A 72,089-nucleotide genomic window follows, 5' to 3' on the forward strand; every position below is an offset into this window, starting at 1 on the left:
TCAGTAGATGAATGGATCAAGAAAATGTGGTATGTATACACAGTGGAATTCTATGCCTCTATTAGAAAGAATGACACTGACCCATTTGTTAGGAAATGGAAAGACTTGGAAAACAATTATATTAAGTGAAGTAAGCCAGGCCCAAAGACATGTAGGTCCTATGGTTTTCCTTATTTGCAATTACTAGTATAAGTTTAGGACAGGCAGAAAAGGGCAAAGCTATGTACATATGACCATATAAGATGATGTCAAGTAAAATGAACCGAAGATAGGAACACAAGTTTTTTTTTCTTTCTTGATATTGTTGTTAATGTATTTAAAATGTACTATGTGATTTTTTTTTGCTTCTTTTGTATGTTCTTCCCCCATGGTATAACCCCTGTTTTCACTGTATTTGATTCCAGTGCCCAGCACCTTGTATATACATTTTCATAATTTGGGGAGGGGAAGGGAAATAACAAAATGCTTAAATAGGGATACAGGTTGACCCATTGTAACAATGAGATGTTCAAGACACTATGTTGAAAATGAACTTTACAACTTGGGGGGGCAGGGAAGGGAGGAGTTTGGGAGGTGGGGTGGGAAGGGATGATAGGGGAAAAACAAAGGAGGGATGTAACAATGCTCAATAGGAAATGTACTGATTACCTTATGCATGTAACTGTTACTACTCTGTACAATATTTTTACAATAAAAAACACATAAAAATGTCATTTATTCAAGTTATCCCAAGTGCCAAAACTGCTACCTTTCAAAGAATAATATTCTTGTTTTCTTACTTTATCCAATTATCTATTGATAAACTTAGTTTGAGTCTGTATCTTGGCTATTGTGAATAGTGCAGTGAACATGGGCAGATACACAGGTTTAATTAATTTCCTTTGGATGCATTCCAAGTAGTAGGATTTATGGATCATAATATATTTCTACTTTCGTTGTGGAACTATTTAAAGCTGTTTTCTATAGTAGCAGCGACAACTTATAGTACCTGCAAACAAGGGCTCTCTTTTTTCTACATAATTTTCAATACTTATGTGTTTGTGGTAGCCTTCTGTAGCTGTGGCCACAATGTCTGAGAGCATGCCTTAAAAGAAGGAATTATTTGTCTCATATTGTCGGAGGTTTCAGTCAGTCATGGCCAGTGCTGTTGTTCCTGGGCCCATGGTGAGGCAGAGCATGATAGTGGGGTGGGTGGAGCAAAATTTGTCCCTTATAACAGCCCGGGTTGGGGTGGGGGGGAAGGGTAGGGAGAGAAAGAGAGACAGACAGACAGAGTGAGAGAGACAGAGTGAGAGACAGAGACAGAGAGACAGAGAGAGACAGAGAGAGAGAGGCAGAGAGACAGTGACAGAGACAGAGACAAAGAGACCAAGGGGGACAAAGGGAGGGAAGGGAAGGAGGAAAGGAAGGAGAGAGCAGGGAGAGAAAGAGAGAAACTAGAGACCACGTATAACCTTCAAAAGCAGCCCCCCACCCCTAGTAATCAAGTTCTTGAAACTAGGCCCTTCTGAAGTTTCTACCACGTTTTAAAACAGCACCATCTGCTGGGGACCACATTTTCACACAGGAGCCCATGGGGACAGTTCACATGCAATCCATAATACCATTTGACATATGTGAAGATGTATTTCATTGTGCTTTTAATTTTCATTTCCATAATGATATTGAATGTTTTTCTCATATTTTGTTGGATGTTTGTGTGTCTTGAAAAATGTCTATTATATCTATTGAGGTCCTTTTGAATGCTTTTTTTTTGGCAGGGGTGGGTCTTGAATTTAGGGCCTTGGCACTGTCCTTGAGATCTTTTGCTCAAGGCTAGCACTTTAAGGCTTTGAGCTACAGCAGCACTTCTGGTGTTCTGGTGGTTAACTGAAGATAGGAGTCTCACAGACTTTCCTTCCCAAGCTGGCTTTGAATGGTGATCCTCAGATCTCAGCCTTCTGAGTAGCTAGGATTATAGGTGTGTACTAGGACCTGCCTTGTCCACTTTTTTAATCTGGTCATTTTTTTGTTGTTGAGTTGCTGCTGTTCCTTATATATTTAGGACAGCAATTTCTTAGAGATGTGTGTATTGTGAACATTATATTCCATCCTGTAGGTTGTCTCTTCACTTTGTTGATTGTTTGCTTTGATATACAAAATCCTTCTAGTTTCATATAATTTGATTGTTTCTGTTTTCCCTTCTGTTATTTGTGCTCTTAAGATCATATATGAAAATTCTTATTTAAAACAGAAGTATGGAACTTTTTGCATATGTTTTCTCTACTAGTTTTACAGTTTGGCTGTACATTTAAGTTGTGATGATTTGGAGTTGATTTTTATATATGGCTTGAGGATAGGTGGAGTTTCCTTTTTCTGCATTGGGATATCCAATTGTCTCAAAACTATTTTAAAATTATTTTTCAATAATTGTACAGAGGGTTTTCAAAGTACTTATAAACTGACACATTGAACTCAACATCATGTTTCAGAGATATGTTTCTTTTCTATTGTGGATTCTTGGTACATTAGTTGAAAATCAGTACTATAAAAGCATGGGTTTGTTTCTGGTCCTTGTATTTTATTCTGTTGGTCTGTGTATGGATTTTTCAGTCAGTGCTATGATGTTTTGACTATGGATATTTTCTGTACAATGTTGGAAAAATGGAGGAGAATGGAACAGGAATAGGCCGTACTTGATCATCAACAGGCAAGGATTGTTTATTGAGGAACAGCAAGGGGGCACAGATCTTCTTGTGAGTTTGGAGGTTGTGCAAGGGACTGGATTTTGGGGTGGTCTTATATAGGGCTTAACAAGGAAGCAGAGAATTAAAAAAAATGGGCTATGGTCTCCTTGGATCTCAGGTGATATCCTTGGCCAGGCCCACAATGGAAGCTGGGTGTGGGGACTATTGTCTCCTGAGGGCCAAGGTCTAAATGGCCTGCTTGTGGACAAGCATGTGAGCCCGCACACCTGGTTCTTTGCTTGACCATGGGGAATAAGGCAGGACTCAATCATTCATATTCCATCTTTAGATGCATAAAAAGATTGGGCCTAGAGGGGAGAGGCAAATCCTTTATATACGGTCTTGTGGATACACAAAAAGGTTGGACTGAAGGGAGACAGGGGAAAGGGGTCAGCAGTTGTCTTTCTGGCTACTTTCTGCTGACATAGGGACACTGAGTAGTCCTTGAGGCTGGGATCTTCAGGTTCCAGGTCTGTGCTGGGCAGGGCAGGGCGGTGTAAGAGAAACCTCTGGTTGCAGTAATAGGATGGCCTTGGCTTACTCGAAGGTACTAAGTAAGGGTTGTAATCCTGTTAAAGAGAACCTTGAAAAAGATGAGATCAGGCAAAAGGCTGACAAGGTGGCAAGACCAGGTGATATGAATGGCACAGGCAAATATAAGCCAGAAAAGTTCCATTTGGCATGTAAGCCCAGTTTGTCCCAGTACAGAGAAAGAAGAATTTTCATGAAACTGGACTATAGATGTCTGGATTATATAGTATTGATAGGATATAGAAAAAGCAGGTAACAAGAGAAAAATGTAAGTTCCTTTCCAGTTAGAAGTAAATAGAAATGGACATTAGATGGGCGTTAATGGGTATTAATTAATTAGATGGGCATCCATTTTCTTTTGATCTCCTGACTCTGGTTAATTTTGAAAGAGTAGTTCCATTTTGGATGTGACACTTTCCCCTCTTACTCCAGGTCTAGCATTTGTCCTGGGGGTCTAGGTGCTTGTTGATGGGATGGCTTTTTCCAGTTGGCATCTCTTTTGTCAATCACGGGATTTGAACTCAAGGTTTGAGCACTGTCCCTGAGCATTTCTGCTCAAGGCTTGTACTCTACCACTTTGATCCATAGCACCATTTCCAGATTTCTACTGGTTATTTAGAGATGAGAGTCTCTTAAGCCATGCTTCCAGCATAGTTCTTTGTTGGTTAATTGGGAGATAGAGTCTCAGAGGGATTTTTCTGCCCAGGCTGGCTTTGAACCCAGATCTTTGTCACTAAAACCCTTTATTATTTCCATTTAAAGCAACAAGGAGATCAAATAGAAATATAGTTATTCTTAATTGCATATAACACTTTGGGATACTAATCAAGGTTAAGACATTTGTAGGTATCACTAGGCCTTTGTGATTACAATAAAGAATGCAGGAGTTGGTGTCCTTTTAGCTCTATATCCAAAGCAGCTTACATATTAAACAGGGAAAAATGGTGTTTGAGTTAAAAGTTGTTCATTTGAAGGACCTTGACCTAAACTATTTAAGTGAACTCAAGACATATTTATACTATCTTCTACAAACACAAACCTTTTGGGGTAAGACAATTTTTACTTTTTACATTTTTATCCTTTTTTATTGTGAATTAACTCTTTTTTGGGGGGGGGTCTGTCGTTGGGCTTGAACTCTAGGACTGGGCACTATCCCTCAGCTCTTCCTCAAGGCTAGTACTCTACCACTTTGAGCTCTGATTCAGTCCCAGGTTTTGGCACCATATGGGGACAATGGAGGGGAATGGAAAAGGAATAGGCCAGACTCAATCATCAATAAGCAAGGACTGTTTATTGAGGAACAGCAAGGGGGTTTGGAGGTTGTACAAGGGACTGAATTTTGGGGTGGGCTTATATAGGGCTTAACAAGGATGCAGAGAATAAAAAATGGGCTATGGTTTCCTTGGGATCAAGGGCAATGTCCTTGGCCAGGCCCACAGTGGGATGCTGGGTGTGCGGGCTATTGTCTCCTGGGGGCCAGGTTAGAATGACCTGCCTGTGGACAAGCATGTGAGCAAACACCTGCTGCTTTGCTTGACCCTGGGGAAAAAGGCAGGACTCAATCCTTCATACAATTGCGGGACTTTGTTTTTGCTAGAGATTTCTTTGGCTACTCAGTCTCTTGTGGTTTCATACAAGTTTTAGGATTGCTTCTTCCTTTGAAAAAATGGCATTGGATCAGAAAATGAGGGAAGAGGTAATACTGTTCAAATAGAAATGTGCCTGTTACCTTTTTTATATAACTATAGCCCCTCTTTACATCACCTTTACAATAAAAAATGATATAGGAACTTTGATAGGTTTTTTCCAATGAATTTGTATCTTGGTTTTGTTATAATAGATATTTAATGACAATTCTTCCAATCTATGAACACGGGTTGCTTTTCCATATTTGTCTTCAATTTCTTTCCTCACTATTTTCAGCACACTTTTTTCTTTTTTTAAGTGATGGGCTTTAAACTTAAAATCTTGTGTGTGCTAAGCGGGCCCTTTACCACTTGAACCTTGGCCCCTTATAATTCTTTGGCTTTAATTTTCAAATAAGGTTTAGTGTCCAAAACTACAATCCACCTATTTATGCTTCTTGAGCAGTTGGGATTATAGGTGAACACCACCACAGCCAGCTTTCAAATGGAGTCTTGCCTTTTGCTCTGGCTAGTCCCAAACCCCATTCTCCTAATCTCTATGCCCTAAATAGGGAATTACAGGCATGCATCATCATGCCCGGTCCATGTCGTGCAGGTCTTTTACCTTCATGGTTAAATTTATTCTTTTTTTAATTCTTATTTTTATATAGCTATTATAAAGAATTATTTTCTTGATATCATTTGAAGATTGTCATTAGAAAATAGAAACAGACTTTTCATGATTTGGTAGAGAGATTTATTGACTTATTATTTCTAGCTATTTCTTTGGTGAAACTTATACTTAGGAATATTTTTCTTTTGATCTATTACATTTTTTAGTTGTCATCTTATATTTCAGGCTCTCTCTCTGGGTACCGGTATCTTTTTTTTTTTTTTTTTTGGTAGTGGGGCTTGAACTCTGGGCCTGGACTCTGTCCCTAGCTCTTCAGCTCAAGGCGAGTGCTCTACCACTTGAGCCACAGTGCCACTTCCTTCATGCTCTCTCTCTATTTCTACATCTGTGTCTTTACGAGCTTTTATTTTAGATACCGGGTTTTCATTCCTGTATTTAAGTCAGTAAGCACCACCTATTTTAGCATGTGCTACATAGTTCATGCTATATTAAGCCAGAGGAAAACAAAAAGAAGAGATGAAATTTCCTATTGTGCTGTCTCTTGGAAAGAATTTCTTTTCCATTCATGAAATGACTAGGTTATAGCTCCAAGTTAAATATAGCTATATGTAAAATGAGCAGTAAGTGCTCTAGAAATTGAGAAAAGAGAGAGAGAAAGGCGGGAGAGGGGGAGAAGGAATGAAAGGAGAAAGAGAAAAGAGAAAGAGCAAGCCTTTCGAGGTCAGACTTAGCTTCTAAGATTGAGCACTGCTTTTCTTATAGGGCTAGAGAATAGATGAAACCTGGTCACTAGCCTTTTCAAGCACCAGGGTGCTAGCTGATGGGTTATACCCATAATTCTAGTTAGTCAGGAGGTGGAAATCTGAGGATTGTAGTTCAAAGCCAGCCTGGATAAAAATAAAAGTCCATGAGACTCTTACCTCCAATTAACGTCCCAAAAAGCCAGAAATGGAGCTGTGGCTCGAGTGGTAGAGTGCTAGTCTTGAACAAAGAAGTTCAAGGACAGCGCCCAGGCCTTGAGTTCAAGCCCCAAGAGCAACACCCCCCACACACACATTTTTTCCAAGCACTTTGTGTATTGTGGTTATTAGGTGCAACCCATATGAGAATTTGAAAACATTATAGTAATAAAAAATAACTGTTTATTTTTATACTTTTTATATTGGCTGGCCTATTTCTGTTTGCAGTTTTCAGGCTCTTATGCTGAATGAAAAACTTCACTTTTATTTATTTGTATGTGTATGTTTCCATTATTTTTGTTGCAATTGTATGTCCCTATATATTCCAAGATGGCTTTCAGTCTTCTTGACTCAGCTTCCGAGAGATGGGATAAAAATATGCCCTAGCACTCCTGGTTCAACTCCATTTTAAATGAGGGTTTTTCAGCAGGTAGAATCCTCCAAGGAGAACCTTTAGATCCTGCATAGTAAATCTGTGACTGACATACTTCCATTCATTGAGCAAGGTATCTCAATCTGAGCACTATTGGCATTTTGGCTAGATGACTATTGTGGAGGATAGATCTGTGTATTATAGATATTTAACAGTAACCCTTGTCTCGACTGGCTAAACGGTGGGGCCTTGCCCATTGTGGGAACCAAAATGCCTCCAGAAACCAAAACCATCACATGAGACTGAGCTCCTTAGGGACAAAGGTGACCTCTGATTTACTTACTATGATGAAACAAGCACCTTATCTGGCACAGAGCAGGTATGTAAGAGAAAAGTGCTAATAAATAAAAGTATGAGATTTGTCATTTGCCCAATGTTCCTCTCCATTCACACTAAAGTGTATTTACTAGAAATGGTTGCAGTATTAAATGAAGAAGTATAGGGTTGGCTCATGTAATCTTTTTTTTGGGGGGGGGGGAGAGTTCAGGTGTGGGGCTTGAACTCAGGCTCTGTCCCTGAGCTTTTTCACTCAAGGCTAGCACTTTACCACTTGAGCCACAGTGCTACTTCCAGTTTTCTGGGAGTTAATTGGAGATAAGAATCTCACAGACTTTCCTGCCAAGCTGGCTTTGAGCTGTGACACTCAGATCTCAGCCTCCTGAGTATCTAGGATTATAGGTGTGAGCCCCTGGCACCTGGCTGGCCAGGCAATTTATGAAGAAAGTGCATTTCTGTTGAAGCTCATAGCTGTAAGGGACCAGTTATAAAGCATAGGTAAATAAATAGTGTTTGGAATTAGCTTTAGAATGTTTATTCTATCTATCTGTCTATCTACCTACCTATCTATCTATCTATGCTGCCAGTCTTGGAGCATGGGTCCCTAAGCTTTTCTGCTCAATGATAACACACTCTGCCACTTGAGCCACAGCTCCACTACCAACTTTTTTGAGTAGTTAATTGGAAATAAGAATCTCACAAACTTTTCCTGCCAAGGCTGGCTTCCAAAGGCAATCTCAGCCTCTCAGTTCTTTTATTTATCTAAGGCAAAAGATCACTGACACTTCAGGAAATGTAGGGTAAATACAGTTGACAAATCTCAGTTTGTGTGGAATGTGCCAGAGGACTGGTTTTGATGTACCTGATGTGGTGTTTGCTAGCTTAGCTCTGTAAAGAAGAGTATTCACTTATACCAAGTGATTTGGAAACCTGCATTTGAGCTTAAAAAATCCAATGTAGAAAAAACTCTCTTTCATTGCTTGTTTCTGTCAGACAAGAGTCATAAACGACCATATTTAAGACTCTGCTCTCACATGCCACAGGACCTTTATACAAGCAAGCTGTAGGGAATGGCAAGGACTCCATTTTAAGTAAAACTATTCCAAAAATGAAGTATTTAAAAAAAGGTAGCACTTACTAAAATGTTAACGTTAAATCTAGTGAACTCTAATCACTTTTATCTGTTTTTCCTATTTCTTTTTCTTTTCTTTTCTTCTCTCTCTCTCTCTCTTTCTCCTTTCCTTCCTTCCTTCCTTCCTTCCTTTCTTTCTTCCTTTCTTTCTTTCCTTTCTTTCGTCAGTAGTGGGGCTTGAACTCAGGGCCTGGGCACTGTCCCTGAGCTTCTTTTGCTCAAGGCTAGCACTCTGTCACTTGAGCCATGGCACCACTTCCAGTTTCCTGGTGGCTAATCGGAGATAAGAGTCTCACGATCTCTCCTGCCCTGGCTGGCTTTGAACCACGATCCTCAGATCTCAGCCTCCTGAGTAGCTAGGATTACAGGTGTGAGCTACTGGCACCTGTTCTATTTTTTATGTTGCTTTCATACTTATTGACTTTAGAAATGATATCTCAGTGATAAGAGTTGTTTCAAGAAGTCATTAACAAGGCAAACTCTTGTCAAGGAAGCTGAAATTAAGATCATTCTAGGATGAGGACTGGCTGATCTCACCACCTACAAATTCCTGGTTTTGAAAGTAGCTATTTTATATCTTAATTCAAATAAACTAGAAAGCAGCTTAGATGGAAAACTAGAAGGGACCTTAGATGGAAAAGCAGAATCCAAGCTATTTTAGAATTTACAAAGTTTAAGATATAGCCTACCAATATCCTAATATCCACACACATAATAGCTCACTGCTTTAAATGTAATGAAACCCAAAGATATTAAAGTACTCATTAGAGGTCAAATTAAGGACATTTTCCATAGGATTTACTCTCTCTTACTTTTTGCTAAGCAGTCTTCTGATTAGTTTGCCAAATTGTTATTTTCTTTCTCTCTCTCCCTCCCCCTTCTTTCCCTCCCTCCCTCTTTCCCTCCCTCCCTCCCTTCCTTCCTTCCTTCCTTCCTTCCTTCCTTCCTTCCTTCCTTCCTTCCTTCCTTCCTTCCATCCTTCCTTCCCTTTTTGCTTTATTTTTTGGCTTTTTGAAATAGTGTCTTGCTATGTAGGCCAGTTGGACTTCAACTCTTTTTATTTTTTATTTTAATATATTTTTTATATTAAAGATACTGTACAGAGGGATTACAGTTACATGAGTGAGGTCATGAGTACGTTTCCTACTGAGCATTGTTACCCCCTCCTTTGTTTTTCCCCCACCATCCCTTCCTGGACTTCAACTCTTAATGCTTCTGCCTCATTTTTACCACATGCTGGGCTTATAGATGTATGCTGTCATGTCTAGCTGGTTGGTTGGTTCTTGAATCATCCTATTTGTGAGCTTGGATTGGCCACCTATTATTCCTATTATTTTTGTACCCCTAACCTAGACTAATTGCCATGAGTTTTATTCTCCAATAGCTATTAAAAATAACTGAGTAGGACTTGATAACACTGCTCCATCAGCAGCATACTGCATATCAGTCCTCTGTATATTGGCCCATTGCAGGGCAGACTCAGAGACTCTGCTTGCTGTTCACAGGCTCACAATACCACCTTGCACCAGCAGTACCACCCTGTCTGTCAGAAGTATCTGTTTATACTCTCCCTGTGGCATGTGACTAAGTATAGCTTCAAGGTTACCTAAGATAGTGCATTTGTACACTAACTCAAGGTTACAGGAATATGTTGAAACTGCTGAATCACACAGAACTCAGGAAGTACAGGCCTAAAGCTTGCAACATTTACAGTGAGAAAGTATAACTATCTCCATTCACCCTTCATCTTTTCATCCCTAAAGAAATGTAGATTGTTGGGTAGGATATTTAATACTCTTCATGTTATTTCACTTCCAGTTCATTAGCACCATGCCCAAAATCTATTTCAATCTATATATTTCTTCACATTTTCCTAATGCCTTAAAATCCAAGGTATCCTTGGATTTTAGATGTATTCTTTTCTTTTTTCTTTTCAAACATGACTTAAATAGGATATTGCCACTCCCTTGTATTACACTACACAGTGTATGTGTTACACTAACAATAAAAGGTAGACTTGGGCTGGGAAGGTGGCTCAGTGGTAGAGCACTTGCCTTGCATGCTTGAGGCCCTGGGTTCGATTCTTCAGCACCACATAAGCAAAAAGAAAAAAGCTGGAAGTGGCGTTGTGGCTCAAGTGTTAGAGCGCTAGCCTTGAGCTGAAGAGCTGAGGGACAGTGCCCAGGCCCAGAGTTCAGGCTCCATGACCGGACCCCAAAAAAATTAAAAATAAATAAAAAATAAAAGGTAGACTTTTCCCAAAGATACTCAGGACTGCATTATTTGCTGTCTTTCCAGTCCTTTCTTTTACCTCCTTACCCGAAAGGCTTCATGGCTTCATCCACACCCGGTGTTCCCTGAATCCTTCACCTGGATCATTAGCCACACAGTGCTTTACTGAGTTTACTTTTTACTGCTTTACTGACTCAATCTTAACTTTTTACAAAGAGTCATTCCCCTTTTAGAGTCACTACCTAAGAGATAATTGATAAAGGTCCTATCCTAGGTACTTTCTCATCTCCACGTTCTTCTGTCAGAACACTTACAAACACTTTATGTACTTCCTTATGTACTTGCTTGCTTATTTTATTGTCTTTTTTGCCACCCTAAAAAAAAGAAGCTAGAAAGACAGGACTTTGTTATGTTTATTGCCCTATCTCCAGTGTCTTGAAGTTAAGGCCATCCTAGGATAGGAGAGAGGGTGGCATATGAAGGCACTTTGTAAATATCTGTAGAGCCAGTGAATTTTTTTCCACATTGTCTAGCATGATGCTTGCTGGTTGTACAAGCAAGAAATTGAGCAGTTTATAATGCTGTTTTCAATAAAGTTATTGAAAGGATACATCTTGATTTGAGGTATCTTCACTATAGCAAACCCATTTGTGTTCATTCAGGTATCTTTATTGGCTGTTGTGATTTTTAAAAAGTATTCTGGAATTTCAGTTTTCACTACAAACGGTGGAGCCTGACTTTCTTCCTGTCGTATGTGTGCTACACTTGGTGACGTGTTTCTAATAAATAGAATACAGTGTGAGGGATAGTGCAACTTCTAAAGCAAGGTCATGAAAGACACGATGGCTTCTTCCTTGCTGTCCCTCTTGTACTTCTTTGAGAAGCCTGTAAGCCACCTCATCATGAGAACATTCAAGAGGCCTGTGGAGGAAATGTGGTATAGATTAGTGGTAGGACGCAGGCTGCTTAGCATGTGTGAGACTTGGGAGCTCTGGCATTAGAAAACAAAACAAAACAATAGCAACAATAAAAAGCCTGCCGAGGCCAACAAGGGGAGAAACTGGAGCTGTCTGTAGAAATCCATGTGGGCTGTCTTAGAACTGGATCCTACATCCTCAGTTAAGCTTTCGCATCATGACAGTTTAACCAGAACTGTAACTATAACCTTGTCAAAATCTTTTTATGTACACCCTGAATTTCCGGTCCAGAAAAAGATTAAACTAGTATTTTTAAGAGCTGTAATGTTTCACATAACAATTTGTTAAAAGAGAAGCAAAAATTACAAATTTAAGGTGTTTTTCCCTCTTGAAACTGTATAGCCTAGGCAGACTTAGAACTTGTAATAACACTGCCTCTCCCTTCAGAGTGCTAGAATTACAGACAGGAGCCACTACACCCCATGGGTGTATGTTTCTGGAATAAATTGGGCTTTGTAGACTATAAACAGAAGGTGATGTTATTTTCCTCAGTTTTCCACCTCTTTGCTTCCTATTTGCTTTACTTGTTCTTTGCTGTACTGTAATGAAAAAGTACACATTAAAAATGTATTGGTACTGTTATGTTAGGAAGCCCATTTTAGTCTAATGACATTATGATTCCTTATGCTAATGATTTCATTTAGTGCTCACCCCACTCTTACTTTTTTTTTGCTGGTCCTTAGGCTTGAACTCAGGGCCTGGGTGCTGTCCCTGAGCCTTTTTGTGCACAGGGCTAGTGCTCTACCACTTGAGCCACAGCCCCCACTTTTGGCCTTTTCTGAGTAGTTTATAGAAGACAAGAGTTTCATGGACTATCCTTCCCTGGGCTAGCTTTGATAGAATGTAGGCATGAACCACCAGTGCCTGGTACCGCTCTGTTACTTTTAGGCTTATTGAAGGCTTGAAAACCTACAGCTGAAAGGAAGACTCGGTTCTCTTCTTAATTCCAAACCTGGCTCTTTTCCCACACCCACTAGGCTGTGTCTAATGCTGCCATGAGTAGGGAATAAAGGCAGGCCAAGTGAGTGAAAGTAAAGGTCTTATGGATTGATCTGGCTGCAGTCTAGACACTTTGTGCCTTCTGGAAATAGTAGAGCAGTGTTGCTAGAACTGCATGGAATGAGTCACAAAATTTACTTGTTAAGTTATGGGGAATTTTGCAAGGGATTGTTAAATCTAGGCATCATTAAAAATTAAATTATGTGTGAACTTATAATTTAAAAAGTGAGCATGAAAGTAGTAACTACTTATTATCTCCTAATTATTTAATTCTGTTCTTGTCTTGAGGTTACTTGTATCTATTGTATCTGTGTGGTGGACATACTCTGTAATGGAACCTTACTTCATATATTGCTTCCTATTCTATGTTCAGGGATATCACAAGGGTAATCTGAAATGGACTGTTGTGGGAATCGGGAACCTTGGAATCATACCACGAAGCTCTGAGCTCATCTCATGAAGATTTGGGTACTGCATGTTTACCTTAAAAACAGATGCAGTTCTGTGCTAGCGTGGAATGCTTTTGCTGAGAAATATGGATCTTGTCTTCTTTACTTGGCCACACAGATTTTATGAATTGTGTGTACCACACCCCTCTATGCAGCCCTAGTGGATAGAATGCCTATTTTAAAAAAAAGACAATATGGCTCACACCTATAATCCTAGCTATTCAGGAGGCTGAGATCTGAGGATCATAGTTCGAAGCCAGCCTGGGAAGAAAAGTCTGTGAGACTCCTATCTCTAGTAAATTACTCAGAAAAAGCTAGAAGTGGGGCTGTGGCTCAAGTGGTAGAGCACAAGCTTTGAGCACAAAGAGGCTCAGGGATAGTGCTCAAGCCACGAGTTCAAGCCCCATGACCTGCAAAAAAAAAAAAAAAAAAACCCTAAAAAACTAAAAACACCAATATGGCTGAAACACTGTAGAATGGATGAAACTTATTTTGTTATCATAACTCTTTGTTGAACTATTTTTGCAGCATTCCTTGTCATGAGAAACATGATTAAAGTTTAAAACTAGAAAGAGCAGAAAACTAGCCAGGCACCGGTGGCTTACTCCTATAATCCTAGGCTGAAATCTGAGGATCACAGGTTGAAGCCAGCCTGGACAGAAAACTCCCCAAGAGACTGTTTATACTGTTTATCTCTAATTAACTACTTGAAAAACCAGAAGTGGTGCTGTGGCTCAAAGTGGTAGAGTATTAGCTTTGAGAAAAAAGAAACTCAGAGACAATGTCCAGGTCCCAAGTTCAGGCCCCATAACCAACTTTAAAAATGAGCAGAAAAATAGCTTGTAAAATTTATCCAAGTAGACTGCAGGCTAGGTTGTCTTGGAGAAATAAACAATAAAATTAAACTTAAAAACAAACAAAAACAATATGGCTCCTTCTTAATGGAAAGAGTATGACAGTCTATGAGAAACTGATCTTGATTTGCCCAGCCTGGAATAAGTTGTTCCCATCAGTTTCCTTATCTTACCATGAGGGCAGATGCCTCTCATCTCTAGCTTCAATTACCAGCTTGGTATTAGTACTTAAACTCAAGGGAATAGATACCAACATGTTTGGATCTTTGCATTTTTCTTTCTTTCTCTTCTTTCCTTTCTTTCCCTTTTTCTTTTTTTCCTTGTTTCTTCCCTTGACTCTCCTCTCCCTTTTCCCTCCTTTCCTTCTCCCCCTTTCCTTTCAAGACAAAGAAAGACTCATTAGGATACCACTAAAGAAAAATGGCAGGCGGTTAGGCAAAAGAGCATAACACTGTTGCAGGAGCTGCTACTTGGATATAGAGTTGGGGAGCAGCTTTTATGTGGTGACTCTAGATTTTTCTGATTACGGTTTCTTTCTCATGGGACTTGCTGATTGGTTATTTGTTTTCCCTAGGGGCATGGTTTGAATTACGTGCTCACGGGAACATCCCACCAGCTTGGCATTTGCTTCCACATTTCATCTGGCCCATTTCACATGCAAGGCTTTCTTCCACACTACACCTAGTCCTGGGTATTTTCCTGTCCAACGTGGCTCCTTGAGGGATTTTCCTCTACATCCTCCAGCGAAAAAAAACCAATCCAGATTTTAGTGGGGGTGAATGCTTCATCCTATTGTAACTGCTTTGAGTAGGAGAAAGTTAAGAGATGTATGCCTATTTGTCTGGCAGAGCACTGTGGTGTTATCTGTGGAAATACATGGGAGTCTAGTTGAAAACAGAAATAGAATTGTATGGAAGTCTGGTGCAGTGAACTAAGTGGCACTGAGGGTCTGATGGAAGGGGATAAAACCCAAATTATGCTGGGTGCTGGTGGCTCACTCCTGTAATCCTATCTACTCAGGAGGCTGAGATCTGAGGATTGCGGTTCAAAGCCAGCCGGGGCAGGAAAGTATGTGAGAATCTTACCTCGAATAAACCACTAGAAAATCGGAAGTGGGGCTGTGGCTCAAGCGGTAGAGTGCTGGCCTTGAGCTGAAAAGCACTTGGACAGCGCCCAAGCCCAGAGTTCAAGCCCCACGACCGACAAAAACAAAAACAAAAAACATAAAACATGTTATAACATCATCTGTAACTTTATGGCAACTTGTACTGAAGCTCTGTCCACTTGGCAGAAACAATCCTGTTGGCTAGAGATAATGTTCAAAGAGCTGGTAAGAGAATTTGAAAGTAAAAATGTGAGGAGAGAGGTAGAGTATCCACATGTGTTGGAAGTGGAGGCTTACCGTTGAGAGGACAAACAGGCTTTTTACTCTTGTGACTGCAGGTGGATAGAAACCCTTTCCCACAATCTTTGGGTTTTACCAGATAGTTGCACTGGTCAAAGACCCACAAATTTTAGGGGAAGTAAAATTTTCAGCGCAAGAGTCACTGTAAGTCTCCTGTACTTTACACCTGAAGTGATAGGTTTTAGACACCCAAGAGGAGCTCTGGCCAGAAACCCACAGTTACTTCCAAGCTTGGGGGCAGTACCAGCAAAGATCCTCATATAGAAAAGAAGGAATTCCTTCAAGTCCTCCCAACCAAGAGACTATTTTGTCAGAACTTTGTGAATCCCACATTAATAAAAGAATTTACCGAGACAGGAGAAACACAGATTTATTAAGGCATTGCTAAAGAAAAATGGAAGCAGGCATCTAGGCAAAGGTGATAATGCTGCTGTTGCTGTTGATAATTCTGAACACTCTTTTGGGTACCCACCTTTGTCCTTGGTTGGCTTGAGAAGGGGGTGGGTGTGCATACCTTCTTGAACCCCTATTGGGATGTGATTGGCTATTTGGATTAAGATGATTCTTTACAAAATTGATATACTCCAGTCTTTTCAACTCTCTAGATGGATTCTTCACTTACACAGATAGCCTAGGTATGAATGTGATGGGAAAATTGGGTTGGACCACCCACTTGTAAGTTCCATATTAATATTATAGTACCTCATCTTAGACTGCGACTGCTTTTGTTGCCTATTTTTTTTTGTTTTGTTTTGTTTTGAGGGCCTCTACTCAAAGTGAGAGACCACAGAGTCATGTATAACAACCTGTAACACATACCATTGCTAGTCTATTTTTTTTAACCTTTAAATTTTCTCTTTTGGGGTAAGAGGCAATCCAGACTATACAGCCACATGAGCTGAGAAGTGGTTCCAGAGACTTTCAGACTCAAGGTGGGTTCTTCTTAGTGACTTAAAGCATAGACAAGGTCAGGTGTTGATCCAATGAGGAGAGAGCCAGGGTTATACTGGGTGATATCAGGATCTGAGTACATGGAAATGAGGGGAGGAGGAGGTTAGGGTATGTTGAGAAATGGGAGCTCCTTGTTATTGTGCTCTAGTTTACTGGCATGGGCCACTCAAATGGCAGAGGTCTGGCCAAATGACTTAAGGCACAGGTTGACAATGCACAATACTATTTTAAATTGCTCAAGAGCCAATCAGATGGGCCTTTTACGTTCATATCCAATTCCCTCTAAATTATGCCATCAAAGTAAGACAGAAAAGAAAGTGACACTCAAGCTCGAACATTTTCAAAACAAGCATGTATTTGGTCTCCAGCATACTACACAGTACTCCACTAACAAAATACTAAAGAAATGCATGTAGATTCAGCATCTTCTAGCTTAGTAAATGTTTTCTCTAATTACTCATTTTTGTTTATAAAATTATTTCCCAGAAGGAAGGCCCTGTGGGTTCTCTGACAATATAACCACATTGGCAGACATGGAATAGATACCAAATAATATCAGGTTTGCTAAGTGTTTCTCCCAGCTGTGGATGTAGCTCAGTGGTACAGCATTTGTCTCATCACATAAATACTAAAAGGCCAGCCTCTCTTCCCTAGTTTCTAGAGCATATTTAAATCATCAGAACTCACTTGACTTGTCTTATTCCCCATTGCTTCACTTCTCATACTATGCTCTGCCAAACCAGTTTTATCCCATAAATCTGGACACACCTGTTTTTCTTGGCCATACTTATAAACTTGCTTAGTGAAAAGTCCTTTCCTCCCTTATTAAGATCTGACCCATCATTAAAATCAGGCTGAGAGCTAGGGGTGTAGTTGGTGGTAAAGTTCTTGTCTAGCATGTATGAGGCCCCACCACATCAAAACATCAAGCTCATTTTCTACTTCTTTTCTGAAATCTTCCCTATCTATATATGCAAAAAGAAACTGAGTCATGACAATTCTGATTCATAGCCAAAACATGGAAATGATGGGGTCAATCTTGCACTGCTTAGAGATGCTTATTCTATAGATGTTTGGAACTTTTCCTGGAAATTTCATTTAAACCTGTTGATATGTTGCTACTCCAACTTGCCCATAAACACCGTGAAACCCAGGATATGATTACGCCCAATAAGTCTTAGTATCTTAGCTATCTCAGAATCTCCCAAGTTTATGATTTGTCCTATAGTATACGACCTACCCAATAAAATGCAGTAAGGTTCAAATTCAAGAGAAATCTTTGATATATATATTAACTTGATCTATTTAACCATGTTTTAGAAGCAAATAAAATCAACAAATATTTGTCCAACAAATCATGTGTATAACATCTTAGTAGGTATTGCAGAGAATATATATAAAATAGACATATGTTAGAGAATAATTATAAAAACAGTCAATGTCCATATGCAAAATAGAACATATGCAAAAATAGAACTCTTACTACAGCCTCTAAATGAATCAGACCAAAAAGGTAACCACAATATTTACAGATATCAACACAGAACAATAGGACTAGACCAATAACTGCAATTTGGAAAAACCAAATATATACCCCGTAGCCAACCACTCAGAATGCTTTGCTTCCAGTTAGCTTGCCACCAGTTTAGCCATGCTAATAACCTCTAGTCACAGACATACCTGGAAAGCATACCTCAATCTTTTATCTTACTCCACTATAAAACTTTTACTCTTCTCTGCTTGCCTTTGAGTCAAATACAAGTGATGGTGGCTGTTGGGCTTACTAGAGCAAGCTGTGAATACACATATTCCTTGGTATTCCTGGGGCATTGGTTCTCATATCTCACCTCCATTGGATACCAAAATTTGATGACCACATACCTTACATCATCTGTATTAACTTATATATATCCTCTCATACACTATAAATTATCTGTAAATTATAGTACCTAGCATAAAGTAAATGCTATTAAACAGCTGGACACTGTATTATTTAGGTAATAGAAGAAAAATCTTTGTTATGTTCAGTACATATTTGATGTTCTTCTTGAATATTTTCAATCTTCAGATGTTTGACTCCATAAATATGGAACCCATGGACATAGAGATTGACTATAAATATCTTTCTTCATATTTGGGTGTTCATTTATTTCCTTATTTGGCATATACAGAATTATTGTAGGTTGTTTCCATTACTAAAAATCTCCAAAGACTCATAATTAGTTGATTTGCTAGGGCTTAGATGGAGAGTTACATAGTGATTGCCCTGTAGACACACTAAAAGCTTTGCTTTTACATCCATATGGAAACATATGTATTTTTGAGTGAAATTAGAGTGTTTAGACTGCATAGGTGTTAGAGTTCATACCTGTGGAGCATATGGGCAGCAAAGATGGCGCTGGGAGGGGGTTGAGTGGGCAGACCCCAATTGATCTTCTGATCAGTGCCTAACCAGCCCGTGAAGGCTCAGGTGAATGATAGGGTGTGACCTTGACAGTGATTGGTTCCTCTTCCTCCCTTATCATGCCACCCACCCTTGTTGTCTTTAAAAGGGGCTGCTCTCTGTTAATAAACGAGTTTTTTCTACCTGCTGGATTTGGCTCCCCGCTGTGTCTGATTGTCTCCTGGGCTGAGGGAGGCTGGGGAACGGGGCGAGCGCCGCACTTACCTTTCCTCGGACCCCGTCGGTCTTTTGTGGGACGGACGAAGACCCAACACATACCTGATAAAACTTGAGAGATTTTACAACTTTTATAATAGATTTCAAAAAGACGACTAACTTTGAAGAGAAGTGAAATCAGCAAAAATAAACTGCCATGTCTGAAAACTACCCCCTACAGAAATGGGAAAGGAATTAGGTATATTGAAAGGTCAAGAGACAGCAGGATGTTCAAGTTTATCTAACAAATATTGACTGACAACCCTGTAATAAGCACTGCCCTACTGTGGATATACATATACATACAGTGAAAGCCAAGCAAAAATCTTCAATTATATGGAGTATTAGAAAATATATAGCTGGCATTTGGTGGGTGGGAAAAAGTTAAAAAATAAAACATGTTACTAAGACTTATTGACATGGAGGTAAAAGTGGAAGTTGGCATTGGCCTTTAGTCTCAGGTACTCATGTTAAAGCAGAAGAATCACTTGAGACCAGGAGGTTAAGGTAACTTGTAGCCAGATAGTAGTATGCTTTCTTAATATGTGCAAGGCCCTTTGTTTTATCTCTCTCTTGATAAAAATAAAACAAAAAATGACATTCAGAACTGATACTAGCAGATCAGACAGCAATTTTCCAAGACAGACACTGAAGTACCTGAGGATTTGGCCTTGGAAAGGTATATATATATGCAGGGGTGGTAGGGAAAGGAGTAACTGAGATGGTCAGGAGGTGCTAGAGGACAGAAACTATGCCAGGCTCTTCTTTAATTTTTTTAAAATTTAAAGTCACAAATACCTTTTAATCTGCACAGTGACAGTCATCATTATCTTAATCTACATTGCTTATGAACTGTATGATCTTTAACAATAAAACCAGTTTTTGCAAATTGGGTGATATGTACATTTCTTTCCTTTGGCTTAGTGTCAGCTGTTCCCTCTTTCTCTCTCATTCTCTCCCTCCCATCACCACCCTGAGTTGCTTAGTTTACTTTCATCAATGTCCAGTGCAGCTGATGGGCCCCTCTGAAGTATTTTTTCACCAGCTTTCCACTGATTCTGTACTTTGCTCCCACCTTCCCTAATATGTGCATGTGTATACACCATATATGAGGTAAGGAATACAGAGCCATCAAAAAACAATAGGACAAATTAAGATGGGGTTGTTTCCTTATCTTCAGTGTTCTTTTTAGTATGCCTATTATTTTATATATAAATGAAGGGGTGCTTGGGTATTGCAATTTGGTGTTTTTCTCCTGAGACTATCCTCTTTTGGTCTTACTGTGTATGGTAACTTGAGTCCTGTTTTATTTTGTCATATCTCATTGCAGTTTAATTTTAACATTCGCATATCAGCCAGGCTGTTCTTACAGAGCACTCTAGTAGACTTTTCCTTCAGAGTACTCAGGGAAAAAATGCTCATGTAAGAGTTAAGCTAGGTTTCTTTTCATTTTCCCAAGATTAAATGATTATTTAAAAAGCACGCCACACTGTATAAAAATTAACATTCTGTCCCATAATTCTGTGCATCTGGGACTATAGAAACGTCATTGTCCCTGCCCCACATCTTCAAATTAACATTCTCAGGTCGTAACAATACGTCTTCCCACAGGGAACCTTCCAGGAAAAACGAGCTATTTCCTCAGCTCCTATTTCCCTCTGTTTTGCAGCATGTACCAGCAATCTATCCAAGAGGTATATAGTGGGGAGTAAGGAGGGAATCCACCAGCAAGATTAGATTAGATACAAGCACAAAAGGATAGGTCAACATACTGGCAAAGAATCCGGTGACGGTTCGGGAATAACTTTTCATTTCGTTCATGGTAGAAACCCCACTGTCGAGTGCATAGGTGTTGACGAGGTAGGCCAGGGAGTCACAGAGCCAGAGAGAAATAATGTCACCTAGGAGGCGAGGAATGAGACCCGCAAAACATCCCAGGAGGCCCTCTTCCCATAAATGGTTGACTTCCGATTCCTGACTCCTCAGGTTGTCCAGGTCCCCAGAGCGCTGCACAACTTGGCTACGGACCACCGTTCCAAGGACTCCTGAACACAGTCTTGGGAGTGAAGCCTGTGAACGAGCCACGCTTCCCGTCGATGCTGGCAAGGTGCTGAGCATAACAAGAGACCAGGACAGCCTTGCCGCCCCAAACTATGTGGTCCCACTGTTGGAGGAAGAGGCTCATACCCCACCTGGATGAGCACTTGCACCGTCCGTGAACGGCTGGGACAGGCTGGTGAGACCGGAGCCCAGGAGCACTTGACCGGCCAAGTCTGCCATGTAGGGCACCCGCGGACGGACCTTTTTTTTCTTTTGGTCGGTTCGTGGGGCTCGAACTCTGGGCCTGGGGGCGCTGACCCTGCGCTCTGCAGCTGCAGGCGAGCGCTCTACCACTGGAGCCACAGCGCCACTTCCGGCTTTTGAGTGGCTCACTGGAGATTAGAGTCTCTCGGGGTCTGCCTGGGCTGGCTTCGAACCACGCTCCTCCCTAAGCCTCCCGAGTCGTTCGGATGACAGCTGTGACCCACAGGCGCCCAGTCTGCCCACCGCCAGGCCAGGCCTGGCCTCCACGGCCCCCCGGATGCCGTCACCCTGGAGACGTGACCCCGCCTCCACGGCCCGCCGTCGCGCCGGCGTGTCGTCACCAGCGCGCCGCCGGCTGCCGGCCAGGGAGGCGGGGTAGCGGGGCGGGCTGGCTGACCGGCCGGGGGCGGGGCCGGTGGCAGGGCCGAGCTCCGGGTCCGCGGCCATCGCTGCCCGCGCTGTCCCCGGCAGTGGCTCACTCACTCCCCGCCCTCCCGGGCCGAGCGGAGTGAGAGGGGCACCGCGGCTTGCGAGGCTCAGCGCCTGGCGCAGCGTCATGTCGGGCGCCGTGACGGCTCAGTGAGTCCGAGGCGGCGGCCGCGGCGCGCGGGGCGGCGGCGGGGCCGGGCCGGAGCCGCTCATGGTGCCGCCACGACGCCATCGCGGGGCACGAAGGCCAGGTAGGCAGGCCGGCTGTCCTGGAAGGGCCTTGGAGTCACCCGGAGCCCACGCCGGAGCCGAGCGCCCGCCGGCGGCCCCACCTCCAGCCCCGGCTGGCTTCCGGGGCTCCCGGGCGCCCGGGCGGCCGTCCCGAAGGCATCCCAAGCGCTGGGCCCCGCGGGGGTGGGGGGGGTTCAGAGCCGCCTCGCCCGGGCCGGGAGACGCCCCCCCCCCCCCCCGGGGTTCGCCTGGCTCCACCGGGGAGCTGTCACCAGCTCAACTTTCTTTTTTTTTTTTTTCCCCTCCCAAAAGGAGGAAGATGGCTTTTAACAGCTGTTTTCGAAACCATCTTTAAGAGAGTTTCTGTTTCCATCTAAGATAACAGGATGCCTTGACAGGGGTAGGGGGGCCCGATCCTTCTCCTTTAACACGTGAAGCTTGCGGAAAGGGGTGCCCTCCAGAATCACCTCTCAAATGACTAACTCTCCTCCCCGCCCCCCCCCCCCCCCCCCCCCGCCCTCCCGAGATCGAGGACGCTCTCAGATGCCAGCTCGAGTCTAGACACTGCCTGTCCCCAGAGTGCGTTCCCCCGGAGGAGGGAGAAGCCACCGGAGTTTTGTGTTTCCCCAGCAATACACCATACGTGGAGTGTTGCCTTTTCTCCCAGTACTTACACCTCTTGAGTATAATCTGAAACGGATAATGGATCACACGAAAATCTAGACGAAAGGGTTGATGTTATATATCGAGCACAGTTTTACGTTGCTTTCAGTTTGAAGGTAAAAAGTAAAAAAAAAAAAAATAATAAGGATGCAATTAATCTGGAGCTGTTGATGTTTTCATAAGCTTCATTTTGTGTATGAGTGTGTGTATATGTGTTTTTTTTTTTTCCATTCAGGCATTGTTTTGGAAGATCTCAAAGAGGCCCTTAAAACAAGGTAAATTCCAGTGTGTTCTTTAATATTTCACATTAACAAATATCAGATGACTTATACTCCTTTGCTAAAATAATCTCTAATAAAAATTTCTGTTTTCTTGGAAAAACAACAGACTACAAATGGTGTGTGTATTTATCATGAACCGAATGAATTCCCAGAACAGTGGATTCACACAACGCCGGAGAATGGCTCTTGGCATTGTTATTCTCCTGCTTGTAGATGTGATCTGGGTGGCCTCTTCAGAACTTACTTCTGTGAGTACTTTCTCCCTAGGAGTAATGTTACATTATAGTAATAGTATTGGTGTTAGCCAATTGTATTCCTCACTATAACTATCTCTTACTTACTAAAAACTAAATACTGGTAAAATATATAGTAGCCTTTGATACTGGTTTCCTCTCAAGTTAAAACGATTCCTACAGTGTTCTTATATCTTATAAGGAGGATTACTTTGAAGGAGAATATTCCTGATTTCTTCTATTTTTTTTTAAATTTAGTTTCTTTCTTGATAAATGTTATTTTTTTCCACAAACAGCCATTTAGAAACAAGATAGTCTTTCAGCATTTAGTAGAAAGTAAGAATATTTTAAGGCTGGGAGTGTGGCCCAGTGAGGAGAGCACTTGGCTAGCGTGCAAGAAGCTACAATAAAATAGAATGCTTTTGGAGAAATGAATAAAAATGATGTTTTCCTGCATAGGTCACTGTTATGCACATGTGTGAATATATCTACATTTGTGTTTGCTGACTCAAACATAAAATACAGACTGTATAATGATTGGCTTCAGTTTTGTGTTTACTGATGACACATTGATAGTAAGGTGGCAAGGTGAGTTCATGAGATAGTTTTTCCTTCTATTTGTATACTTAATGCTAATCCTGCTTGGTGTAAATGGTCCTTATGAAAAGGCAACTCTTCGGAATTAGCTTCATTTCCACTCCATGTTACAGAAGGAGACTAGTGTTGATAAAAGAGGTCTAAATGTCAAAAGAGGCAGTTTAGTAGCACTGACCTTCTCACATCATAGCCAAGAGCTGACACTGACATCATAGCATGAAAGAACAGTTTTTGGCCTTTCTGGAATTAGGGTTTGGAATACAACAATATTTGTTTTTTACTTTAAAACTTTTCTATAGTTGTTTAGATTAACATTCTATAATTTTATTCAATATAAATTACTTAACATCCACAGTACTAAATCTAGCTTTTAAGAGTTATAATTTTAAGTAAATTGCTTTACTTAACAGGTAATAGAATTATTGACAAAAGAGCCTCTAATGAAACTGGTACTTAACACTCCGGTCCAAAGGTTAAAAGAAAAACCCAACCAACTGGTTTATAGCAATCATTTCCTAATGTATACACCTGTCAAAACACTTTATTATAAATATATAGTTTTTATTTTAGCTACAATTTTCTGTTGTACCATGGTAAAGCTGGAAAAAAAATAACCTATTTAAAAATATCAAGTATTTTAGTAAGAGAATAATTTTGTAACTATGTTTCTGTTATCTAAGATAATATGTAATATGTTTGATTTTTCAGCCAGATAAATTCTCTAAACCTTTGAGATGAATTTGTGTATTTGAAAAAGAAAAAAAATCACCTTTTTATGTAGATATTCTCTAATGGATACAAGATAGTAATTTCTTAAAATAGCATAATCTTTATTTTCCTATCACTTTATCAGTTACTAGTTTTTCTAGTCTTATCCTGGCTCACAACTTCTTCCTAGGATATTTTAAAGCAAGCTCTACATAATTTCTTTCCTATTAACATCAAACAGAAAATAACTCTTTAGTTTTTTAAACCTAAATCAGTACCCATTAACGTATCTAAAAAATAAACTCTTCATTCCTTAAAAATCACTTGATATCCACTTCATATTCAGATTTTCCCATTTATGTCAAGGACAACCTCTCCTCCTCTTGTTACTTAAATCACTGTTATTTCTTAGGTTTATCTCCCTGCCTTCTTTTTCATGCTGTTGGTTTGTTGGAGAAACTAGGTCATTTTCCCTTTAAGACATATCACAGAACCTTGATTTTGCTGATTGCTTCTTTGGATGTCATTGAAGTCATTGTCTTACTTCCTATAAAAGGGTGGTTAGATGTTAAGTGTAGAATTAGTTGAATGTTTAAGCAGTACTGGGTACTTTCTGTGCCATCAGAGTATGAGCCTGTAATGCCTAAAATTGTGTTTTGGGTGATGCAAATTTAAGTACTATAAAATTCCTTGTCATGATGAAACTCCTCTCGCAGAACTCATGTATACAAATTTAAAAAAAACTTGAAATATTCTTCATCAAATTTTAGATAAAAGTTGAATACTCATATGATTATAGGTGATTTTTCAAACCTCCATACTGGGGTGTGAACTGAGGGTTTTGTGCTTGTCAGGCAAGTGTTTTGCCACTTCAGTCCTAAGTCTATCCTTTAAGGAGAACTTTTCCACAACTATGATTTACTACTTCTGAAACAGTTTATATACTAACAATTGGCTATATTTTAATTTTCTTCCATTGTTACTTTTAGAGTAGGATTGCCTAGCAACTTCCAGTTTTAGCCATTGAGAGTATTTTTAACATTATTTTATATTTTTATATGTTTAATATGTGTTTTTAATGTTTGTTCTAAAGCCTGAATTGTCCTATCTTTGAGTAGTGAGAGTCCCTTCAGGTTGCTTGTGGGATCTTTTTAGTGTGATCCTAGCCTTGAATGTCTCTTTGCTTTCTGACACAAGATGCTTCAGGCTTATCTTGTAATGTTTGCCCTATTCCTGGATTTGGCCTTTGCCTCCTGGAGCCATGATTTCTTTTAGTGCAAAATAGTGCAGACTACCATTTGGGTCCTTTAGTTACCATCTTTCCTAAGCTTCCTCAATGCATAGAATTATTATTTTCTAGGAGACAAAAAGAAGGCCCACACTAATGTTTCCATTTTAAATGGAATCTGTAGGTTTTTATATAACATCCAAATAACATTAAACTTAATGGAATTTTCTTTATATGCTATTCAACGTCATTGCTTTTCTTTGTACTGTTTTCTCTGTTTTAGATGATTGTTCTTTGTCTCTGCATACCCAGCTCAAGAGTAGCCTTTCAGGAAACTTCCCTGCCCTCTGTTTGGTCTTTTCTGCAATTCAGAGTGCTTCCATGGCACTTTGAACCCTTATTGTGGTACTTTATGGGTTTTCTTCATCTGAATATCTCCTCTATTACTTCGTTCTTCAGGGCAGAAGAGCCTGTCTTAATTTACGGTAGTCCTTAGCACATAGCAGTTTTCCTGTGAACCAAACTTTTTAAAAATGTTGTTGCTATTTGTATGGCATTATTATCATTTATTTGTGAGGCAAATAGGGTATTCAGAAATGAATCAAGAAGATTATTATAATTTCTTTTTACTTTTTCCATCTAAATGAACTTATTTTATGATGAGTAATGACGTTTAAAGTCATCTCATAGCTATCTGTAACCTTTTCATCCACAGTATGTCTTTACACAGTACAACAAACCATTCTTCAGTACCTTTGCAAAAACCTCAATGTTTGTTCTGTACCTGTTGGGCTTTATTATTTGGAAGCCATGGAGGCAACAATGTACAAGAGGATTTCGAGGAAAACATGCTGCTTTTGTAAGTTTCTAACTTTCTTTGTTGGGGAAGGGCATACTCACAATTAAGATATAGTAATTTTTTAAGAACATTCAGATTTTAAGCTGTCCTTTAAAAGAGTGATGGTAGAATCAAAACTACAATATTCTAATCAGCTTATCAGAATAGCTTGTGACGAATCAAAAGCATGTATTTTCTTTCCTTTATTCTACCCCTTTGAACTGTTAACAGTTGTTAAAGTAGCCCAAATCAATTGCATGGAGATGAGGATGAAAATAAGTAAAAACAATGCCAACAGTCTCTGGACATTAAAAGATTGGAAAGATACCTTTCTAGGTAAATTCAAAATAGTACATTATCATTTCTTCTTTCATCTAACACTCGAAAGATTGTTTCTACTTTTTTCTATAAACAGGTATATTTATACTAATCTACAGTTACTATGTTTCTGAGAGCATAATGCTGGGTAAGAGTAATGCTGGTTTTAAAGGTTTTGATTCTTCTAAATTCCCATCTAGAGTGGTTGCAATAGTTCCTAACTCAGCAGAAGATGAGGTTGAACTCTTACCAAAATCCCAACTTGTCATCAGTTCATTATGTCAAACTCTTGTGTTTGAATCATGTTCTTCATTTTCCAGTACTGCGACTTTTTGTGCCAGTTATTTAACCTTTTTGGACTTTCTTTTTTTTTTTTTAATAAGTTTTTTATTGTAAAAATACTGCACAGAGGGGCTGCAGTTACATGAGCAAGGCAATGAGTACATTTCCTATCAAGCATTGTTGCCTCCTCCTTTGTTTTTCCCCTACCATCCCTTCCCTCCCACCTCCACAACTACACTCCCCCACCCCATACCTAAATTGTAAAGTCTGTTTTTCAACATAGTGTCTTGTACATCTCATTGATTCATTGGGTCAACCTGTATCCCTATTTAAGCATTTTGTTTTTTCCCTTCCCCAAATTATACCAACATCAAATACAGTGAAAACGGGTTATACTATGGGGGGAGGAACATACAAAGGAACAAAAAAAAATCACATAGTACATCATAAATACATTAGAAATGCCGGGTGCCGGTGGCTCACGCCTGTAATCCTAGCTACTCAGGAGGCTGAGATCTGAGGATCGTGGTTCAAAGCCAGCCTGGGCAGGAAACTCTGTGAGACTCTTCTCTCCAATGAACCACTAGAAAACCGGAAGTGGCGCTGTAGCTCAAGTGGTAGAGTGCTCGCCTTGAGCTGAAGAGCGCAGGGACAGTGTCCAGGCCCAGAGTTCAAGTCCCACAACCGACCAAAAAAAAAAAAAAGTTAAAAATACATTAGAAATAATAGCAAGAAAGAAAAACCCACTTGTGTCTCTATCTTGGGACTCATTTCACTTAACATCATCTTATCGGGTCATATGTACATAGCTTTTGACCTTTTCTGCTTGCCTCTTTGGACTTTCATCAGAGAGAATAGTGAAAGCTATGGGTATGAAGTGAAATCATACTTAATGTGGCATTTGGTTCTCAAAATATGGTCCAGTCCCTGAGATCCATTCAGGGGTTCTTAAGGTTAAAACTATTGTCATGACAATACTGAGTTACAAATTTAATCTCTCACCCATCTGAGATATCAGTGTAGTACTATGTGAAAGGAATAAGGCTTAGTTTTAAATGATTCATTTGGATTTTAATCCTGCCTCTGCTACTTTGATGAAATCTTTTAGCCTCGACTTCTTCATCAATAAAAACAAGATATGACACCTACTTTTCATTTTGAATACTTGTTTGGCATTAGGTGCTGTGCTCTTAGAAGTTTATCTTGAATTTTTGGATCAGTTATTTGAGCTGTGTCTAAATACTATGTAACAACTTGAATTTTATGGCTGTTTTTTTTTTGTATTTAGTTTGCAGATGCTGAAGGTTACTTTGCTGCTTGCACAACAGATACAACTATGAATAGTTCTTTGGTAAGTCACTTCTTGTTCAGCTATAGCTGGAAGACAGCTTTGATGGCACCATGACTCTTTTAGGGAGCTTACATGAGAACTATAATTTGGTACTTCCTTGGGGAGCTCTGGAGCCTAGCAGCAAGCAATAAAGCTACTTCTGAGGAACCCAGTTAAGGAGTAATAATAATGAAAGGGCAATATTTCCATTTTTAAATAACTTTTTAGCTTCATACTCATTCTTTTTATTTTTTGAAAAATATTTTCACTTGATTCTAAAAATATATAAGCAGATTGTGCATTCACTTATTCAGTGTATTTATAGTGCCTAGTATGTGTTCAGTACTTGTTTTAGGCTCAGGAAATAGCAGCTTATGTTCTAGTATATTCGAATACAAGTGTTTGGTGAGGGAGAAGAGAAAATAGTCAAGCAAATTGAATGATTAACATACTTATTTCAAGTAGGTATTAGTAGTTAAGAGTATAGAAGTCCATTTTTAGGCCCAGTCACTAAGTTATCTATTTAAAATGCATTTTTTAAATTGGTTCTAGGGCTTGAACTCAGGGTCTGGGTGCTGTCCCTGAGATTTTGCTCAAGGCTAGTGCTCTACCACTTTGAGCCATAGTGCTGTTCAACTTTCTGGAGGGTAATTGGAGATAAGATTCTCATGGACTTTCCTGCCTGGACTAGCTTTGAACTGTGATCCTTCTATCTCAGCCTCTTGAGTAGCTAGTTTACAGGCCTGAGGCACTGGAGCCTGGCTTTTAAAATGCATCTTTGACAAAACTTCTTTCATTTCCAGATGTGCTGTTCTGAAAAAAAGGCAATTCTATAGTACTTTTAAAGTTTTCTAATTGGAAAAAGGACATTCGTTTCTACAAGAGGTATCAAGCAAAATAAGCATCTATATATACATAAGACTAAAACTAAAGTTTTCTAATTGATATTAAAATTTATGGAAGTGGAGCTGTGGCTCAAGTGGTAAAGCACTACTTGAGCAAATGAAGCTCAAGGACAGTGCTCAGGACCTGAGTTCAAGCCCCAAGACTGGCACAAAAACAAAAACATGGTTTCTACTTTTGCCTGATGCTGGTGACTCATGCCTGTAATCCTAGCCACTTAGGAGGCTGAGATCTGAAAATAGAGGTTCAGAACCACCCCAAGCAGGAGAGTCTGTAAGACTTATCTCCAGTTAACCACCAGTAATCCAGAAGTGGAGCTCTAGCTTAAAAGTGGTAGAGCATTAGCCTTTAGCCAAAAAGCTCAGTGACAGTGCCCATACCCTGAGTTCAAGCCTCATGACTGACAACAAAAAAAAATGAGAAAAAAAATATACACACACCATTGTGTGAGCCTCTATTTTGGTGACTTTATCGAAAGTACAGTGTTTTATCTCTAGAACTACCACTGAGTTCTTGGCATATTAGAAGGTTCTGTGAAGAATTTATAAAGCTTGGAAAAAATGTCATATATCTTCTCTATTTGTTTTTCCAGACATAATTTTGCTATGTAGTCCAGGTTACAAGATCTTCTTTCCTCAGCCCCCTGAGTGCTAGGATTATAGGCATATGGCACCAAGCCTGGTCTTGACAAGATAACTTAATATTAATTGGATCTCAGTGCAGAAGACAGAATTGAGATGGCAACCTATTTTTCTGACTATTCTAATAATTCTTGATTTTATCTGTAAGATAGCTATGTTAAATTATTCTAGGCCAAATGCTGTAATGAAAATTTCATATAACAAAAAGACCACAGCAGTTTCCAGATCTCATTGTCTTTTCATTGCTGCTCATTTTTCATTGCCACTGTACTATACTAGGAATTAAAAGACAAATCAAAGGAATTTTTAGTGATTCCTTTAATTTTTAAGAAACAACCTATTTCAGGAATTGTGTTTTAATATTGACCATCTGGAGAACATTTGTAAAACCAATTGAGTCGTTTGGAATCACCAAAAATTTGGACCTTTGATAGTATGGTTAGAGAAAACTGGCTTTAGTTTTCTTATTTTCTACTTGGTGGAGGTCTATGTAATAATTTGGGAAATATATATTGAATTTGATTATGAGGCTATTGTCTGCCTTCCCCTTTGACTGCGTGGTCATTGAGGAAAATACTTCATTTGATTCGCCCTTAATCACTGTACCTAGGACTCTGCCTGGATTGTATTTCATGAATGTGGTATTTTGTTTTGTTACTTTTTTTGTTTTTTGTTTTGGAAAACAGGTTTTGCTGTTTTTCCCAATCTGGACCCAAACTACCTTGTGCAAACTATCCATTTAGCACAGATCCCCTAATAGTTGGAAGTACACATGTGAGCCTAACATAACTAACACTCAATAAGTAGTTTTTAAATGCAGGAATAAAGAGGGATGGAAGACAGTCTGTCTGACATTAAAATATTAGCTATTATTATTATTTGCCAGAGCTATTACATTTCTAACCTTTAAAATGATTTGAAAACTATTATTGTACCTGTGTGGATTAGTGAGGTTATTTTCTTAAGTCTTTACTGCATTTGGGGATTATTAGCCTGTATAAACATGCTGCTGAATAGCTATGTTTTGAATCATATGTGTATATAGCAGGCATTTAGGTTCTAATCCATATATTGGCTTTTATTTATGTTGTATTTCTGTTTCGTTTGCATTCCAGAGTGAACCTCTCTATGTTCCTGTGAAATTTCATGATATTCCAAGTGAAAAACCAGAGAGCACAAGCATAAATACTGAAAAAAGTGAGTATAATTTATAATTTCATTGCAATGAGAAGTGGAGATTTTTACTTTGTTCATCATCTTCATCCATCCTTCTTAGTGACTGTGCGGCTTAACCAGCATCAAGTTGACTTAGCTTACACTCTCCTGGAGGGTTGGCTGGATTGTAAATCTGATACACTTTTTATATTAACTCAACCATACAGTTTCATTATATGTGTTTGCACACACACATACATATATACATAACTATATATGTGTTTATATATATATATTGAACATGTCCTCAAAGACTCTAATAACTTAATTATATGAATTGTGCTGATCCTGTGAATTTTCCAAGTAATACCAGCTTCAGTGTAAAGCATAACATTTATTAATAATTTCCTCTTCAAGGCACGAGCCTATAGAGAAATATTCTGCATGCTTGTCTGGGAATATGATTCTTACTAATTGGGTATCTCTGAGGAGAAATTCATCATTTTACTATAAATGTTAAAAACCAATCTTAACTAAAATCCTGAACGAGGCAGTTAAATATGTACATAATAGCAGGATTTTTTTTAATGTTAGTCTCATTTTAAACTATTTAGGGCATTTTATAGATAACGCAAATTACCTGTGAACTCTTGAGTCAACAAAGCTACCCTACAATAACAGTTTAACTTTGATTTTCTTCTACTTTCTTGCTTTGATCTTAAATGAATTAACATTAGTTTATTAGTGGATTAAAACTTGGGAGTTGAGTTGGATGGAGGAGTAAAAATTCACAGTTAGAGCTGGGAAGGTGGCTCAATGTTAGAGTGCTTGCCTTGCATGCATGAGGCTCTGAGTTCAATTCCTCAGTACCACATAAGCAGAAAAAGCCAGAAGTGGTGCTGTGGCTCAAGTGGTAGAGCGCTAGCTTTGAGCTGAAGAGCTGAGGGACAGCATTCAGACCCAGAGTTCAGGCCCCACAACTGACAAAAATAAATAAATAAATAATCCACATTTAATAATTCTTGCATTATGTTTTCCTTCTAAGCTCCCAAAAAGTCTCGTGTGAGGTTCAGTAATATCATGGAGATTCGACAGCTTCCATCAAGTCATGCATTAGAAGCAAAGTTATCTCGAATGTCATACCCTACTGTGAAGGAGCAAGAATCCATATTGAAAACTGTGGGGAAACTGACTGCAACTCAAGTGGCAAAAATTAGCTTTTTTTTTTGCTTTGTGGTAAGTTTATTATATATTGGGAATTAATTTTATGATATATATTAACAATATAATAGTATGTAATACAATTAGGTTGTTTGATTATGACTTTGAGCAGCTGTCTTGCATTTTGGGGAAGTTAAAGTATGAAAGTTAGGTGAGGCTTATCATACTTGGAAAAAGTAGAAGTTAGTAAATCCTGTAACACCTAAGTTGTTCACACACACACACACATGCACACACAATTGAGAAAGTTTTTCTGAGATTATCATTTGCCTCCAGGTTACTTATTTTAGTATACGATATATATATAAGGATTAGTAAGAGTCTACTGTTAGTATTGATTTCTTCATATATTTTTTGGAGTTTTCCTATAAGGTGTTATTTTAGCAAGTATTCATTGATTATTTCTATAGTTTTTGGTAAAGAAAAACTGGGGTTACAGGCATGAGCCATCCCTCTTGGCTTTCAGTGATCTCAATTTTAGTACTGTATTTTTATTTAACAAGCATTATGTTAGTCATTATTTAGTATATTATCAATGTAAAAGTATTGATGAGATAGATTACATTTTTATAGTAAAGACTTCTAAGGTCACATATCACTTCAAGCAAGCTATATTTTAGTTACTCAGTGGTCAGATATAGTCATATGTATGTGTTGTTTAATGAAGTAGATGATGTATATCAAAAGAAGTTAGTGTTTATTTGCCACTCTTTGAGTATCTTTTGTCTTTTTAGGGTTAGGATGGTTTTTTATTAATTTTTTTGTAAAATACGATTTTGTCAATACTGACTTTTTCAAAAATACCTCTTGTATATCTAAAGGGAATGGAGTCAGTATAGTAGTTCCTCAGCTATAAGCAGATTGTAGCTTTTTTGTCATGTATTTTTGAGACTATCACACCAAATTCGACCTCATTTTCTTATCTAAATAGGCAAATGAAATGATATAGGATGTCAGAGTTCTCTAGCTTGGAATCAATTTGCTAAAATTTTTACTCTGGCTTTACCCCTGATATCAAATGAAGACTGTTCTATTCTTAACCATCTGCTGCCTTTTAATGATGTATCAAAGCACACCTACATCAATGTAGGTGTTTGTTTTGTTTTGGGGAAGAAAATACTGATAATCCGACCAATTTAACTAAGTTCTGAGATAGATCAAGAGAGTCTCTTAATAGAAACAAGTCTTTCTTCAGAGGAATAACTTCTTCAGGCAAACTGAATAAGTATCAGAGATAAGTTTATAGTTAGATTAGCAGTTATTTTAGTTGATCCAGCAATGGACTTCTTAGAATATAATTTAGTGATGTTCATGTATTTATATGATCAGATAGCATGAATTAGAATATTTATAGTAACATTGTTTGAAATAGTTTTTTAAAAAGTGTTTACAGAAATGGATGACTTATCAGTAAAAGTAAACGAATTTTGGGAACATACATCCATACCACACTTTATCAAAGGGAGCGAGTTCTCATTCTCCCAATTCAAAATAGGCACACAATTGAGAATATGGGAATGTTCTAGTGTGGATCAGCAGAAGAAAAAAAGTCCTTATAGTTAGAAAACTACCTTTCACCATATCCAAAGTTATGAGATCTGTTTAGGTTGTATGGCCAGATGGGGTGCCAGAAAAATAGTCACAATTAGTCAATACATTCAGCTTTCAAAGTAAGTACCTAAATTTCCAAAGTGAATATATGACTATTTTTACTGGGGTATTTGGTTATTTTGAGGCAGAGTTTCCCATCCAGACTGCTAGGCTGGCTTCAATTTTCAATCTCTGATTTGTCTCCTGAGTTCTAGGATTATAGGTGTTTACCACCACCTGACATCTATATAGTTTTTTATGTGGCACTGTAGTTGTTTAGCTTATTCCATCAATCTTCATGAACATCATCTAGTTGAGTTCTTATTATGTTATTTATCTGTATATATTTTAATGTTAAAGAATTTAACTGAATTTAAATTTGACTTAGATAAGATTAATAGATTCCTAGCAGTGATTATACAAAACAATTTAAAAGTTGATTTAATATTCAATTCTACTCTCACTTTAAAATGCTAATTTTAACCTCCCTCCCTCTTATCTTTCTCTCTCTCCCTCTCCTTTTTTTTCTTCTTTCCTCCCTCCCTCTCTCCCTTCTTTTCTTCTTTCTTTACTGTTGTTGATGATGCTGGAGATCAAATCTATGCTCTTATGCTTGCTACACAGGTGCTCTACCCTTGGGCTATACTCCCAGCCCTTATTAGTATTGTTTCTTTATTTTCTTTTTTTTGGGGGCGGGGGGTGGTTTGGTCGTGGGGCCTGAACTCTGGGCCTGGGCACTGTCCCTTAGCTCTTCAGCTCAAAGCTAGCACTCTACCACTTGAGCCACAGCGCTACTTCCGGCTTTTTTTTCTTTTTGGTTATGTGGTGCTAAGGAATCGAACCCAGGGCCTCATGCATGCAAGGCAAGTGCTCTACGACTGAGCCACATTCCCAGCCCAGGTTTCTTTATTTTCTTGAGGCAGGGACTTATTTCCAAGCCCAGAATGGCTTGGAACTCATTATGTAGCTCAGGGAAACTTGTGACCTTCTGGCTGAAGCATCTGGAGTACTGAGATCACAGGTGTGCACCACCACATCCAGCCTTGTTTGTTTTTTTCTTTTTGGCCAGTCCTGGGGCTTGACATCTAGGCCTGGGCACTGTCCTTGAGGTTTTGTGTTTAAGGCTAATGCTTTACTACTTGAGCCACAGCTCCATTTCCAGCTTTTTGAGGTTAATTGGAGATAAGAGTCTCAAGGATTTTTCCTGTCTGAGATGGCTTCAAATAACATTCCTTAGATTTCACCCTCCTGAGTACAGATGGTGCCCAGTTAACATGCTTGTTTCTTAAGGGAAATTGGATAGCAAGATCTTAGGTCTACTTATAAATATTTTCCTCTATGGGGAAGGTGATATTTTAATATAAAGCAACTTTTAAGGTCTCTTGTGATAGTGCTATTTAAGAGAAGGAAGATAAAAGAGGGAACTATAAATTGCAATAACAGATAATGAACATGTCTTTCATTAGGCTTCCTTTTGTTTTTCTTCAGTGGTTTTTGGCAAATCTGTCATATCAAGAAGCACTTTCAGACACACAAGTTGCTATAGTTAATATTTTGTCTTCAACTTCTGGTAAGAAATTTGACTTCAAAAGAAATCTGAGTTGTAAATTGATGTATTTCTTGTATATGTGTACGCACACGTGCACGTGTATATGTGTATGTATATATACGTGTGCATACATGTATCCACTATTTTGTCATGTCATCACGGTAATTAATGTAATTTGTATATTATATCTGCTTCTTAATGTAATTTCCAGCCTTAACTTTGTGCTATTTATGTGCAAGTGTTTTGCAGTGGTTTCCTTTTATATTGTAGTTGTTTTACTCTGTACATCTTTTTATTGTTTTGAGATAAAGTCTCTATATACCAGGCTGGTCTTGAATTTATGAGCTTCCTGCTTCCACTTCTCTAGTGCTGAGATTACAGGCATGTGTTACTACGGCTATCTTGGAAATATTTTATTTTTTATTTTTTTTGTGGATTAGATTAGCCCTGATGATAAAACTCGGGGCTTCACTTACATCCACATTCTTTTGCTTTTTGTTGTTGTTGTTGTTTATTTTTCAGATTCTCATGCTTTTTCTGGAGCTTTTCTCAGACAGTGGTCTTTTCACCTCTACCTCCTGAATAATTGGGATTATGGGTGTTTGAACTACCATGCTTGGTTTGTTTTTGAGATAGTCTTCACTATTTACATGGGTTGGCTTAGGACCATGATTCTCCCTCCCCCCCTCTTTATCTTTCCATTAATAGAAATTGAACGCAATTTATACTTGCTATGCAAGCATTCTGTTTTGACATGTGTCCTTAACTGCACATTATTCTCTTCAAAGATCTTTTCCTAGACCTTTTGGCTAAATTTAATTGCTTATTTCAGATCTATAATTTGCCCTGTGATAGGTGTTTCTTATTTTTAAAATTGAATCACCATCCAAATCTGGAAGATTAAAGGAAGTGTTTTTGAAGCTGTAAAAATAATGATAGCATACAGGCTTGATTATGATGAGATCATGGTATTACTTTGAATGCTTAGTTTATTAGTTTAAAAATAAATAGGACTACATTTGTTCTCTATTGTTGAAATAAATGTGGTTTAGTTTAGAGGCTCTTTAAGTATGCTCTTTGAACATTTTAGCCTATATAACTATAGTCTTAGTTGTTTGAAAGTAACTAAAATATTAATTAAAAGTTAAGTATGTAATTAGTATTCACAGTAGAGTTGGGAGTTAAGTTGTGTGGGCAGTATTTAAGCTTTATTTCCTTTTTTCTTCATAGGTCTTTTTACATTAATCCTTGCTGCAGTTTTTCCAAGTAACAGTGGAGATAGGTTTACTCTCTCTAAACTCTTAGCTGTGATTTTAAGGTAAGCATAAACTAGATACTCTGTTTAAAATATGATACTGAAAATAATTTTGGTCCTGATGCAGGATAGTTTATTTTGTAATGTAATAAGCTCCTTCCAAATAAAGGGGAGAGGAGAAAGGAAAGGAAGGAAAAGAAGGAAGGAAGAAAGGAAGGAAAGAAAGGGAAAAGTAAGGGAAAAGACAAAAGAAGAAGCTACTAAACTTTTCCGGGCAGGGGAACTGGAGAGAAGGACCCAGTGTAGCACTGTTCCCATTCCTGTGATTGTAGGCTTCCTAAGTGTGCACTGATAATCACATTTAACTTAACGTGCCTACTTAATCACCGTAACTTCCCAAAGATCTGCTTCCTTTTCCAAGACAAGTTCCCCTTTTTGTTTAAGTTTGGAATTGTCCTTTTCCTTGTGGAAGTCTTTTTTTTTAAATTTTATTTTACTGTAAAGATGCTGTACAGAGAGGTTACAGTTACATCAGTGGAAGTCTTATGTTCAGTCTTTTCTAATTGATAAGGTTTTGCCTGTAGATGGTATTCATAAACATTGGTTTGACAAAATCGTTATTTTTTGAGAGGAAAAAAAAGCTGAAATTAATAAAGGTAGTAAGCTTATTTAATGGTGAGTAAGCTAAGAAAAACAAAAATTTATTTTATTTAACTTGTCAACTGGGACTGAATGAGAGCCCTGTTCTTTGCCCTTAGCAATTCTAAGCAGGCAATATCATCTGGTTAGTAGTCTTGTTTCAAGGTTTGGTACAATATATATAAAGTGATTATCATAGAGATTTGTACTTGGCCATCAGAGATCTTTTTTTCTCTTCTATATTTAAGGGAAGGTTGACCCAAGTAGCTTTAGTAGTTTTAGTCCTCTGGTGGACCAATTAACCTACTCTTTAGACTTTTTATAACCACCAAAATTTATTCTTTTCCACATTTGGCTAATGTCTTAACCGTGCACAAAAATAAAATGTGTTTGTTTTAGAGGAACAAGCAAGGCTTAGTTCAACTTTTTTCAAAATATATGCTAATTTTCTTTAGCGCTGTTTAATAAAGATTTGATAAAAGAATGGATATAAAATGTTGAACTTGGGCTGGGAAGGTGGCCCAGTGGTAGAGTGCTTGCCTTGCATGCATGAGGCCCTGGGTTCAATTCCTCAGCACCACATAAGCAGAAAAAGCCAGAAGTGGTGGTATGGCTCAAGTGGTAGAGTGCTAGCCTTGAGCTGAAGAGCTGAGGGACAGTGCTCAGGCCCAGAGTTAAGGCCCCATGACCGACAAAAAAATGTTGAACTTACAGCATTTTATTCCTCATTAGAGAAGTTCTAGAACAGGCACTGGGAAAACTAAGGTGGACCTTCTGCAACTTTCTGTAAATGAAATTTTATTGGAAGACAGCCATTTGTTTCCATTTTCCTTATGGCCATAGTAACAGAGTTGAATTGCTACAGAGACCATGTGGCCCACTGGTCTAAAATACTTAAATTTCCTGTTCTGTTGTGTAGAATAAATGATGGATTAACATTTTTGGTATATGTTCTTAAGAATACTATATTAAGGGCTGGGAAGGTGGCTCAGTGGTAGAGTGCTTACCTTGCATGCATGAGGCCCTGGATTTGAGTCCTTAGCACCACATAAGCAGAAAAAGCCGAAGTGGTATTATGGCTCAAGTGGTAGAACACTAGCCTTGAGCTGAAGAGCTGAGGGACAGCGCCCATGCCCAGAGTTCAGGCCCCACGACTGACCAAAAAACAAAAAAAAGAATATTAATTATTGTTTAATACATGTTTTGAACTGGCTTTAAACAATGAGATTGAATTTCTGAGGTTGTCAAAGTATGTGACATAATAGCCAGGCAAAGGAAATCTGATGAGCTAAATCTCATTTCGTCACCTATAAGTCAATTCCATTCCCCCTTCTATTTGTAGTTTGAGAGCATGGGCAAGTTTTTTTTTTTTTAACTCTGCCTATTTTGTATGTGAAGTTGAGGATAATAATTAATAGCACTATCATCATACCCTTGTAATTCCAAAAGGGAATATATGTGTACACACACACACACACACACACACACACACACACACACGCACACACACACACACACTTCTCTACTCCTCTCCTATTGCCATCCTGGTCTTTTGATTAGTAGGTGAAAGAATTAGACTAAAATTTTAAAAATATTTAAAATGAGCAGTATTTCATTTGATTGACAAAATATATACATAATTTATAAGATGCATAAAATGCATAAAAATGAATTCTTTGAAGACAAGCTCCACATCCATCTTCTTTACTGCTGTAGTAGTACTTGACTTATACTAGATGCTCAATAAGTAACAGTTGAATGAACAAATGGTCTTTGACTTCTTGATATTCTTAATCCAGCCTTATTTTTAATTTACTAAAATCATGGGATTAGTGGATCTCCATAAATATTTCAGGATACTTCTAATGTTGATTTAGGTTTTTTTTAATCAATAAACAGTAACAGTGTCATTTCCAGGTTTATGTGGGGATAATCTATTTATACTTCCAAAATAAATATTGACAAAGGAATGACAATTGAAAATAGCTTTGCCGTAATTGAAAGACAGTATAGCACTTAGAAGGGTTGGACTGTGCAGCTAGGTTGCTTATGTTCCAGTCCCAGCTGGTTGAGTTATTTCACCTTATTGCACATTAGTTTTCTCTTATAAAGTAGAAATACCAATAGTAATACCTTCCTTATAGGGGAATGCTGTACTTGAACTCAGGACCTAGGCAATGTCCCTGAGCTTCTTTTGCTCAAGGCTAGCACTCTACCATTTGAGCCACAGTGCCACTTCTGGCTTTTTCTGTTTATGTGGTACTGAGGAATCAAACCCAGGGCCTCATGCATACTAGGTTAAACACTCTACCACTTTAGCCACATTCCCAGCCCAGGGCTGCTCATCTTATGAGAACTAAATGCACTAGCTAGGACAAATTTATTACTATAGTATGTTTATAATTTCATTAGCTGTTGTTAATAGAATCATAAATTGATTTTCAGTTTTACCCAAAGTTGAGATTACTTCTTGGTCACTTGTAATTTTTATGATTAGTCTTTTAGGAGTTTAGTGTTTTGCTCATCAGTAATGACTTATTCTTGTAGCATTGGTGGTATTGTGCTGGTAAACCTGTCAGGATCTGAAAAATCTGCTGGAAGAAATACAATAGGTCAGTAACTAATTCATAGAGCAGTTTTGTATTTATAAAACAATATGTGTATTTGTTTTATGTGAGTAAAATTGTGTTGACAGGCTTTTCCTTTAAGTTTTTTTTGAAAATACTTAAAAATAGGTATAGTGAAACATTCCCTCTTGAATAATTGATGAGTACAGTCACTTGGCAGAATAACATTTCTTAGTTGTTTTTGAAAGCTAACCTAAATGTTAAAAGTGAGATAATGGAGAGAACTGGTATTAACATTAGGTTATACATTTTGGAACATTTGTAAGTATAAATTATAATTGAAACAGAATATGATACTTGCCAAAATAAAGCCACTAGAGAATGAAGTAATAATATATTTAACTGTAGTTAGTGCAAATCATCTAAAACAGAAGACAGGAGGTTGAACACTCAGCAGAAAAGAAAGAAGGTAGTTACTTAATGGGAGACACAGGACCTACACAGCCTTGGAGTGTCAGTGGTGGTGGAATGTGGATCCAAAATGATACATGGGGATGGGAAAACAAGCTTAGAGATAGAAAGCAGTTTTTATTTAATCACCAGCTTAGAGATGCAAAGCAGTTTTTGTTAAATTGGTCAATGTCCTGTGTCAGAATTGTTTGTGGGGAGAAAAATAAGAAATAAGCATTTTAAAATTAAAATCAAAGCATTACTTATCTGTGTTTTATTGTTACAACATATATAGGTGTTTTGTTATTTAATAAATGCTTATTATTTGTTTGTTTACATGTTATCTTCCTCTCTATATTACTGGAGGGCCCAGATGGGATGGGTTATTCCTCATCTTTTCATCTTCATGTACTTGTATTTGGAATTAGTATCTCATACATGATTAGATTTTCAGTAAGTACATTTCAAATTATTTAATAAATGGATACTTTATATCATTATATCATTAGGTTCCATTTGGTCCCTGGCTGGAGCCATGTTGTATGCTGTTTATATTGTTATGATTAAGAGAAAAGTAGACAGAGAAGATAAATTGGATATTCCAATGTTTTTTGGTAAGAATATGTTTTAACTTGTGAGGCTGTTTCCTTTCAAGTCATAGTTTTGTTTTTGTGGTTTGGAGGCATTAGGAAAGCTTTTCCTCCATGTGTATGATTTTCTCAACAACAGAAACTTCTTTTGAAGGTTATAAAGTTCATTCTCAATGCTTTTGTCTTATGTTGTCCTGTATTAGTGTGTGAGTGTGTGTGTGCATGCATGCGTGCGCACATATTGCCTTAAGACAAGATCAATGTCTTAATCAATGTCTTCATCTGGTGAGCCAGAGAGATTCTGTAATTGTTAGAATTATGCTACTCCAAGCATGAGAGTTTGCTGTGTTACACATTTTGCTTCTGCTGAATCATTGGAAGCATGGGATTGAGAAAACTGCCCCCCCCACCCCACCCCGCAACATGATACATATTTATTTTCACTAAAATTTGTGGGCCATGTACAGGCTTTCCATTGGTACATTATCATTTAAGTCTCATTCTTTTATAACATAGATTTTCAAATTACCCAAATACGTTTTTCTGGCATCAATTCTTAGGACTAAACAAATAAAACATATGATTTGATTTTTCAAATTTTTTTTTTTTTGCCTAAAATCAACTTAGGAACTTGGAATAGATGTAGAATAGCAAACAACTGGCTTATTGACAAGGTATTCAACATCTGTCCGAACATAAATAAAAAAGGCTGTGAAGGGAGTGCAGAGAGCAGCTGACAGAGCCTCACCAGACCTGAAATCTCTGTTCTGGCATCTTTTATCAAGTACTCATCTGGTAAATGAGACATTAACTGAGCTGAGTGGCTTCCAAAGTCTGACTTAGGGATTGTGGAGAGTCACAGGAAGGCTAGAGGAGGTAGAGTTGCAGGAGGTTTTAGAATCCTTTATTGTTTCCACCAGAATGTTCTTTGGTGGGCTTTTTATATTACATTTAAATCATTTAAAGTCAGTGTAAATACTTAAACCTAGTGGATTAACAAAAATAAGATATTTGAAAAGCAATCATTTAAGCTCCCTTTAAATACAGTATTCAAGAATAAATATTTGAAAAAAGACAATTCTAATGCTATCTTTTAGGGTCATAGAACATTCCATTTGGAGTATCTTTTCCATGTTTTACCGTGAACCGCTATTTTGGTTTCCCTCTTAAGACCTAATGAGGCACCCTAAATACTGGCTTACTGTTTAGATGATGTATTTAGGTGAAGTAGAATATATATATATATATATTCAAAATTTTTTAAAGAAGAGCTCTATAGTTACTTACATGGATCTTCTAGCAGATCTGTGACATTTAATTATATAGAAATGCAGTAAAATTATACTATAATATTATCTTTTTTGTTATATCTTTACCTTACCTGTTTATAACCATATGTAACTTATTATCTATAAGAATTATAGCCAATGCCCATGTAACTGTAACTCCTCTGTACAGTATGTTCACAAATAAAATTAAATTAAAAAAAAAAAGTAAATAGAAAAAAAAAAAGAATTATAGCCAACTTTACTAAGTACCTTGTATGTTTTAGTCACTGTTTTTATAAATACTTAGTTTAATCTTACCTGTAACCTAATTAGGTAATATTTTATATTTATAGAATGGAGAGGTTCTGTATTTTACATAATGTTCACAGTACCTGTAAAGCAGCCCTGGGGTTGGAACCCAAGGCAGACTGCAGAGCACAGTATAGTCTCTTACAAGTTATCAGTCTGTACTTAGTGCCTATGTTGAATAGATGTTTGTGTATATGTTCTCTCTCCAACTGCCTTAGGCACTCTGAAGAATTTGATCTTTAGAACTTTCCTACAGTATTCCTATTCCTAGTATAGCACAGCCTCTTTCTCTGGGATCAGAGAACAAACCATCTAATTCCTCCTAAGTAATTTAGGCTGAATCCATAATTACATACCTACCAGTTAATTCTTTAAATTACTGACTTTGTTTTAAACGATTTATTCCATAGTAGTTTGCCCCCATACAGTGTGGATAATGGAACCTAAAAGTCAAAGATTCCATTTTTGATGCTGTTTTTCTATTGTTGAACTGTTGGTAAGACTAACTTCAAGCAGTGGAAGTTCCAGTGAAGGAAACCTGGTAACTTTGTACGAAATGTAATGTTTCTAGTTAATAGAGTTAGAACTGAGAAAGATTTGAAATAAGCCACAATTTTAACTTTGATGTCTTGTACATTATTAGGTTTTGTGGGCCTGTTTAATCTGCTGCTGTTATGGCCAGGTTTCTTTTTACTTCATTATACTGGATTTGAGGACTTTGAGTTTCCCAATAAAGTAGTATTAATGTGCATTATCATTAATGGCCTTATTGGAACAGTTCTCTCAGAGTTCCTGTGGTTGTGGTATGTATATTTATTCTCTTATGATTTATTGATTATTGATATTTGGATAGTTTGTATTTCTCTTTCTCATGTCTTTTGATGTCCCATCCTGTACCTCTCACTTCCACATGTACACACACATAACAAATATATTAACTACCTCAAGTAAGCACTTTGTTTTTTAACTCCTGAGTACCCAGTGTAAAGGTAGAAATCACAAGACCCTATCTGAAGACCAAACTAAGCAAAAGAACTGAGAGTATGTCTCAGGTAGAGGGAGCTCAAAAATGTCTGTTGAATAAATGAATGAACACACATACATGTATGTCTGAATTTCAGTATTCTAAATTTGTGAACATCTTTTAATATATTAATCTTTATAAAGGGCTTTCTGTATTTTTCTATAATTCTTTATTTTTATTTTATTTTATTTTTATCAGTCGTGGGGCCTACACTCTAGGCCTGGGCACTGTCCCTCAGCTCTTCAGCTCAAGGCTAGTTCTCTACCACTTGAGCCACAGTGCCACTTCTGGATTTTTCTGCTTACGTGGTGCTGAGGAATCAAACCCAGGGCCTCATGCATGCAAGGCAAGCACTCTACTACTGAGCCACCTTCCCAGCTCTTTACTATAATGTTTTCCTTCAACTAAAAAAATATTACCTTTGGAGTCATATACAAAGTTATAGCAACACTGATAGTGTTAAACATAAAATGAGTAGGGCACTAGTGGCTCACACCTGTAATCCTAGCAACTCAGAAGGCTGAGATCTGAATATCATGGTTCAAAGCCAGCCTGGGCAGGAAAGTCTGTTATCTCTAATTAACCACCAGAAAACTCAAGTAACACTGTCGAAGTGGTAGAGCGCTAGGCTTGAGCAAAAAAGAGCTCAGGGACAGCACCCAGGCCTCGAGTTCAAGCCCTACGATTGACATAAACAAACAAATAAAATGAAGTGCTTAAACTTGGTTAGGATAGATACTAAAAAATGGAAATAAATAAGGAAATATTCTTCAAAATATTTAGTTCTGTCTTTACTATGCTAAGCTAAATGAAAACAAAAAATGTACTATTTTCATGATGATGAAGTGCTGTAACATTATGTTAACTTATCACTTAAAGTTTGTGTGTAAGATATTAATCTACAGTTTTATTGATACTTTTTCTTTGTTAGCCAAGTAGCACTTTGAAACCTTAATACTTCTGCTCAACTTTTAATTTTTTTTTTGGTCATGGGACTTGAACTCTGGGCCTGGGCGCTGTCCCAGAGCTCTTCGGTTCAAGGCTAGCACTTTACAACTTGAGCCACTGCACCACTTCCTGTTTTCTGAGTGGTTAATTAGAGATAAGAGTCTCATGGACTTTCCTGCCTGGCTGGCTTTGAACTGTGATCCTCACATCTCAGCCTCTGAATAGCTAGAATTACAGGTGTGAGCCACCACCTTACTTCAAACTTTTTTATACTTATATACTTGTATTTTGACATTTGAAGCTAAACTTTGGAATCATCTTAACTATTGTTTTTGTGTCTTGGCCCATCTTTTTTTTATATTTGGTTTTCTTGAGTCTTTAATATAGAATTGGAACTCAGTATTGAATAATATAGAAAATTATGCCTCCTTTCTCCTTTCTCTCTCTTTTTAGGGGCTGCTTTCTTACCTCCTCATTGATAGGCACACTTGCACTAAGCCTCACAATACCTCTGTCTATAATAGCAGACATGTGTATGCAAAAGGTAAGGCAAACTATTTGTTAGATACTTCAGGTATAGCTTTAAAACAGACATAATGAAGATTATACAAATAATTTACAAATAAATAATCCTTAATGCCTCATTTCCAGATCTCTAGAGTACAGAAATGTAAAAAGTACTAAAAAGGTACATAATCTGCACTTGTAGGTTAAGGGAAGTATCTTCTATGTTGTTCTTGATAGTGTTTGCTTGTTTTCCATATGTCTGATGTGGGTCATTGTGTGGAACATGTGATATATTTTGCCACAAAATGGTAATATTTTCACATCTCTGATAAGTTCAGACATTCCTTATCATTATGCTAATACTACTGTATTGGCCTAATTATCTGTAAATCTAGTGATAAATGCTGTCACTGAAAACACTGCAAAAAAGAGAATCTGAAGTTCTCCTGAAGCAGTCCAGAAGAGAGCAGTTTCTTCATCCTAGAGGCAGTAAAGAGTGGTTCCTTTGCCTAATGCTGAAGATGGAGTAGAGCACTTGCCATGCAGTCAGTATTTGTAAGCTTTATACTTGTTAGAATTAGGCAGTAAAGTATATATGTGTATATGGTCTGAAAATTGGAAGAGGAAAATACTTGAAAACTCAAAGGTTTATAATAGATACAACTAATAGTCTTACTTTTTAAAGCAGTTTTAGGTCTTTGTTCAGTTTTAAGGATAAAGGCAAAATACACTCCATAGGGTGCATCCTACTTATTTAAAAACAATTCTTGGCCAAGCACTTGTGGCTCATGCTTGTAATCCTAGCTTCTCAGGAGGCGTAGTCTTGAGATTTTGGATCAAAGCCAACCTGTGCAGAAAAGTCCACAAGACTTCGTCTCTACTTAACCAACAAAAAGCTAGGTTGGAGAAAGGGCTCAAAGTGATAGAGCTCTAGCTGAGCAAACAGAGCAAGTTCAGAGCCCCTAAAGTTAAACCTGGTACTGGAAAAAATATGTGCTGCTGTGTCTCGACTATTAAATTAAATATACTGACTGGTAAGCATTTCAAGAGGAAAAAAATTATGATTTGTCATTAACTTGATACCTTATTTTATCTTTTTTCTTTTCCTTTTTGTTTGGTGTTAGTTTTGAGCTTGAACTCAGGGTTTTGTTGGATGCATTGCGCTTTTTTGCACAAAGATAGAGCTTTTTTGCTTTACCATTTGAGCCACAGCTCCATGTCCAGCCTTTTGGTGGTTAATTGAAGATAAGAGTCCCACAGATTTTCCTGCCCGGGCTAGCTTTGAATCTCGATCCTCAGATCTCAGCTTTCTTAATAGGTAGGCTCACAGGTGTGAGTCACTGACAATCAGCAGTCCCATTCTCCTGACTAAAACAGTCACTAATAGGATAATATGTTTCCAGTCTTGCCCACGACTCTTAAGATTTTTTTGCCTCTCTTTTTAACTCTCAAAGAGGGAAAAAACTTTTTCTTTCCCTTAAAAGATAGATGTATACTATACTATGCTATTTCATCCTTTTTTTTTTTTTTCCTCTGCCTGTTCTAGGGCTTGCACTATGGATACTGGGCACTTGTCCCTGAGCTTCTTTTGCTCAAGACTAGAGCTCTATCACTTGAGCCACAGCGCCACTTTCAGCTTTTTTTTTAAATTTATTTTTACTTATTTAGAATTTTAAAATATAACAATGAAATCCCCCTCCATATAACTCACATAAGCTAATATACTTTTTTTCAAATTCTTTATTGTGATTAAGTGATTACATAATTTCCCAAATTTCACAGTATTGTGGGATAGTGATGTTTAGTTAAAGTCACAAACACATTCTAACTTTCATGGGCAAATTGCCTACCACGGTCTATAACATTTATGAGTTCTATGAGCTTTGCAATACAGTTATTTCTTCCACATTGGGTGATATGTACATTTTTTCCCAGCTTTTTTTTTGAGTAGTTTATTGGAGATAATCTCACGGACTTTCTGGCCTGGGCTGGCTTTGAACCGCAATCCTCAGATCTGAGCCTTCTGAGTAGCTAGGATTACAGGCATGAGCCACTGACACCCAGCTCATCCTTTTTTTATGTATGTGTGCTTGGTCTCCTCAGGGCATGGGCACTGTCTCTGAACTTTTTTGTTCAAGGTTAGTGCTCTATCACTTGAACCACAGCTCCACTTCTGACTTTTTGGTGGAGATAAGAGTCTCAGAGACTTTCCTGCTTGAGCTGGCTTTGAACCACGATCCTTAGATCTCAGGCTCCTGAGTATTTAGAATTACAGATATGAACCACCAGTACCTGGAACATTTAAAAGTTTTGATAGATGAATGTACCAGAATCAAGAAATCCACTTGAGGGCTGGGAAGGTGGCTCAGCGGTAGAGAGCTTGCCTTGCATGCTCGAGGCCCTGGGTTCGATTCCTCAGCACCACATAAGCAAAAAGAAAAAAGCCGGAGGTGGTGCTGTAGCTCAAGTGGTAGAGCTCTAGCCTTGAGCTGAAGAGCTGAGGGACAGCACCCAGGCCCAGAGTTCAGGCCTCACGACCGGACCCCAAAAAAAAAAAAAAAAAAAAAGAAATCCACTTGAGAATAGTTAATAACCACAAAGGAGGAAATTTTTGGCAATGCAGTGTGCACAACAAGACTTCATTGTAGATATCACTACTTTTAATGTGCTAGACCTAATAAATGCTAAATATGCCTTTTTGACTTCTCTTTAGCACATTTTCCAAGCAAAAAGTATTGTTGTTGATATTTAGGCGAATGGAATTTTAAGATAAAATTGTACCTCCTTGTGTTTAATAATAATACACATTGAGCTGGGAAGGTGGCTCAGTGGTAGAGCGCTTGCCTTGCATGCCTGAGGCCCTGGGTTCAATTCCTCAGCACCACATAAGCAAAAAGAAAAAAGCCGGAAGTGGCGCTGTGGCTCAAGTGGTAGAGTGCTAGCCTTGAGTTGAAGAGCTGAGGGACAGTGCCCAGGCCCAGAGTTCAGGCCCCACAACTGGACCCCCCCCCCACAAAAAAAATAATACGCATAATAATGTCAGTGTTAAGTGTTAACATCTTGGTGTTTTAACATATTCCTGCTAGTTTTGATAGTTATAAAACTTAAAGGGGAAAATTGCTTTAATGATTGTCTTGAGAATTTTTATTTTTTTGTTTTTAGGTGCAGTTTTCTTGGTTATTTTTTGCAGGAGCTATCCCTGTATTTTTTTCATTTTTTATTGTAACTCTCCTATGTCATTATAATAATTGGGACCCTGTGATGGTAGGAATCAGAAGAGTTTTTGCCTTTATATGCAGGAAACATCGAATTCAGAGGTAAGCTTAGTTCCATATAGTTTTGTTTTTTTTTAATGATGTTTGTCAAGTAAACAGAGAATCATATGCTTTTAGGGATTTCTGTGAGGATTTATAGAACCAATTATGATTTATTTGTGTTGGTACAGAGAAAAACAATATGTTTAGATTCGTTGAGTGATACTCTTTTCATTGCTAATATTAGAAAAAAGGGTCATGATTCACAGGTAAAAGAAAAGGCTTACTGTTTTCTATAATGAATTTCAATATAAAAGCCTTCACTGGTTTGAATACATTTAATAATAAATATCCTAGTGTTGCATCAGATTTTCTCTTTTAAGTGTCTTTTTCTAGGGTATGTTAATTGTATAAAATGTTTTCATTATGACATCTACATACATGAATATAATGTACTTTGCTCTAAGTCACCACATCTATATTATTCTTCTTTTCATCAGTTTTTAGTGGATTTCATTTAGCTATTTATGTGTGTGTATATACTTCTATCATAGTTACCTTCTATCAGCCTCTCCTATCCTCCTGCTGGTTCTTCTCCCAAGCAGTCCTCTTTTTGCAATCATGGCATATTATATTATTATTATTATTATATCCAGATTATGAGCAAAAACGTGGTATTTGTCTTTCTGATTGTGGCTTCTTGATGAATCCCATAACAACCATTTTCCTACAAATGATATATTTTTCTCTTCTTTATTGATGAATTGTGCCTTTGTTTTTTTGTTCCACTTTTTAAAATCCATCATTGATTTAATTATTGTGTACTTGAAATTATTCTATAGCTTGATTTTTTTTGTTTCTTTCTTTTTTTTTTATGATCGTGGGTCCTGAACTCTGGGCCTGGACCCTGTCCCTCAGCTTTTAAGCTCCAGGCTAGAGAGCTCTACCATTTGAGGCACAGCGCCACTTCTGGCTTTTTCTGCTTATGTGGTGCTGAGGAATAGAACCTAGGGCCTCATGCATGCAAGACAAGCTGAGCCACCTTCCCAGCCCTAAAGCTTTTTTTAAACTGTTACTTTTTTTCCCCCTCAAGAGTTCCAGAAGACAGTGAACAGTGTGAGAGTCTCATTCCTATGCATGGAGTTTCACAGGAGGATGGAGCCAGTTAGCTGTTGTCCATAGTCCAGGTTTGTATGTGAGCCTGCATCAGTGTTGTATAACATTCTTATTCTTGTAAAATTCAAACACTGAATTGATTATCCATAAGTGGTTGTTCAAGAGCTGTATAGCCAAAAGGCCATGTAGCCTCTGGAGTCAGACCTCCCTGGGTTACAATTCTCTGGTTTCATCTGTGCTGGCTGGGAGAGCCTTGATTCTTAACCTATTTATTTCTCAGTTTTCTTACTTGTGAAATGTCATTGCCATAGAACTAAACTCATAATTTATTAGAAGTATTAAACATTTCAAAATATGTACTGTAGTGCCTGACTCTGAAAGTATTATTTTTGTTCATGCTACAGCTCATCATTTTACTTAATGATATACTGTAGAAATTTTTTTCCTCTGGTTATAATGTTTTAGCATATCCAGTCTTCTCTGTCTCTGTCTCTCTCTGTCTCTCTCTCTCTCTTTCACTGATTATATATTGATTGTTTGGGGGGGGGGTTAGTTTTTTTTATACTCCTTGTATATTCTGATTTTAGTTCCTTGTCAGCTGTATAACTGACAAAGATCTTTTCCTATTCTGTTGACTGTCCTTTAGCTTTGTGACAGTGTCCCTTCTTGTGCAGAAGCTTTTTAGCATAATATGATCCTATATATCAATTCTTTATCCTATTTTCGGAGCTTCTTAAATTCTATATGGGTATGAACTTCCCATGCCATTAAGTTGTAATGTTTTCCCTGCTTCTTCCTGTAATATTTTCAAGGTTTCAAGTTTTATGTTAAGGCTTTTCATCCATTTTGAGTTGATGTTGGTGAGAGATAGGGGTCCAACTTCAGTCTTCTTTCTGTGGACATTGCTTCTCCAATACCATTTGTTGAAGAGGTGATCCTTGGTGTACAATTTTTAAGTGGTATTGGTATCAGCCTTTGACATTGCTATGGAACCTCTATCCTGAGTTCTTAACACCTCAATTTCAAGAATATAGTTATTAATAATATACAGTGTCATATGTGTTCAAATTGGCATAATTAGCTGTTTAAAAACATAAGCTCTAGAAAATTAAAATGATAAAAATTATAATGAATACTCTGTTCTTTTGCCTTTTATTTTTTAGCCTGATGATGGAACATTATACAGCGAAGAGACAATCTGGCAAGATTTTATAGAAAAATGTTTCAGTGCCTAGTCTGAAAAATAACAGTTTCAGTTCTTTGAAACTCTAAAATATATTTTCCTCATGTCTGTTTTCTTCATTTTCATAATGAAGTACTTTGCTATGTAGCTATGAACATATCACTACAGTTATGGGAAGTTCCAGTCCACAGTCCATTGAAATGACCAACCTGCCTTACATATCTCAAGGAATTCAGTTGATGAAATGATTTAAACTAATCAAGGAATAAAATCCTAATGTTTGAAAGACTTTATTTTCACATACTTGTTAAATGTTGGACTATATTATGTTTCAAGGAAATCATGTAAGTGTGTAGATCAGTATTTCTGACAGGCAAAAAAATACTCAAATAAGCTGCCTGTATTAGGTACGGATTACAGTTTATGTTTTGTAGAATATTGCAAAATAACTACACAGAAAAAAATGTTTTAACTTGAGTAACACTGTCTTCATGGAGATTTGCTGGATTTTTAAAGAAAATAAATATTTGAGAAAAGATGTGGTACCTTACACTACATATACTGTATTATCCTTTAATAGCATTAGGTGCCTTGTATTTTAAAAATGTAATAAACCATGACAAATTTTTAAAGTGGATGTATGAAAAATGATGTATTTCTAAAGACTGTATTGCTGTAAGTTTAATTGATAAAGCTCTGTTTAACTTAGAGTTTTAAAGAAATATTCTCTTCAATTAAGAAATTTTCATAATGGAATGATTTAAATTGAAGTGAAAAAGAGTATTATTAAAATAAAATGTTTATATATGTATTTGTGTATTAAACATATATCAAGTAATTTTGTATTTTTTCCACATATAAATGTGTCAAATTACTGTTGAATGCTTCTTCTTTAAATAATTTTAGTTTTCTCAAGTAATTTTTTAATAGAGTATCATAAAACCAAAGAAGGGATTCTATTAAAAAATACATTTGAGCCAGGTTCTGGTGGCTCATACCTACAATCTTAGCTATTCAGGAGGCTGAGATCTGATGATCGCAGCTTGAAGCCAGCCCAGACTGGAAAGGCCATGGGACTTCATCTCCAGTAAACTACTCAAAAAAGGCAGTGCTGGGGTTCAAATGGTAGAGTGCTAACCTTGAGTAGAAGCAGCTGAGGAACAGCGCCCAGGCCCTGAGTTCGAGCCCCAGGACCAGACGGCACTAAAAGATTTTTTTTTAATTTTTCCTGTACCAAGATTAAATTAGGTATTAAATATTTGTAATGTGACTCCTAAATTTGGGTCTTGTGTGTATCTGGTGGTACCTGTGCCCCTGGACGTCACAGGACCCACTGGCTTTGAATTAATCATGATCCATCCCCTTTTCAAGTTTGGTGAGGAGAGTCGTCTTACAGAGTTATTAGTGAATCTGAGTTTTAAATTTTTTCTCTGTGAGGCTCTGCTGCAGTTTATTTTGTTCACATTCTTCAAGTTGCTTTGGTGTTAACTATAAGTCTAAAATGAAGTTTAGCCATCTTTATATTATATTGATTTTAAAAACTCCTTAATGGCATTAAAATTTTAAAACATTCTCATTTAGTGCCACCAATAGTGTGTTTGTATGTATGTGTGCACACACGTGTACGCAGATCTTGGACCTTGAACTCAGAATTTGACACTGTCCCCGAGTTTTTTTGCTCAAAGCTGGAATTCTACCACTTGAACCACAGCTTCACCTCTGGCTTTTTGCTGGTTAATTGGAGATAAGAGTCTCATGGACTTTCCTGCCCAAGCTGGCTTTGAACCACAATCTTCTGATCTCAGTCTCCTGAGTAGGATTATAGGTATAAGCCACCAACACTCAGCTCACCAGTATTTTTTTTCTTTTTATTATTTATAAAGGTGATATACAGAGAGATTATTGTTTCATAAGACAGGTAATGAGGACATTTCTTTTTGGACAATGCCTTTATTCTCTCCTAATTTTCCCTTCCAACTTGTGTAGTCCATTTTCAACATCACCAGTAATTTTCAAGCTATTATACTTTTGACCTGGTCACCTTGGCAGTGTAAAGTTATATAAAGAAGAGAACTCCTCAGGAAATTTCTATTAGAAAGGACTTAGCATTTCAATTACTCGGAGATTAGTTTTGGTTGAAGTTTATTACCTCAATGTTTCTAGTTTTCTGTGTTTGCTGTTTGACAGTTCACAAAGATCTTTCACAATTTACAGAGTGAAGTGATTGAAGCAGTAGATATGAAATGCAAAATTTAAATTACTCTCTAAATATGGTAGGAAGGAAGGTTGAACTTGGTAGTGTTGGTTGCTGACATCATACAGGAAATGTGCTGCACTCAGGACTGGAACTGATTAGTTAGGGGGCCACAGTTGGCTGCTGGCAGGACTTCTTTCCCCAGGCTGCTGGGTCTTTGATCAGACCTTCCTTAGGAAGAAGCACTGTAACATTGGTTAACTAGTGCTCTGCTCATCCTCGTGTTGTTGTCTCAAGTTTTTGCATGCTGATGATTGCATAGCCTTGCACAGTGAGCAACTAAGGACCTCTGTACTTTGTAGTTGAACATTCATCCTCTTAAGAAGTAAAAAGTCCTAGAAGTCAATCTCTGTCATGCACACCTGTTATCCCGGCTACTGGGGAGAATGGGGCAACAGGATTACTGAGCCCAGGAGTTTGGAACCAAGAAAATTACAGAGAGACAGTGTCTTCAGAAAAGAAAAAAAATACAGGATCAATTCCTTTCTGCAAATTATCCCAAACTAAATAACAGGGCCTTAGTTAGAAGCCCTTTGGAGATTTGAAGAGATGACATATTCACATACCTGCTAATGCCCTTGGTGTTTTCAAATAAGATTGACTCTTAATTCTATTTTGCTGAATATGAAGTCACACATAGGGATTCTGATACTTAGTTTTTATTATTCTCCTTTTCTTCCACCACATAACTCCATTCCCATGAATGCACAATGTTCCAAATTATGACTGATTGAAGGAAGTCTGTTTTGTTGCAAAGATTTTTCTGTTAGAAGAGCACCAGAATCTCAAGGGCAACAAAAGTGAATAATGGGTCAGCTTTAAAAGTGCTGAGAAATGTAACAATGAAAGCCCCTTCCTCCCAAATAATTAAGCCAATAAAAAAAATGCTTAGAGGATTGCTTTTTTGTTTCCAGCATAGAAATGCTTCTAGGTGTGTGCAATGTTCTTATAAACTCCTTAAAATATTTTAATTGAGATGTGGCTTCTGTCAGACTTAATTCCTTACATGTAACTAATTTTTCTTCTGGCAGTTGTAAATAAAAGTCTATTGTCTCTGTAAGTTCTCAAAAGTAGACAGCCCTCATTTAGGGAAGAATCCTAATATCCACTTAGAAATCCGTGCACAGACAGGTTTCTCCTTAGGCCTGTAGCACTAATTCTCATTGCTAGTCATTAAAAATGTCTTTAAAAGGGAAAAGGGAAGAATTTTAAAAATAATTTTCTTCCATCATCTTATTAGGAAATAGATAAAATGATATTTTTAAACAGTATATTTGTTATAATCACATTTTATTTCTCTGCAGTTTCCTTTAAAATTTCTTTATTATAAAATAATACTTTGAAAAGATTTATAGACATAAGAAATGAATATTACCTGACATTTGCACACTTAGCTAAAATATTGAATTGCTGATTTTTAAAATGGTAACATAGCATTTATGAGATGTACAGTTTACAGAATTTGTTTAGTAATTTTTTTTGTGTCCTCAGAACTTCATTTAGATAAAGTATATTTTTATACAAACTTGAAAATTTTAGATACCACTTTTTAAAAATAGTATTGCCTTATTTTCCTAAGAACTAGTAAATATTCTTAGGAGTGGAACACAATACCTATGTGTATATGATCATATAAAATAACATTTATTGAAATGAACTCCAGGAAATGGAAATGAGTTTTTCTTCCATTTGTTGCTGTTTTTCTTTTCTTTTTGTCTTGTTTAACCTGTCTTTGGAAGAGGAAGTGGGGAACAGAAATTGAGGGTCAAAGGGTGAATATATGCAGCAGTGGTACTCACTACTGTTAAAAATGACATATATTTGTGGAGGAGGGAATCAGGAGGGAAAAACTGGAAGAGAGGGAGGAAAGGGGTGACATTGTTCAAAAAAATGTGCTCAACCTGATTTATGTAACTATAACCCCTCTGTATACCACCTTTATAGTAATTATAAAGTAAATACCATGCTTCATAAGTATATCGAATATACACTGGAGATTTTCCTGTAACTTTCAAGAGCATTTAAAAAGTGGAATAGAAGAGAAATTCATTATGAATTAGAAGTAAATAATGACCATTGGAAATTTGCAGTTATTTTAATCTGAAACTTTTGTCTTTATTTTGCCACCAGAGTTGAAGATTGCCTAATAATTGAAGTCTTTATTTTACCTTTTACTTGTAAATTATTACCTATATTCAATCAGGCTTTTTGGTTATATAAAAATTTAGTTTGTGTATACTAAAATCTGGGCATCATTTTCATGTCACTATGTTCAGAGAAGCAGTGTTTAAAAAAAAAAAAACCAACTGTCCTATATTCAATACACATTAACTGTTAGCATGCCAAAGGACGTTGGATGCATTTGTTTAAGAAAAACTTACATATGAGAAGTAATTAATACTCACTGGTTAGATGTATTTGCCAAAATGTTAATATGAAATGGCAACCATCTCCAATGAGAGCATTTCGATACTGTGATTTTACTTTTCATGTTTGAAGTAGTGGAGTTTGAACTTGGGGCCTAGGCACTGTTCCCTGAGCTCTTTTTGCTCAAGGCTAGCATTCTACCACTTTAAGCCACAGCGCCACTTCTGGTTTTCTGGTGGTTAATAGGAGATAAGAGTCTCATGGGGACTTTCCTGCCCGGGCTGGCTTTGAACCGCTGTCCTCAGATCTCAGCCTCCCAAGTAGCTAGGATTACAGGCATGAGCTGCTGGTTATTTATTTATTTTTAACATAGTCTTACTTTTTGCTCAGGCCAGCTTGGACTGTGATTCTTATTTGTGCTTCTTAAATATCAGGGATGATATGCTTACCATTGTATGGGATGAAATCTTTAAAATATTTTGTCCTGTCTGACCTTAAATCATAATCCTGCCATTTTCAGCCTTTTGAGTAGCTTGGATTATGGGGATGAGCTCTGATTTTGTTTTTAATTTTGAGATTTGAGGCAGAGAACCATTGAGTTGAAGATATTTCCTTCATGGACAAGTAAAAGGTCCAAAGTGGAGCTCCTACAAATGAACTCATTTCATACAATTTTTAGTTTATAATTACATTGTATTTGTGAGTCTTAAGAGCTAGCTGCTTTTATTAATTTATGCTAAGCAGTTTGTGTTTTGCTACTTGGCTTTTTCTGTGCCTAGTTTTAATTATAGTAAGTAATAAAGTCAGCCATGTGAGAGAATCCATTAATTTCAGGGGGTCTTGGCAAGGCAGGTAGGAAATTTCTGCTCTCAAGAGTCTTATTTTGGTGGTAAGAAAAAGGTAAAAAGTGTTAGGTTCTTGCTACATTTGTTAACTTGGGAAAGCTTACATTTATTTTCCCTATGACAAGATGCACTGCCAGTCAGACCATGTACCATTCAAAGCGAAATTTTACTGAGGGCCATCATTGTTGGAATAAATCTAGGATAAAGCATAATGCACTGATTTGGTTTAACTACGCCAGGAAAAGACCAGAATTCAAAATGGGAAGTACTTGTGTATTTCTCTCCTACCATTTTGAAGTTGAAACATTGTTCAGTGGAGCCTCTTTAGGTGGCTTTGTGCATATGTTGTGGCATGCATGTGTAATGTAACATGCATGCTTCAGGAAAACTTCATGGAGGCACATGCTCAGAGCAATGGCTTTCAAAATTGAGTTTCCAACAGCATGTCACTCACAGGGCTTAATAAACAGATTACTGAGCTCCACCTTAGAGTTTCTCATTCAGTTTCTGGGAGAAGGCCTGGAGTTATTATATCCAGGGAATGCTGCTACTGGCTCAAGAATCACACTGAGTTATTACTCTTGAGGAATAACATGCATGTGTGTATGTGTGTGTATGTATATATGTATGTTTTGTGCAAGTACTGGGGCTTGAATTCAAATTCTGGGTCCACATCTGGCTTTTTGGTGGTTAATTGGAAATAAGAATCTGTCAAGTTTGTCTGCCCTGGCTGGCTCTTGACCATGATCTCAGATCTTCAACTCCTGGGTTAGCTTTGATTACAAGTGTGAGCCGCTGGCTCCTGGCTAGAGCTTTTTTTTTTTGGGGGTAGGTCCTGGGGCTTAAACTCTGGGCTTGGGCGCTGTCCATCAGCTCTTCATCTCAAGGATAGCCCTCTACCACTTGAGCCACAGTGGCACTTTCAGTTTTCTGGTGGTTTATTGGAGAGAAGAGTCTCACGGACTTTGCTGCCTGGGCTGGCTTTGAATGGCAATCCTCAGATCTCAGCCTACTGAGTAGCTAGGATTATAGGCGTGAGCTACCCGCGCCTGGCTTTGAGCATTTATTTCTGAAGCTGAGATTTCTCTGCTCTCAAGTGGCACATTTACTTGTGTGAAATTATTTAAGCAGCATTTTTCTGTTGCTGAAATAACAGGTTAATGCTACTTGTTTGGGACTGGAAGAAATTAGAACTTGAATTGCCTAGCCAGGTGCACCTGAGTGTTTGAACAAAGCCGATCCTCTTTATTGGCTCTCCTTTATTCTTAGCTGCAAAATGGACAGCTACACGTATTTTTTTTTAAAGTTCCTCCCAGATGTAAAAGTATGCAATTCCAAAAGTCCTATAATTTGAGATAGTGTCAAACCCCTTAATGAATACTTAGTGCTTTCTATAGAGTGGGGATAATCGATCTGGCATAGACCACAGTTTTGTTTTTACTTAAAACAGTTGGATGTCAAATTTGTTAAACAGCATTTAAGAAGTTAGACTTCAGCACAGTTATATGTATCAGATAGGCTCTTTTAAAAATGTTTTATTATATTTAACTGATTATACAAAGGAGTTGCTATTTAACAAAGCAGTTTATGAATACAGTGCATCCTGATTCGTGTTATCCCTGTCAACATTCCCACCCATGCCATCCAACCCTTTCATCCCACCCTTTCATCATTTTTCTTAAATTGTAGGTTATGTATTGGATATGCTTTGTCATTTAACAAACTGGTTTATGTATATAATACATCTTAAGCTGTGTCATCTCTTCAACATCTTCACTTCCCCTTTAACTTACCCCTTTCCTTATTTTTCTCAATTCTGTGGTAAGTACAATGAATCGTTGAGATAAACTTTTTTTTTAGATTCCTCTTCTTTATTTTTAAATTTTTTAAGTTCTTTTTAAAATGTTTTTTTAATTGTAAAAATAGTGTACAGTAACATGAGTAAGGTAATCGCATTGTTACCTCCTCCTTTGTTTATCCCCAACCATCCCTTCCCACCCCACCTCCACAACTCTTCCCTCCACCACCCCCAAGTTGTAAAGCTAATTTTCAACATAGTGTCTATACATCTCATTGTTACAATGGGTCAACCTGTATCCTTACTTAAGCATTTTGTTATTTCCCTTCCCCTCCCCGAATTATGAAAATGTATATATAAGATGCAGGGCACCAACATCAAATACAGTGAAAACAGGGGTTACACAGTGGGGGAAAAATATTTTAAAAATCACATAGTACATTATAAGTATGGTAAAAAACAATAACAAGCAAGAAAATAAAACAGTTGTGTCCCTATCTTGGGGTTCATTTTGCTTAGCATCATCTTATATGGTCATATGTACATAGCTTTTGACTTTTTCTGCTTGACCTAGACTTATACTAGTTATTGCAAATAAGGGAAACCATGGGGAAAAAAAGGGAAACCATGGGACCTATGTTTCTTTGGGCCTGGCTTACTTCACTTAATATAATTTTTTCCAAGTCTTTCCATTTCCTAACAAATGGGGCAATGCCATTCTTTCTGGTGGAGGTGTAGAATTCCATGTGTCTATATACCACATTTTCTTGATCCATTCATCAAGAAAAGGCATCTGGGTTGGTTCCATATCTTAGCTATGGTAAATAATGCTGCAATAAATATAGTTGTGTTGGTAGCTTTAGTGTGGTCTTGTTTGTGATCATTTGGGTAAATGCTCAAAAGTGCGATTGCTGGGTCATAGGGGAGCTCTATGTGGAGTCTTTTGAGGAACCTCCATACTGCTTTCCAAAGTGGTTGAACAAGTTTACACTCCCACCAACAATGTAGTAAGGTTCCCGTCTGTCCACATCCCCTCCAGCATCTGTTGGTCAAAATTTTCTTAATAGAGACCCAGAAACACAACAAATCAAAGAAAGGTTGGACAAATGGGATTGAATAAAATTGCAGAGCTTCTACATGGCAAAGGACATAGCTAGAAAGATCAATAGAAAGCCCATGGATTGGGAGAAGATCTTCACTAGCCATACAATGCACAAGGGTCTCATATCTAAAATATACCTGGAACTCAAAAAATTAAATCCCCCAACAACAAATCTTCAAAGAAACAACTATCCAATAAATAAGTGGGCTAAAGACTTAAAGAGAAACTTCTCTGAAGAGGAAATAAGGATGGCCAATAGACATATGAAGAAATGCTAAACCTCCCTAGCCATAAAAGAAATGCAAATCAAAACAACATTGAGATACCACCTCACCCCAGTTAGAATGGCTATAATCAAGAACTCTAATAACAATAGACTTTTTTCTAAGATACTAATTTTGTAATGATAACCACATTGCTCCTGGTGACCTAATGTGTGAAACAAATCTAAGATAATGGTATAATATACCATGTAATTATCCAGTGTCATATTTTGAATGGTCACTAAAGTACTTATTCTTTTGAAGTTGTAATCTTCAAAAATGAGGATGCTAAAAGTACCAGGCTAGCATGCTACTAGATTTTCTTATCTTTTAATTCTACTAGAAAAAGAAAAGAATCACTACTGTTCTTTTTTTTTTTTTTTTTTGGCCTTTTCCCCAGTCTGGCTGCTGTGTAAGTATGGGGAAGAACTCATACAATGATAAGAGTATATAACTAGTAGAATGGGGTTTGGAGACATACTGAACTTGAGAGAAACATTTGGATGAACACAGAATGATGCATTTGAACCCCTGATTGTTTTTTCTTTCCAAGCTAATTTGTGTTAAATTCTGAGTTTTATTAAATATTTCCTGGTTAAAATTACAGCTGTAGTATACAAGTGGCATTGCTTAAAGTATTATACCTAATAAACATTTATTTTAAATGGAGCATTTTAGACAAAGAATATGACATGAGTATGATTAACATAGAGCATATTTGTTATATTTCTCTCTTCATTTCACCATATGATGTCATCTTTCCTGTATCTAGGTAACAGTCAGGTTTTCATTTTCTTCACAAAATATGGCTGAACACCTCACAGACTGATCACTTAATAAGGTAAAGTTGAAAATGTTTTCTTAGTATTTTATTTTCTATCCACTGTTCACCTTACTCCTCATTTTTCTTCCCTTCTTCTCTCCCTTCCTTCCTTCCTTCTCCTTTTGCTTTTTCCTTCCTTCTTTCTTTTCCCTCTTTCCTTTCTTCCTTTCTCCCTTCCTTCACTTTCCTTTCCCTTGTTCCATTGTTATTTTCTTTTATCTTTTCTGTTTGATATTTTTCTATGATTTAGTATATCTTTTTGTATGATATTTGTAGGCCGAATCATTACACTATTATAACCAAAGAAGCAAATATTAAGCGCACCCCTAATTTCTAAGTGTCTATAGGAACATTGGCTGTGATTTGGGCAGGAGAACTTTCCTCATGAGTTGGATAGTACAGTTGCATGTGAATTATCTATTAAAATACCTGAGTAGATAAAGACTAAATGTATGCAGACAGGACATAAACCATGCTCATTCACTTTACTAATATATGTTAAACATCTTATAATAGCAAAAAAATAACAAAACAACAACAACAACAAAAACCGAGTTAAATGTCAGGATATAGTGTAGGGTGAAAAGGTTCAGCTAGGATAATACTAGTAGGTGAATCTTTTTTTTTTTTTTTTTGTCAGTCGCGGGGCTTGAACTCTGGGCCTGGGTGCTGTCCCTCAGCTCTTCAAGGCTAGTGCTGTACCACTTGAGCTACAGCACCTCTTCCAGTTTTCTGGTGGTTTATTAGAGATAAATTTCTTTTTGCTTTGTATGTCCCTCCCCACGGTATAAGCCCTGTTTTCACTGTATTTGATGTTGGTATAATTTGTGGAGGGGAAGGGCAAAAACAAATTGTTTAAATAGGGATACAGGTGGACCCGTTGCAACAGTGAGATGTACCAGACATTATGTCGAAAAACAAACTTTACAACTTTGGGGGATGGGAAGGGATGGGAAGGGGAAACAAAAGAGGAGGCAACAATGCTTGATAAGAAATGTACTCATTATCTTGCTCATGTAATTGTAACCCCTCTGTATGGTATTTTCACAATAAAAAAATAATTTAAACAAGAGTCTCTTGTGGAGGGGAAGGGAAAAAACAAATCGTTTAAATAGGGATACAGGTGGACCCATTGCAACAATGAGATGTACAAATCGTTATGTCGAAAAACAAAAAAGGGGCTGGGAAGATGGCTCAGTGGCAAGAGCGCTTGCCTTGCATGCATAAAGCCCTGCGTTCGATTCCTCAGCACCACATAAGCAGAGGAAAAAAAGCTGGAAGTGGCACTGTGGCTCAAGTGGTACAGCGCTAGCCTTGAGCTGAAGAGCTGAGGGACAGCGCCCAGGCCCAGAGTTCAGGCCCATGACCGGACCCAACCCCCCCCCCCCCAAAAAAAAAAAGAAAGAAAAACAAAAAAGGAACTTTACAACTTTGGCCTTGGGTGGGGGTGGGGGTAGGGGGGGGAGAGGGAGGAGGTGCATAGGGATGGGAAGGATTGGGAAGGGGAAACAAAGGAGAAGGCAACAATGCTTGATAAGGAAGGGATAGGATGGGAAACAACTAGGAGGCAACAATGCTTGATAAGAAATGTACTCATTACCTTGCCCATGTAATTGTAACCCCTTTGTATAGTATTTTCACACACACACACACACACACACACACACACACACACACACAAAACACATGAAATAAAGCATTAAAAAAAAAAGTGTCTCATGGACTTTCCTGCCCCAGCTGTCTTTGAACCATGATCCTCAGAACTCAGCCTCCTGAGTAGCTAGGATTACAGGCGTGAGCCACCGGCATCCGGCTCTAGTAGGTGAATCTTAATGTATATATTCATATTAGCAGTTAGGCAGTCCTTGTAGGCCTTCTATATTTAGATTGCATTCTACAAAGTAATGGCTACAAAGTCATCCTGGTAATTCTTTTTGAAGGTTCATTTTTGTATGGTTTTAATCCTCTTTGACTAACAAATTAAAGCTGAAGTTAGCAAGTTTCAGCATATGGTGATCCATATATTTATACCCAACAGTAATATGTAATTCTGATTAAGTTATAACATGTTACTTTGATCTGACAGGTTAATATTGAGTAATCAGTGACTACATACAAATATGCTCAGGAACAGAGATAGTATGGAAATGAAGTCAGCTCTGTTACCAGACATAGAAGGAGGTCAAAGGTTGAGTCAGGCAAGGGGATTGGAGGGAGATGTAGATTAGAGGTCTGTTTCTTTGGTGTCAGTAATTCGATGCAGACTTTTATGTCAACTTTGTGATAAAAGATGGTAATTTTATTCCTCCATCTATCAAATTAAATAAATAGTTCCACATTCAGGAGTGCTTAAAATTTAAATACTATTATCAGTCCTAATTACTGTTTAGCTTGCAAATGATGATTTAGGATCAAATTGCCCTCATTTGGGATGCAGTGAAATATTGCTCATTTTATACTGTATAACTTGGGAAAACAATGTTTTATGGACTATGAATAGCCATATGTAAAGTACATGTGACATTTTAATACATTATATGTGAGAAATCATTATTACAGTCTATGTGTAGTATTTTCTATTTCAGTAAAGCAGAACAATTTTAGGCCTAATCTTGTGTAAACAAGTTTTTGGCTTTTCACATTTTCTCTTATTTCCTTCCATTCATTTGTTCTTCCATGTCTCAGCTATGTCTGTAGCTACGTCTGTGGCGCTCACCATTCCGCTTTGGAGAGCAAACATTGAATCCTGTGAGTTGCATCTTATATATGTGAAGATCCAAGCCAACAAAGTCATTCTTGGAAAGGTTCAGGGGAGGAGATGGACATTCTAGCTGGTGATAAAGCCCTGCCACTGTGTTCCCCCCGAACTGGAATATCTTACCAGTATATCAAATATGATAGAAGTCAGGCTGCTACCAAGAAAACAAAAGTTGATGGTTCAGGCACGGAAAGCCCTCAGATAACAAGCAAGAGTTGAGAAGAACTCAGTAATTCCCAGCAGCAGGAAGCGGATCCAAGGCTCCCAGGGCTGAGAAGGGAGTGTTCACAAAGCCCAAGCCCCAGTCACCAGAGCAGGGAGCAGTACAACAAAGGAGCACAGGGGCTACAACTCAAGGCAGAAAAAGAGGGGAGAAGGAGTAGGTTGCTGGCTGTCCTATCTGTCCTCCCATTGGCAAGACCAGCCTGGAAGCCAAATGGGCACAGTTTCATGGGACATGCAGCCTCCCGGTTCCAACTGCTCTGAATTAGAGCAGGATAACAGACAATTCCAGGCACTAGGAGACTGGCTGGTGCTGGGGACCATGCCAGAAGAAGACTCACCTTTTAGCAAAAGAACACAACTTGCAAAGCTATCACAGTGCAAGAACTATTTTAAAGCTCAGACTAATTTCGTCAGATTCACCCTAGCAAGAAGTAAGGGGAATTACTTTCCTATCCTGGACTTTTGTTTTTCATTTGCATCTCTCCTCTTCTGCTTTTTTGCTTTCTTCATCTAGTTCCTGTCTTTTCCCTTTCCTTCTTCCCCACATATCGTACTAAAGAGGTTAGGGAAGGATAAAGGGATGGCTTTTCTTTGGGGGATACTGAGGTTTGAACTCAGAGCCTCACACTTGCTAAGTAGGCACTTTACCAATTGAGTCATGGCCCCAGCTTTTTTTTTTCTGGATAGGTTCTTGTCGTTGCATGAGACTGGCCTCAGGTCTCAATCCTCCTACTAAAGCCTCCCCAGTAGCTGGGATGTCAGGTGTGAACCTGTGTGGGGTCTTGCTAGCAGGTGACCAGCGAAGCCTTAAACTACAATCCCACCAATCTCCAGCTTCCATATAGCTGTGATCACAGACATGAGCCATCATGCCCAGCTCAACATTGCCTTTTAAAAAACCAAGCAAGTATATGTGGAGGGGAAGGGAAAAAACAAATTGTTAAAACAGGGATACAGGAAGACCCATTGCAACAATGAGATAGATAAGTCATTATGTCGAAAAATGAACTTTACAACTTTGGTGGGGGTGGGGTGGGGGGAGGGGAGGATGGGAAGGGATGGGAAGGGGAAATAAAGGAGGAGGCTACAATGCTTGATAAGAAATGTACTCATTATCTTACCCATGTAATTGTAACCCCTCTGTACCGTATTTTCACAATAAAAATATATTTTTAAAAAACCTGTACACATGCAAGTGTTGGAAATGAGGAAGTAATTTTTAAGAGACTTATGGAAGGAGGAAAATCGATTCTGAAAGATGATGTACTTAAAGCCTCATTCTTACTATTTGAAATATCTTTTAAAAACTCACCTTTAATTATTTGTCAAGCCTAATCTAAGGATTTTGGCTTATTTACTGATCCTATAGCATCATTGCTTAATGATGAAAAGTATCTCTAGGCAATACCTTTTGGTGGAAATAGAATGACCATACTATGAACAGTCCTAGCTGCTGTTTTCCTAGTTTAAGCACTAGTGACATAGCACCCCTTCCTTTTAGAAGTGCTGCAGTTGAAACAGTAAATTAGCTGACCAGCTTTATATACCCATGTTCCCTGACAATTAGACTCACAACCTAGTATCTTGATACTAGACTTGAGTACTTCCATAAAGGAAGTAATTGGCCAATAATCAATTCTGAGTGTTTTGATTAGGATGCTGAAATCCTGTCTTGAAACTGTTTTATTCCTGGAATGTATAGCCCTAAAACTGATGCAAGGATACTTTAGGGATGAAATAAAAACAAGTGAATTTGGCTTCTCTGCTGGCCAAATTTTCCCCTCCACAGGCCATAAATCAATCATTCCTATTATAGGAAAGTTAAACAAATCTAGTTTTAAGTTGGCACATAGGGGAAAATCTAAAGTTAAATCTATCAGCTCAGACCCTAATAGCTAAAGGGATCTAAAGTCTTACAATTTGTGCTATTTTCATAAAGATTAAGTTGGAGTTTTCATAGGCAAGTTTTTGTACCTTCAAATAGAAAGACACTAGGCTGTCAAACTCTGATGAACACAGTTCAGTGATTGTTAGGCCATCCCTAACTATTTCCTACTATCCAGAGTGAAGATAACCCAGCCTTCAAAAGTATAATGTGAGTATGTCCTTGAGTAATGTTTCCAAACCAACCACTCAATCCTGTATGTATGTATTGTGTGTCCTGGAACCTGGATTTCCAACTCAGACCATAGTTTTCTCTGACATTTATTTTAGACCTAAGCATACACACATGAAATTCCATCTCACTTCAAGTCGTGCTAGTGCCCAGGGAGAAGAATTTAGGGGACATTTTCCACACCAAAACAAAAGCTAGAGCTATGATGATGATGAAAAACCATGATGACTGCCATCTTGTTTTGCTTTAGCATGGCATGTGACACTGGCTGTCCTCCAGAAATGAAACTTGCAAAGAGGCCTAGAGGGAATGAAGTCTCAGTGACAGGTTTTCTGAGCCCTTGCTTTGGCTCTGAGTCTTTTCATATGCACATGTTTCCATTCCGTGGAATGTGGTTAGAAAATGCTGACAAATTAACTGAAGAAAGGTCAAGAATCTGTCTGTATTTCTGGGTCATTTTGAGTTGTTGGTAAAAGCAGTGTTATTCTCCTGAGATAATGGTGTGTTTTCTCAGCACAGATGGAAGATTGAAAGTGCTCTTTGTGTTTCTAATATGTACAAAGTTACCTTTATCTTCAGCTTGTAGTATACCCTCCCAGAGCATAATATTGATAAGCAGTTAAAAAATAATGCCTCCTATCCTTTTTAAATTAGATCTAGAAAAGCAGCTTTGCAGTTGCTGCCAAAGTGCCTCTGAGGGCTCTGGGTTAATAGAAGCTGGAGGGAATGGGGAAGAGGGCAGCCATTGGTGAATGAGAGCACATTATTTGCTAGGAGACTTCCAGGGCCGCACTTTGCTGCTGAGATTCAGCATATCTATTTGTTTTGAATTGGAATTACATCAAGTTGAATTTTAATCATAAGAGGGAAGTACATTGCTCCGAAATTTAAAAAAACATATACTAGCTGGATCACAAGTAGAAAAAATTATCCTAGGCAAATGGATGGCAAGAGTGGAAGCAATTACTTTATGATATCGATAAAACATTGTTTTTCTTTGGTGATATTTTACCCTAAAGACTTACTGGGCTTATCAAAGAACCAAAAGGGATAAAGGTCAAGATGGCTTCACATGCATAGCTCGAGGCAGAGGAGAGGAGACAGATTAAACTTTGAGCTATAGTTAATTCAGTCGGAATCTTTGCCATTAGAAATAATTCTATTCACATCTTCATTTTGCTTCCTTGGTGAACATATTAAATGTTCTTTGAAATCTACCTTTAAAAACATCATAAATATGTTCAGCAATAGCTCTCTAGCCAACTATTAATTCAACTCATGAATCTTTGTATGTAAACCAACTATGTGTGAAGCTCCAGAGAATACATTGGTGAATGATGGATACAGTCTTTAGTCTTAGGGAGTTTACGATCTTTTTCGTTGGTGGAGGAGTATGTGAAAACAAAACATATCCAGAAACAACAGAAATGAGCAGGGGACTGAGGACTGAAAGGAGAGGATTTCCATAGCCCATACAAGCTTTGTGCAGAAGATGACGTGGAAATGCACTGTGAAATCTGACTCTGATTTTATGAGGAGGCAGACAGAGACAGCAAACAACTGTAGAGAATTGTCAGAATTTGTGAGGGTCTGGAGAAAGCAAGGTCCAGTTTGGACTTGGAAAGGGCAAAAGTTAAAGAGTAATGGGAAATAGTGTTAGAACAAAACAAATTGTAGAGTACTTTGTATGTCAGCCCAGGCCAAGTTAGAATGTCGTAAGAATGCAGTCAGTCTTCATGAACATCCCACCTTAAATCTCCTATGCATACTATTTCCCTTGTGGTCAACCAGTAGCTTTGCTTCCAATCCTCTTTATTCTAAGTCCAGGCTGAGGAAGTAATTTTTTAAAAAAATCTTAGATGTCATCAATAACAGTGGAGGGAAGACAACGTCGCACCATGGTCTCTCCCCAGAGAAGTGGCCTATGTTAAAGCTGCTCAGGTTTCATTGGCCATGGCCAGTGACACGAGCCATCACTGAGGAAGGAAAATGTAATCAGCCCTTTTACAAGAAAGGATATAGAACAAATAACCAAGCAACAGGCTAGTGTGGGAGCTGAGATTAAGAATATCAGGGAATCTTGATCTTTCCTAAGAAGTAAGAGGCAAGCTTATCTGATGAGAGAGAGTTGAGAGTTTGAAGAGCAGAGAAACAACAGGGAAGTCAGCAGAAAGGCAGTAGCTATTAAAATGTTTCTATCTGACAATCTGGCTTTGGGGCATTTACCCAAACAATCACAAACAAGACCACACTAAAGCTACCAGCACAACTATGTTTATCACAGCATTATTTACCATAGCTAAGATATGGATCCAACCCAGATGCCCCTCAGTAGATGAAGGGATCAAGAAAATGTGATATATAGAGATAGAGATCTATCTATCTATCTATCTATCTATCTATCTATCTATCTATCTATCTATCTAATGGAATTCTATGCCTCCACCAGAAAAAATGACACTGCCCCAATTGTTAGGAAATGGAAAGATTTGGAAAAAATTATATTAAGTGAAGTAAGCCAGGCCCAAAGAAACATAGGTCCCATGGTTTCCCTTATCTGCAATAACTAGTATATGTCTAGGACAAGCAGAAAAGGTCAAAAGCTGTGTACATATGACCATATAAGATGATGCTAAGCAAAATGAACCCCAAGATAGGGACACAAGTGGTTTTATTTTTCTTGCTGTTGTTTTTAATGTATTTATAATGCACTATGTGATTTTTTTTGTTTTTTGTTTTTGTATGTTCTTCCCCCATGGTGTAACACTGTATTTGATGTCGGTACCCTGCATCTTGTATATATAATTTTCTAATTTGGAGAGGAGAAGGGAAATAACAAAATGCTGCAAGTTGACCCATTGTAACAATGAAATGTACAAGACACTATGTTGAAAATGAACTTTCCAACTTTACAACTTGTGGGGGGAGGGGGGAGGAGTTGGGGAGGTGGGAGGAGTTGGGGAGTTGGGGAGGGAAGGGATGTTAGGGGAAAAACAAAGGAGGAGGTAACAATGCTCCGTAGGAAATGTACTCATTACCTTACCCACGTAACTGTAACGCCTCTGTACAACATCTTTTTTTCCCCCTTTTTAAATGTTTTTATAGTAAAAATACTGTACAGAGTGGTTACAGTTACATGAGTAACTCCTATGGAGCATTGTTATCTCCTCCTTTGTTTTTCCCCTAACATCCCTTCCCTTCCCACCTCCTAAAATCCTCCCCCCCACCAAGTTGTAAAGTTCATTTTCAACATAGTGTCTTGCACATCTCATTATTACAATGGATCAACCTGTATCCTTATTTCAGAATTTTGTTATTTGCCTTCCCCTCCCCAAATTAGAAAAATATATATACAAGATTCAATGCACTGACATCAAATACAGTGACAACAGGGGTTATACAGTGGGGGAAGAACATACAAAGACACAAAAAAAATCACACAGTACATTTTAAATACGTTAGAAACAATAGCAAGAAAGAAAAAAACACTTGTGTCCCTATCTTGGGGTTCATTTTGCTTAACATCATCTTATGTGGTCATATGTACATAGCTTTTGACCTTTTTTGCTTGTCCTAGACATATACTAGTTACTGCAGATAAGGGAAAACATGGGACCTATGTTTCTGTACAATATCTTTACAATAAAAATACATATACAGGGGCTGGGAAGGTGGCTCAGTGGTAGAGCGCTTGCCTTGCATGCCAGGTGGCCCTGGGTTTGATTCTTCAGCACCATGTAAGCAAAAAGAAAAAAGCCGGAAGTGGCGCTGTTGCTCAAGTGGTAGAGTGCTAGCCTTGAGCTGAAGAGCTGAGGGACAGCGCCCAGGCCCAGAGTTCAGGCCCCACAACCGGACCCCCCCCCCCAAAAAAAATACATATACAAAAAAAGAGAAAAAGTTTCTATCTGAATTTGGTTGGCCATGGACCAGCAGGGGGCGCTAAGGTAGCACCTATGTTGCTAGTTTGGCTCACAGAATAAAGCTGGCTCTGGTTGAATAGGATTATTAACCCTGCCTACAGTGCAATAGTTTGAGTGCTTCATTTATTACTTTTATTGCTGTGAAGCTTCATAGAAGAAACTTTTAAGGTTTCTCTTTAATTATTAAGGCATCTACTTTTTTTTGAACTGCCAATTTCTATAGTCAAAAAGAAATTAATTCCACAGAGTTTAAGGCAATTATTACCCCTTTATTGACTTCACTTGAGGAATAGAGTAGAGATTAGGACAGAAAGGAGAAAAAAACAGGAAAGAGGAAAGTATGTATGTAGCGTGACTGCCCACAAAGGAAATCTCAGCATCCCTAGGCACAGACCATACATAATGCTCAACACTGACCAACTGCTTTCCAGAGAGATTGTAGTGAATCACATTCTTTTGAACCAATAATGGGTAAGTCTTATTTCTTCCTACCTCTGAACTCCCACCCTTCCCAAAGGCAGCTTTAAACTATCTGCCATTCTGCCAGAGGAAATATGGAAGTTTGAAGTTGTTTAAATTGGCCTCTCTGTCATGTGAGGATGGGTGATTTTTTTTCCTACTTTGACATTTTTTTTTCCCTCCATAAATTAACTGTATGCACATGCCCTTTGCCAATGGTCTTTTACTTATTGATTTGTTGGATCTCTTCTTAGGAGGTCAGTCAAAAAGATTCAGCTAACAATAGGATTAATAAATTGTATTTTCAATGGATATTTGAATGATAAATGACCTTCAAGCATTTTCCCTCCCTTTTCTGAGTGTGTGATCCACCAATCACAGAACTTGTTGACATTTGTCAAACCACTGCTTTAAATCACTATCCAGTAGTGGTCTGTGGCAAGTCATTTGCTTCAGGAGTGCCACATTTCTTTCATTTCAATATGGAGAAAAGGCAGGAGTCAAATGAGTATGAATCAGGTGATGTGCTGACTAGAACTATTTCAGGAAGATCTAAAATGACCAAATGGTGAATGGAATGCTCAGATTCAGTGTGCTTCAAAAGGAGCATTTTCAAAATAGGCCCTAGGTATGCTGGACTGTGACCACTGCTCACTCTTCAGTAGCCTCTCAGGTTAGTGTGATCATAAAAGTTCCACCATTGATATCTGGGTTTGCATTCCCTTGTAATGACCTATTTCGTGTGCACCAGTTTCCTTGAGTTAGAATCTACATGCTGTACAGCTCACACATTGAGTGTAGCTCTTAGTGATTTTTTTTAGTATATTCAGAGTTGTGCAATCATCACTACAGTCAATTTTAGAGCTTTCTTCATTATTCTCAAAGAAACCCGTACTCGTTAATGTTATCCCCAAACCTCCCACATTCAAAGCAACCATAAATCTACTTTCAGTTACTACATTTTTGCCTATTCAGATATTTCATAAAAACGGAACCATGTTTGGGGGAGGGGATGGGGAAGGACAAAAATAGTAGGACAAATGGTGAACCAATTCAACAGTGATACTCACTAGACACTGTTAGAAATGAATTACACAACTTAAGAGGGGAGGGGAAAAACAGGAGAAAATGAGGGAAGGGTGACACTTCAAAAAGAAATGTGCTCATTACCTACATATGGAACAGTAATTCTTCTGTACATCAGCTTTACAATAAACTCTATTTAAAAAAAAATAAAGGAAATGGAAACATGTTTGAGCTGTGTTGGGACTGACTTCTTTCACCTACCATAATATTTTCAAGGTCATCTGTGTTCCGACCTGGGCTGGTTCACCCCTCCTTAGACAACCTAGTGTTTCCCCGCTTCCAGAAGATCACCATAATGATGCCCAATTTAGTGCAGACACCCAATCGGCATAGCCCTCGGCAGCCTAGAACTCCTGGACTCAAGGGATCCTCCGGGCTCAGCCTTCCTAGTAGATGGGATTACAGATGCGCGCCACCATGCCCGGCTCCATTCGAGGTCACAGTGACTTATCTGGACTTCTTTCATATCATGATTAAATAATAGTCCCCTGTATGGCTCTACCACATTTTTAATCGGTTCATCAGCTGATGGACACTTGGAGAGTGTCTACCTTTTGGATGTTCTGAGTAGTGTTGCTGGGGCAATTGATGTATGGACTTTTGAGTGGGTGTATGTCTTCGTCCTCCTAGGTATATCCCCAGGAGGGAATTTCCAAGTGACTGTGTTTATGGTAAATGTATGTTTACACTGCTTCCTATGGCAGCTGCCCTTCTTCAGATTTCCAACAGCTTAGTGTTGCAGTAGCTACACATAGAACCAACACTTACTATGTTCCGTTTTTCTAAGTGTCTCTCCATTTTACCAACTTCTGTGGGTCGATGTCCTATCTCATTGTGACTCTTTGGGTTTTTTTTTTCTTGTTTGTTTTGAGTACTATGCTAATGGTGGTTAATTGTCTCTGTCATGTTGGCTGGCCTACTGGATTTGTAGAAATATTAATTTTGAATGTTATTTCAGTTGCTGTGTTTCCAGAAGGTTGGATCAGTGGAGTGAGTAGGGCAGATGGCTCTCCCCATTGTAGGTAGGTGCTACCTACTGTATGGATGCCTGAATAGAACAAAAAAGCAGAAGATGGTTGAATTAGCTCTGCTTGATTCCTTGAGCTGGGACCTCAGTCTTCTGTGAGAGGAGCTCCAGCACCTCACACCATCAGGTTTGAACTGGAATCTATACCATGAGCTCTGTGGCTCTCAGGACTCCAACTTCACTAATACCTTTGGCATTTCCAGCTTGTAGCTCATGTAGCATTTGCAGAAACCACCTCCTAACAAGCAAGCAAGCAAGCAAAGAAATAATAGTCTGCTTACCTAGAGAACTCTGATTGACTCATACAATGCATTCAGAATTATGTGCCTTTTTTAAAATATGGTAAAATTGGGTGTTTTATCTATTTTTTAAGCCTAAAGTTGAGTAACAGTCACTGCATTCACTTGTGATGGCTCTTTGTGACTTTGGTTTACATTTCCCGGGGGTCCATAAGGCAGCATAGCTTTTGCCTGTGCTTGTCAGCCATGTGTTATATTTTCCTAGGAAAATGTCTATTCAAGTTCTTTGATCATTCCAAAATTGACTAGTCATTTTTGTTGTTGAGTTGTAACGAATCTTTATGCACGCTAGAC

The 72,089-nt window shown here is 38.0% G+C and overlaps 2 protein-coding genes across 3 annotated transcripts; one reads left to right on the forward strand and one right to left on the reverse strand.

The window, feature by feature from the left end:
* Positions 1-19,833: 19,833 nt before the first annotated feature.
* On the reverse strand, positions 19,834-21,205 carry LOC122112429 (mitochondrial carrier homolog 2-like). The gene has a single exon (XM_042685235.1). It carries the CDS (start codon positions 20,958-20,960, stop codon positions 20,526-20,528), a length of 435 nt encoding a protein of 144 aa, XP_042541169.1. The 5' UTR covers positions 20,961-21,205; the 3' UTR covers positions 19,834-20,525.
* A 498-nt stretch (positions 21,206-21,703) lies between these two features.
* Slc35f5 (solute carrier family 35 member F5) lies at positions 21,704-51,277 on the forward strand. 2 transcript variants are annotated; one of them, XM_042685202.1, is made up of 16 exons: positions 21,704-21,725; positions 22,705-22,744; positions 22,857-22,998; positions 26,232-26,375; positions 28,243-28,305; positions 30,944-31,025; positions 32,029-32,219; positions 35,283-35,364; positions 36,574-36,661; positions 39,785-39,849; positions 40,764-40,868; positions 43,065-43,224; positions 44,847-44,937; positions 48,063-48,217; positions 49,248-49,341; positions 50,434-51,277. In XM_042685202.1, the coding sequence occupies exons 3-15, from the start codon at positions 22,864-22,866 to the stop codon at positions 49,321-49,323; spliced, it is 1,437 nt and encodes a 478-aa protein (XP_042541136.1). In that variant the 5' UTR covers positions 21,704-21,725; positions 22,705-22,744; positions 22,857-22,863; the 3' UTR covers positions 49,324-49,341; positions 50,434-51,277. The 2 variants fall into 2 exon arrangements, with proteins under 2 accessions (XP_042541136.1, XP_042541135.1); XM_042685201.1 differs by lacking the exon at positions 21,704-21,725 and adding an exon at positions 21,742-21,826.
* The last annotated feature ends 20,812 nt before the right edge of the window (positions 51,278-72,089 follow it).

The sequence above is a fragment of the Dipodomys spectabilis genome, unplaced genomic scaffold (genome assembly GCF_019054845.1).
Source record: "Dipodomys spectabilis isolate Male_0828 unplaced genomic scaffold, ASM1905484v1 ptg000094l, whole genome shotgun sequence".
In the NCBI taxonomy this organism is placed as follows: Eukaryota; Metazoa; Chordata; class Mammalia; order Rodentia; family Heteromyidae; genus Dipodomys; species Dipodomys spectabilis.

Bases quoted from the DNA above. Each gene is read 5' to 3' on its own strand.
- LOC122112429 (XM_042685235.1), bottom strand. From the start codon at position 20,960: ATGCTCAGCACCTTGCCAGCATCGACGGGAAGCGTGGCTCGTTCACAG.
- Slc35f5 (XM_042685201.1), top strand. From the start codon at position 21,787: ATGGTGCCGCCACGACGCCATCGCGGGGCACGAAGGCCAG. The intron at 26,376-28,242 runs GTAAGTTTCTAA...TTTTGTATTTAG, and splicing joins GAGGAAAACATGCTGCTTTT to TTTGCAGATGCTGAAGGTTA. The intron at 43,225-44,846 runs GTATGTATATTT...CTCTCTTTTTAG, and splicing joins TCAGAGTTCCTGTGGTTGTG to GGGCTGCTTTCTTACCTCCT.